Here is a 67,645-nt window from a genome sequence, read left to right on the forward strand (position 1 = left end):
TGCATTAACTAATGTTAACAAGATTTTAATAAAGTATAAGCAATTGTTTAAATTAAAATTAACAAAGGTTAATAAATGCTAAGTGCAGTTCATTTTTAGTTAATGTTAACTAATGTAGCTAACTAATGTTAACTAATGAACCTTATTGTAAAGTGTTACCATATATTTATATCACAAAGTTAGGCTACATATTTTTCAGCATGGCACATTCAAATACACAATGACACTGGACTAAAATTAAATGGGTTTAAATAAAATGTAATGTTGAATAAAATTAGACTAAAACTAAATGAATTCAGATGACAAAAATATGACTAAAACTAAATTAAATTTTAATCAAAAGACTATGACTATGTTTAATCTGTGTTTGTTCTGCCAGGTCAAACTTTTGAGGTGTTTGATTTCTTTTCTATATTAGGAAATAAAACCTCATAAATAAACTTTCTTAGTTTTCACTGACCTACAATGTCTCTTTGTGTTGATGACTAGTGCATCTTTGAGCCAACATTTAGTACGAGTAAAAATACTTGAGTACTTTTAAATTGGGTTACTTTAATACTTTTACTCAAGTCGTATTTAAATTGGTGACTTGTTACTTGTAGTGGAGTAATTTTTACAGTAAGAAATTTGTACTTTTACTCAAGTATGGCTTTCAGCTACTCTTTACACCTCTGCACTTCATCACGTGACATTGGTGTTTCGAATCACATTTCGGAGCAGTGTTTCGAAACATTTACGCTTCGGGATCTCGACACAGTGTCGAAACGTCAGTTTCGCGGGAGCCATCCCTAACTAACACACCCCAAACCATAAACATATCTTAAGGTCATAACAACAGCCTTATAAAAGATGTGGGCCAATGTGTGAATGACAAACTTTACACACATTTTCAGTGTTTGCTATGAACAAAGTAAACCCAAACCAAAGCTAGCTTGACATAAACGCCTCTTAATTTCACCCTACATTGTGAGTGGTTCCAGGTTGTGACGTTAAATCACTACAAAAGGGTATGTGATTGACTAATTATCTTTTCGGTTTAGGTGATGCTGCCACCGGCGATGGTGTAAGTCGGTACTTCAGCTTTGCTGTGCAGACCTTGCAGTCTGAATTTCACATACATTTTGGTATGTCTTAGTTTAGTTTTATGTTTATATCTTTCAACACTAGGAAATTTTCCATGACCTAAACTTGAAAAGACCTGTACTATGCCTTATGTTATTTATTGTTTCATCTTTACTTACAGGCAATGCTGATGTGACTAGGCTGTTTGAGGGACAGAAGAATCACCTCATCCCATGTGTCTCCCAGCCACTAATTGATTACAACCTTTTTCTGATGGCAGGTAGAATGGTGGGACATTCATTTATACATGGTGGCCTGGGATTAGCAGAGATCAGTCCTGTTATAGTCCACGTGCTCTTAGGGGGCCAATTGGAGACAGCAACATTGGTATTGGAGGATTGCCTTGATATCTACCAAAGGAACACAATCCAGTTGGTAGGAAGTGTTTTGTTGTGAAGCTTTTTTGGTGTGTGTGTGTGTGTGTGTGTGTGTGTGTGTGTGTGTGTGTGTGTGTGTGTGTGTGTGTGGTAAAATAAGAGACTAATTTGGGGAACTTATTTCTCTCCCTCAGCTGGATGGCAACAGGGAACTATCTGAGGACCAGAAAGCGGCTGTCAATAGCCTAATCAACATGTGGGAATTGCCACGACTGACTAATCTGAACAGACAATATCTTCATCAGAGGCTGTTGCAGCATTGAAATTAGTTCACATAACCTACTACTTTATATCATCGTACTGAATCTGAAACCATATGCCAGTCTTGCGTATGATACATGACTCAGCTGTTATTCACAAGTCAGTCGTTTTTGTCCACTGGGAAACTATACATACCTATACCTTATATAAAAGGGGTTATGGTTCAGCCTGTTCACCCTGCTGCCTTCTGGGAAGAAAGTTTTAGCTACCACACCACCAGCTTTACCCCCCAAGCTGATTCAGACTTTTAAGTCTCTGGGGTAGACCGCGGTGCAGGCACCGCAAACTCTTTATTTTTCAGTCACTCTGCAAAGAGACTTAGAATACTCTGCTGATTTTGGACATACATTTATGATTTATACATCATTTGAAACGTTAAAGTGTCTAGTTTTTTTCTGTCCACTCCAAATAAAACCAGAATGTTGTGCTTTTTGCAGATTTAAGAAAATAAATATGATGCACGTTCTGTTCTCTCACCCTCAGTGAAGTCCTTTTAGAAACGCGTCAGAAACATGAACTGTAACTTAACAAATACATGTCATACAAACAAGGATAAATGTCTACTTTAAAATAATGTAAGAGAATATTTGTTTTTGATTTCAAATTCGGTGTAAACTGTATGAAAAGGAGGAGAGGTACCGTCTTTCTCCTGTTAGCTCATTATCTGAAATGAGCTGAGATCACGCTCCATTGAAGTGAACAAGCAGAGTCATTAGCATTACTCTCGCCTCCTGCCTCCAGTCAATCCCCAATCCAGTCTCTCCATTCCTTGATGGTAAATGACTGAGTTGTTTCATCCGAGTGCACCAAACATGACATCTAAATCCATATTTACTTGCGTCAAACAGTACACACGACGGGCACACGCAACACATACACAACCACAGGAAATTTTACGCACTGTTTTGGTATTTATATAAAAGACGCAATTGCAAATTAAGAGGGTGGCTCAGTTTCCTTATCTGGAGCAAGCGGAAACTCAAATTTTCGATGCTACAACTCCCAAGTTCTGAAGGTTGGTTGGGCTTGCCAAACATTAGAAAATACCAACTGGCTTTCCAGCTTAGATGCATCGTGGAGTGGTTCACAGAAGACTCTAACTCCACCTGGCTTGACTTAGAGACCCTACATTCGCGATGCCCCTTACAAAATCTGTTGTTTGTTAGGAGTGCTAGGATACTCAGTTAATGAGAATGTGATTGTCTTCAATACATGGAAGGCCTGGTCCAGCATACGCAAGATCGAGGACAGGGCTGAGCTATCCTCCTTTGTGGCTCTACTTATAAGAACCCAGAATTTATGCCCAGCTTTTCCGACTCTGGCTTTAGATAAAAGCGACAGCTGAATGAATTAATAAAGTGGGTTTAAGTAGTGATGGCGAACTGAAACTTTCCTGAAGCAGTGAGCTTTCAACACCATTGTATCGAAAAAGGTTCATTACTTGAAGCTTCAGAGCTCAATGAGGACCTCTGCTGGTGAAAGCGCTGTATCACTGAATGTTCCACCACCAAACAACGTATTTTTTTTTAGAAGCAAGAATTAATTTATTGACAAATTAAGGAAAATTTAAAATAAATCAATCAATATATTAAATACATGGCCAAGGCTTGTATGTTTCTGTGCATTTGCATGGTAACTCCAAACATAAATTTAATAAAGATAACTTTCTGTGTATGGTGAATGTGGATATTTTTAATGTTTTTAGGAAAAAATCAAACTCATGAATGTTGAAGGTACATAAGTGCATTCACCCTTTTACACAATAAATCTGCCTTATGTACTATTCGCACTGGATTAGTATTATCTTGGGACCTAGTGTGATTTAGAAATTACCTACCTAAGTCTGAGTTTCGTGTGGCCGGTTAGGGATAAGCAAAGAGATAAGCAAAGCCTGTGATTTCACTTAAATTTACTGACTTATCTCTCAGATGTAATGTTGAGGCTTTGCATAACACTATCACGCGACACGCTGTAAGAGGTACCTTTACCAAATCATATTTCGTTAAATCATTGAATGTGTGAAAAAAAGTGAAACTGAGATGACAGAATTAAAGTCCTCTGCCTCTAGATGCAGTTTTAAATATTAAATTACTTTAATCTATCTGATCAACACAAATACAAGGCGCAAAAATATAACCGATTGCTTACCAGCATTAAAACCGCTTTTAATAAAAACAAGGTTTTTTCTTTGTGTACGCTCCGTGGATGAGGTAGTTGCAACATGTAACGTCGATGGCTTTAGTAATTAACTGACTGAACACTTGCATATCTAAATGCCCAGGCGAGAGTCAAATTTTCATCAACAATATCTGCGTGAAACATAAACATGATGATCATCTACCGACTTAAATGTTTCAGCACCTCCTCTACAGCGAGTCTTCTTTATTAACTGCTTTCTGTTCGTTCCACGTGAGCTAAATGTTTTTGTTCTGTACTTTTTGTTCTGTGCTCGCGCATATTTCTACATATTTTCGACTAAGGAACACACAGAATATAAGTTATTATGGATAGCAGTTAATCTTGTTCTGAAATGATGAAAAAAGCCAAATGTACGGTAGCCCTGAAGTGCAAACCACAACAACAAATTACTAAACAACAACAACAAATTAAAAAACACCACAACAAATTAAAAAACACTGCAACAAATTAAAAAACAACAACAAATTTAAAAAAACACTACAACAAATAAAAAACAAATACAAAATAAAAAAACACAACAGCAAGTTAAAAAAACACTACAGCAAATTAAAAAACACAACTACAAATTAAAAAAACACTACAAAATATTGAAAACACAACTACAAATAAAAAAACACTACAAAAAATAAAAAACCATAACAGAATAAAAACCCCAACAGCAAGTTGAAAAAAACTACAACAAATTAAAAAACTCTACAACAAAATAAAAAACAACTACAACAAAATAAAAAACAACTACAAAATAAAAAACACTAAAACAACTTAACCTCTTTAACCCTGAGGACCCAGTCCCGGGGACAAAATTTCGTATTTTGACTCAAATAAAATATTCTTTTAATCTTTAATGGTCCATCATGGACCCCAGTAACACATATGAGATACTGTTTGAAAGCTTAGACTCTCTACTTTCTCCAGATATGCATCACTTTGAGAAATCTTTTACTGTAAGAAAGTTATTTACACTTAATTTACACTATCACCCCCCCCCCCCATAATTTTGTATATGATTTAATATTCACATATTTCATATTTTTCAAGTATGACAAACATGGGCAAGTCTTATATCAAATGAAAGCTCTCATTCTCAGGAATAAGGCTACAGCGTTATTTTTGTTCTATTATTAACACATATCCAACAATAGTTGAATGAATAATGATGTAAAAAATCGTCTTTTGTAAACATATGGGAAAACTGAGTGTGGACTGCCTCAGATAGCACAGATAGCCACAAATAATACACCATCTTTTCTCTTAGGTCCTACTGTAAAAAATGAGTCCATTCACAGCATTTTCTTAGGTTGTGTGCATGAATAATCCCTTGCTATTTATTATATGTGCAAAACAAAAAAATAATATTTATATGAAAAATGTATTTTCGGACACTTCAGTAAAATGAAAATAACTTTTGAATGCGACATGCTAAAGAGATCATTCTTTTTTTGGGTGTTTACTGTCTGCTGCTGGTAACAACCAGAACTGTTTGCAGTCTGCTAGAGCACACAGAACCAGAGTTATACACTATCAGAGGCAGTATTTACAACATATAAAAAGAAAATTTGGTGTTTCCTCATATGAAAAACAACATAAATAACACTATTTGTCACAAACAGCAGCTTTTTATGTAACTTCAAAGGGTTTTCTTTAAAATGATATAAAGAAATTGCATTTATTCCACTGTATGTGGTTATGGGAGCACTTCAAATGTTTTTAGGCAGAAATTGTATACAAAAAGGGTATTATTCCTCCCATCAGTTGGAGTAAAATAACTTTTGCATAGATTATGATAGAGAAAAAAATCTTTTTTCCTCTGTGAGCTGGCAATTGCTGGAATCAAACAAAACTATCTGCAGGGAGCTGAGGCACTCAGGGCCAGAGTTATACACTTTTAAATAAAAACTTTAGAAAAAAAAACATCAAAAAGCGCCCATTTATTTTTGTGTTTATTAGAGGACTGACATCACATACAACCATGTTTAGCACGTTCAACAGTGTTTTATGTAACTTCAAAGGGTTTCCTGTAAAATGATACCAAACATTTGTATGTAAACCTCTGCATGTGGGTATGGGAAGCTTTTGAAATTGGGTAGGCCAAATCCAGGCGAAAATCCCCAAAATAGCTTCAGGGTGGAAGAAGTTAAAAAACACAACTACAAATTAAAAAAACACAACAACAAATTAAAAACACAACTACATTGTGTGGGCAACATGAGACATCGCTGATTGGACGACACGGCAGTTTGGCTTTTGAACCGGAAGTAATTCTTCATGTAGCACGTGGTTTGGAGAGGAGGAAGGACAGCAAAATGTTTTGCCCAAACTGCGGAAAAGAACTGGTTGAGCCGTCCCCGGACTTTTGCAGCGGCTGTGGCAAAAGGCTTAAAGAAATATCTACCATCGGAGACACCCAACAACCTTTGAGTAAGTTAATAAGAATAGTGTAATGCTTACGTTGCTTGTGGATGTAACGTTAACTTACTATTGTTAGCGGTTTCCAGACCGTACCCTTAGCCGGCCCAGCAGTCCACTGTTGAAACGATGATAAAGTACTACATTTAGGGTGACCACCAGCTGATAAGCCCAAGGGGGGACAAGGGGTATGTTTCTGAGGGACAATGTGGGACACTCCCTGGCCCGGTGGCGCACCCGACCCACGGAGTGACTTATAGTGGTTAACCCATTTCTAGCACAACCTTACACTGCAAAAAAACGTATTTTCTAGAAAAACATTCTTGTATTTTTGTCTTGTTTTCAGTAAAAATATCTAAAATTCTTAAATGAAGATGCTTTTTCTTGATGAGCAAAACGGCCCAAGAAAATAAGTGTAGTTTATAGACCAAAAATATCAAATTTAAGTTGTGCACAAATCAAAAAAATCTGCCAATGGGGTAAGCAAAAAAATCTTGAAAATTTTTCTAAAACACTAAATTCAAGATTTTTTCCTTGTTTATGGACAAAATCACTTAAATTTGAAATTTTTGGTCTAAAAACTAGACTTATTTTCTTGGGTAGTTTTGCTCCTTAAGAAAAATCATCTTAATTTAAGAATTTTTGGTATTTTTGTTTTGTTTTCAGTAAAAATATCTAAGACATTTTCTTGAAAATCATTTTTTGAATATTAATAATGCCCTATTCCCCTAAACATGTGTAATTGCTGATGTATGTTAATGAATAGGCCAACCAATGTGTATTTTTTTAAAATAAAGATTCATAATATTTTGAACATTCAATGAATTGACAGATGCACTTCCACTTACGATTTACTTTAGCTATTTAATTTATTTTTCATTATAATTTATTCACTTTAAATAAATTATAATATAAAATTATAGAATTAACAGGAATTGAAGTTGCTCAACAGCACAGAAAAAGTTAAAAAAAGTCTTAACTCACAACTCCAGAGGTTCACGGAACGAGACGGGGAGAAAGGATGGTGAACTTGCATGTTAGTAAAGGCAGGCGCAGGAAAAAAAACTGTTCAGTGTTCTGGAGACACCTTTAGGACTTTCAGCCACAAATATTTATTTTCCCAGTCTCTCTTGTACCCACAACTTCTCTTTTTAATTGATGATGGCGGTGCAGAGTCAGAGTCAGTCTCTTTCTCCATTTTTCGAATTGGAAAGCGCGCATCTAAAAGGGATGCACTTGCGTGGCTGCGTGCGGACTGCGCTGTCATGACAACAACGAAAAGTTGACAACAACCTAGTCAGCAGTTCAGCTGAGGGGCAACAGTAGCGAATAGTGCGAGTAGCGAATGGCGAGCGAGCCTAAACTGTCTAGTAATGTTCGTTTGGCTGCCTGGGGCTCAAGGATATAGAGCGACCAACTTTTTTTAAGCAAGCATTGATTATGCGTGACACGGTCTCAATTTGCGGGACGCATGAATTGGGCTTCAAACGCTGTGCGTTCACGTGCTACGCGGGACAGGTGGTCACCCTAAGTACATTTATTACGTTTGGTCAAAATGGCACGCCTCACCTTAGGAAGTGGAGAGTAGTTGCGTCGTCTGTACAGTCCAGCTTCTTTTAAATGTGTCTTCAATGTCCGCATACTCATTGAAACTTCATGATTAGTCCTAAGCATATCCAGTATCACCTCGTATGTATGTCCTGAATCAAAATACTCTTGAATAGCAGCTGCTACGTTTGGGTCATTTGTAACATTCATGTTTGAAAAAATGCGCTACAGGAAGAATAACTTCCGGTTCAAAAACCGAACTGCAGTGTCGTCCAATCAGTCTCATGTTGCCCACTGGTACCTACCTCTTCCGGTAGGTTAATGTAGTTGTGTTTTTTAATTTGTAGTTGTGTTTTTTAATTTGTTGTAGTGTTTTTTATTCTGTAGTTGTTTTTAATTTGTTGTAGTGTTTTTTGTTTTGTTGCAGTGCTTTTTTAACTTGCTGTTGTGTTTTTTATTTTGTTATGGTTTTTTATTTTGTTGTAGTGTTTTTTGTTTTGTGGTTGTGTTTTTGATTTGTTGTAGTGTTTTTTAATTTGTAGTTGTGTTTTTTAATTTGCTGTAGTGTTTTTTAACTTGCTGTAGTGGTTTTTAATTTGCTGTAGTGTTTTTTTATTTGTTGTTGTTTAATTTTATTTAGTGTTTTTTAATTTTCTGTAGTGTTTTTTAATTTGTTGTGGTGTTTTTTAGTTTGTTGTAGTATTTTTTTAATTTGTTGTTGTTTCTTAATTTGTTGTTGTTGTTTAGTAATTTGTTGTTGTGGTTTGCACTTCAGGGCCACCGTACAAATGACTAAAAATGATCTCTCCAACTTAATTTCATAGATACAAATTAAAAATGTCCTATATTAATATGTATTGCCTTCTGTATTGCATTCGTTCTGTACAGGTGCACAAATACTGCATAATTGTAATTTCCTTTAGACACTGATGTGGTCTGTATTGGCAGATTCTTTGTAAATTTACACTTAACAAGCATAAACCACCTCAGTGCATCTCGTTGTTCTGGATTTAAATAATTATTTTATTTTAATAAACAAAGGGTGATGTATACCACGCTATTGAGCCACCCAAAATCACTGCAAATAATTCCTTTACCACGAGAGCCTCACCTAAACTTAGAGATCGCATTAGAAGTTTAAAATCAGAAACATACGCATAAAGGCTCTCCTGATTTTGCCAAGTGGTTGATGTCCTCAGGGCAACATTATGTTGACCCTGGGACAACATTTCAATCAACCAATCAGATTTCAGAAATAAGTTTACAGTTTGTTTTAAGTTTAAGCTTACAACTAGGATTAGCTGTTTCTAGACCATTGTTTTTCACTTATCATGTCCCTCTGATTTTAGGGTTTGGTTATGGTTAGTGTTGGGGTTTGGGGTGGGTTTAGGTTTTATTTAGAAAAATGTTGTCCTTGGATCAACACAATATGTTGCCCTGAGGACATCAACCACTTGGCAAAATCAGTTCGAGCTACTAATAAAGCCCTCAAGTTTCACCATGAAAGCCAAAAAAATCGGAGGGATGTGTCTCTGTACTGTATGTGCGCTTCACAGCTGCAGTGCGAGAGGCACAGAAACTGGGAAAAAAATTGTATAAAAAAGGCGCACTGGTAACAAATGCTGCCCAAATTACAGAGATGCCAATTCGCACAGGACTAATACTATTAGAGGACCTCTGTGTTCGGCGCAATATGGTAGGTTATTTGCAGAGGAATTTCACTTTACAAATTACAGACATGGCCGATTCGCACGGGATTAAGATCACAGAAAACCTCCGCAATTATTACAAATCACATGCGGATAGGGCTTTACAGACTAATGTGCTGTAGGCTATGAGAGTGGTATTGCTTAAAGAACTGGATACATAGTGAAATGGAAATTAATGTTGGTAGAAGCTTGGGGGAATTAATTTTAGTGATTTATGCATAACTTATGTTGATTGATTTTTATTTAGGAACAGAATCTTCTACACAATGCTGGGGCTGAGCCTATTTCTCTTCTTGCTTACCACTTCGCCAGCTTTAGAAAATACCTGTTCACAGGGCACAGAAGAGGCAGGAGAACACAAAAAGTTTAGGGCCAGCATGTATAAATGGGGGTAAATGTGCTTGTGCTGTTGCCAAAACTGAAGTGGATTTTCAGAGCGGGGTATGTTGGGTTCACTCAGGTAGCGCTGAATCTCAATGGTGGCATTGGCAGTTGCACTCTTCACCTTTCTTGTTTCCATTATCCGTAGGTCAAGAATATCCCACAGTCCTGTCCCTAAAAAGTTGAAAAATTCAAAAGATTTTATATGTACAGTAAAATACAATGGAGCCATTATAGACTTCAAGTCCTACCTGAAGTGTCTGCAGCTGCTGTAGAGGTTTCTCCTTACTCTGGTATGGGGTCAGATGCTGTTTCCCTTACCTTTGTTGCACACTCAGCTGTAAGCCTTTTGATGGCATTCTGGGCATTGGATAAATTGCAAAACCCAATGGTTTTAAATCGTGGATCCAAATTGTGGATCCAGGAGAGTGGCAAGGGTCATTTGGCTTGCAGTTTTATAATGACCCAACCTCTCTGTCATAAGTGTGTTGAGGTTGTTGCAGAGCTGTGCTGCCTTCTCATCACGCCTGTTTCACACATACTCCGTATGCAGTGCGTTTGCGGTGCGTAATTTTTTACGTAGCCATGTTAACAGGTTAGAGCTTTCACACAGCATACGTATGCGGTCCGTCCTGTCCGTTGCAGATGCGGTGCGGTGCAGCAGTGCTGCGATCGTTTCGGCAGCGAGTCTATTTTTGCTGTATGGCACGCAAGCTGCACGCGCTGATTTAAAGTGATAGCGCATGAGCGCATGTTTTGTGGTCAAAATGAACACGGATTTACACAAAAATGCAGTAATTTCACTCTAAATGGATGTAAATAAAGTTTTTCAGTAGTTTTTTTCTGTAATCTTATTTGTTTAATCCCAGTATGAAGTAATTAAGGCAAAACACTTACCACGAGTTAAAAAATGATATGTATAACATGTTAAATATTCTACCGTGTTTATATACATTGCATATACATAAAGTATGCTATTAATTTTACCATTGTTTAATTATACTAACATAGTCTTTAAGTTTTTATTTGTAAAACAACAGTAACCAAATTTATATTGTCTTATAACAATATCCATAACCATGGAATTTTTAGTTAAACTAAGGTAATACAAATCATAATCAATCTGACAAAAAACGTTTTGTCAACCGTTAAAATTATGGTTAATTTTTCTAAAGAGAACTATACAAAATGATCTGTTTGATAGACGGGGAAGCGCACCTGTCAATCAGCGCTATTATAACAGAGCGAGGCGAGAGACGAACGTGCTCAGTAATATGGAATAATGTGTGGATCTGGAATGATTGTAAGAATACATTTGCTTTAAATATAATGTTTGTCATACAACGTTTTTGGAGATAATAATGATTTTTTTCAATTGTTATTGAGCTTATTTAGACTTGTTGCAGTTATAACAGCGTGTTTTACCTCAGAGTTTGTTTCAGTAATATTGCTGTTTTTCCGGTAATAATAATACAATTTGCATTAATCTTGCTTCCTTGTCTGTTTATTCATGTCATTATGCTGTTATTTTAATTATTTGAGAATATTTCTTGCCATGAGCTTCATTGCCGTTATATAAATACTCTTGTCTATGCAAATATATAAATAGTATAGGAAATGTAGCATATAATGTAACCATGCATGTCACCTATATTTTCTCTTCAAAAGTTATAATGCTAATTTATATTTATGATATATGTGGAGATAAATAGACCTTTGATCCTTTCATGTGTCCTGACCATTACACTAGAGATTTTAAACATCCTATCAAATAATATCTAAGTATATTGTTTTGTGAAGAAAAAACACAGCAGGCTATTATATAGTTTATTGATGAGGCGCTTTTCAACAGAAAGTGTCAATCACATGATTATTTGATACGCAGAAGCAGCGGTTAGCAACGCACTGCAAACGGATTATGTGTGAAAGCACAACGGATGCTTGACGGATCGCACCGCATACGTACTGCAACACGCACCGCAAACGCACTGCATACGGAGTATGTGTGAAACAGGCGTCAGTCACCACTTGCTGCTTTGTAGCTATTGCATGCCTCAACATGCGAATGAGGGGAATGACCTTTTAAACCAAACAGTTTTTCTGCAGAAAGTTCTGCAGTTGCATCCTTTAGTGGAGACAGTACACCAAGGCACTCCAACATTGTGAGGTACTCTGCGGAGGATAAAGGGGCCAAATCTGTCCTTAGGGACGTGCAGCACCAACTGGTTCATGCTGTTCATAAAGTCTGGAGAGCATGTCAAATGTGCTGTTCCAGCGTGTGTCTACTTCTTGCTGTAATTTATGAGCAGGTTTGCCCATCTGTTGCTGGAAATTGGCAAGTCGCTCCTTCGCAACACTGCTTGATCTAAAATAAGCAACAATCCTAAAATAAGCAACACCCAGCTAGCAAAAAGTCATCTATTCGACGTTGAATAGACGTAAACCTTCAACGTCTAATTTTGGTCCACTGAGGGTTGAAAATGAAAATTGAAAAGACATCAAATTTGTCCATCTTTTCAACGTTGAAAACAGGTCGATCTTCAACGTCTAATTACGGTCCAGTGAAGGTTGAAAATTAAAATTGAAAAGACGTCAAATTTGTCCAACAGGTCCATATAAACATACCAAATAGCATTTTATAAAATGAAACAAAGCTTTAAAGGGTTATAATAACTTTAATAAAACAGCACATTTTAAATAGTGCAAACAGTCAAGTAACCAACAGATTTCACAGTCTGCAATAAACAGGTTGGTCCAGTAACCAACACATAGGACTGAGCTGTGTTTACTGCACTCTGAAATCTGTGTTGGTATATGTTTATTACACTCTGAGCAGTCCAGAGCTTTCTGTAATCGGGCAGTTGGTTGGGCTTCTCTCTGTGAAGATGGGTGGAAGATTCGTACCACATTCACGTGCCTCTTCGCTGCTTCTTCTTTTGGTTTTAGGGCGGTTGGCAACTATCTTTAATGGTCCATTACTGCCACCTGGTGGGGTGGGGTAATTATAGCATGAATCCTCATTGCACCTCAATCGCAGTTTCATATTGTTTATAACTTTGACGGAATATGTAAAACTCTTTACATTTAAGATAATAATAAACATGGTTTGGTAATTTGTTTTCTCCGTTGTTTTAGCATGTATAACACATTATAGCTGTCTTAGATTATGAGTTTAAAACATGGTCAGTTGAAAACACGTAGTCAAACAGTCCAGCCAAAACTACTTAGTTGAAATCACGTCGTCAACCAGTCCAAGGCGGACCGACTTATTTTCAACCATATTTCAACGCTGAAAGACGGTAATTGTTTACTGGGCAATGCCTTGCTCCTGATGTCTTGAAGCCCTGGGAAGTCAAAAGCTTTTTTAATCATAAGGTGTAGAGCATGAGCTACGCAAATGCTATGCCTTAGCTGTAAATTGTTGACACATGCTACCATATTAGCAGCTGCATCAGTGACAAGACATCTAATTTTAGACTGAATCCCCCATTCCTCAATGAGAGATGTCTTCACTGCAGCAATGTCCCCGGAAGGAAGTGCTATACTCTCTAGAAATCTGACCAATAGTCTTCTGATATAGTCTGACTATCCAGGGCCCAGGTCAGGAAACAGACAGATCTGCTTACCCGTCCATCTGTTAGCTGCCTTGACATGTCAAGATTACATATATCCCAGCACATAGAGCCTTTTTTACCAGAGTATCAACACATTTCGACCGTGTTTGTTCCTCGAACAAACAAATACAGAGCTCCATTTACCTCGTTTCGTACAAATCTTATTAACATAACATTAGAAAACAATACATTAACAGATGAAACTCAAATTTTAAAAATCGGCCTTCTTAACATTAGATCGGTTACCAATAAAAAACCTATTATCAATGAAATAATTACAGAACAAAACTTAGATGCACTCTGTTTAACAAAGACCTGGCTTAAAGCAGACGATTACATTAGTTTAAACGAATCCACCCACAAGACTATTATTATAAACACGTACCTCATTTAAAGGGGAGAGGGGGTGGTGTAGCTACAATATACAACAAAATATTTAAAGGCACACCGCGGATATTTTTGGCCACTAGGGGGCGCTAGACATGTATTTTTCACGCCTAGCGCCCCTAGAGGCCACAGGCGCCGCAGCACTGTCGCAAAGGAAAAGAACTGGCCAACCTTAAAACTAAACTAAAAAATAAACCTTTAAAATGCTAAACGATCAACATTTTGAGGCATCAGGGAGAAACGCAGTCATGTTAGAACTTTCTGATGTGGAACTCGTTGCAGAAGCCATTTCTCAATCTGAAAGTTGCAGCCTCCGGAAGCATATTTCTAAGCTGCATACATCATCAAGACTGTCTTATTTCAGAATACTAACAATTATAAAGTTGACTGTTATACTTAGTTAATCATAAATTGTTGCAGTATGCTTATGTTTTGTGAATGTAATGCTCAGTTTACCTTAATAAACCAGGTTTGATGACGCATGCAGCCTGCATATTTGACTTCCGGAGGCTACAGCCTTCCAATTGAGACTGACCAGAAGTATTTCCTTGCCTTTTTCAAAACAAATATTGTTGCATCGTCTCTCTCTCTCCCTCGCCACCAGGATTTTCCGCAATGGCGCTCGTATTTCCTCTCTTTTGTATGACAATTGTCGCTCCAAATCCAAGTAAACCGATGTGTTTAGGTCTGCCGCTTTGTAATACGTCACGTGAGTGACAGCGGAAAGCAGTAATAATTTTTTTGTAACTTGAGGATACATTTTTCAGAAAAAAAGTGCAACAATTTAATTTTGTCAGATATTTTTTATAAACTTAGCAATGTGCATTTATAACCAAACCATCACTCACAGGATAAAAAAATTATTTTGACTTTCACTCACAGCATGGATCAAAAGCTTCTCAAAAAGCCATCTCCTGTTTTTCTCAGTTAGGCAAGGGAGGTCCCAGGCAAGGGCCAAATCCTGGAAACGCTGTTTATCCTTATCTGACAGTATGGATCCCCCTTCAAGCTTCAAGACAGAGGGAAACTGATTAGAAGATAAGATCAGAGAAAAGATGTGTAATGCCAGATACTACAGATGGGGGACAAATTAAAGGTAAAACTGAAATACCCAACCCCTAAAATGAGGGGGAATTCATCCATAGGGGTCAACTGAATGGTTTAATGAAAATATAATTTGAATTATATACTATCGTCTTCACAGTCACCATATATGATGTAACGCGTAGATTAATTGTTCCGTGGTCCAAAACGAAAATATTTAAATGCACTTATCGTATTCTCAAGTCGCGTCCAGCTGTTGCTATGGTGATCCAAGTTACTCTCGGGGTTGGCTCGCCATTACGTTGTCACGGAGGGTTTTTTTGTTGCTCCAAACGACTAAAAGTTAGCGTAGAGTCTGTTTACAGCCACTCACGCAGAGTTCGTCAGCCACAAATCACTTTCACAGTGTTTGTTGTCTCCGTAGCACAGATCTCGTTGGCCAAAGATCACTTTCACTTTTAAACCGATCAAAAAACCTGACCTGTTTTACCAATAAAACAGCATCATGAACATCCATCCATGTAAAACACATTTAAACAACATATTACACTCAAAACTACATTAAAGTTCTTCATGACAATCGTTGCTTTGCAATGAGAGCACACGTGACTTATCATGCCGCTTTCTATAAATCATTACACTTAAATGATCAATTAAACTTCATGTAAACATCACACACACATATAAAAGACAAAATAATGTACATTTTCTTGCGAAAAGAAACCAAAAGGGCATAAACTCACCAAGTCAGATGACTAAACACTTTAGCAGACACCTGTTCATGGTCATCAGATTTCAATATCAGCTTGCATCCACTTCAATATCAACAATAATCACACTATCAATCATTCAATATTAATATTCAAAGACTATGTTACACTTTCAATGCATTTTTGATGGTAAAAAAACAATGAATTTACCATTTTGCACATTTGATGATTCACACTCCTGTTTCTGACTCGAGCATCATCTCTCTCTACATCCGTTGCGTGACTACGTCATACGTATTTTCGTCATATCCGCATACGTAACCATATTATTTCTGCATTTAATTTTTTTTATTTTTTTTCCTTAAGTTATGCTTCCATTTTAAACATACATTTGGACTGTAGTTAATTTTCCAACAAAATTAATTGTTTTATCATTTGTAACTTAAAATATGTAGGGTTCAAGTGGTTAGTTTATTTTAACCTGGGTTACAATGACCTAATTGAACGCCTATGGGACATTTTTGATCAATGTGTTAGACAGCGCTCTCCACCACCATCATCAAAACATAAAATGAGAAAATATCTTTAAGAATGGTGTTCATTCCTCCAGTAGAGTTCAGAGACGTGCAGAATCAATGCCTCTGGCAGCACATGGTGGCCCAACACCTTACTAACACTTTATGTTGTTTTTTCCTTTAATTTGTCCTCTGTATGTGCACTTGCAAAAAGTAATGAATATGACTATTACATAGTGGATCCAAAAAGCGCCTCCCTGTATTTCATTTACAGATTACTGGGATTTTAGCAGCTCTAAAATCAAGATTTTTATATACTACTAATACATTTACAGTATTACAAAACTAAATTTAAAAAATCTGGTTCGCTCCCTCTTGATTTGATGAACTTAAGTTAGCCATATATTAATGTCACTCAATAAAGATAATGGATACACAATTAAAGGGTGCCCCATTGTACATAAAATCTTAGTGTAAGAAAAAACTTTTCTCGAAACAAACATACAAGCTCGATTGTTTCTTTGATGTCCAGTTCTGGACAGTCCTCTATTGTAACAGTTGCAGTTTCAGGACTCCCACCAAGCAAGACATGAATAACTGCAGGGCTGAGTCCCGACAGGCATGGTCCTCCATGTAGAAAGGAGTGGCCTACCATTCTCCCCGCCACCATGAACAGATCACTTTCAACAAGAAAGTGAGAGGCTGAGGGGACTAAATGGCCAGGCTCTCCTTCAAAAAGCTGTGTAATATTTGAGTTTGCTGTTGAAGACATTAATAACACGAAATAAATATTACAATAAAAAGCAATAGGTTTCTGTCCATAGTAAAAAGACTAATATTGCTCCTACAGTCTGTTAGTCATAAACTGGAAACTAGGGCTGTGACGATAACCGCATCACCGCAGTAATGAGATGCCTACCTATAATGGGCAAACATGCCAACTATACTTATGAAGGCTAGCGCGATCGGCTGGAGACCTATATGTCTGACTATCATAGCGAGGAAATGCCACTATCTAAAATCACATCTTGTGATAATTAACTATCATGTGGCGTTTGTCGGACTTGGGAGCACCACACATACCGTTAGGCTACGTTTACACGTGGGCGGCTATTTTCATAATCGGACATTTCAACCTCTCCGGTTTCAAAAATAATATCGTGCACACACGTCAGTTTTCAGAAAAGTGTTCATTTACACGTACCCATGCATATATGCCGTCAAGAGAAGCTCAACCCCACGTAAGCCAATCACCGGCGCCGCTGGTGGTGACGCGGACTGGTTCTTTGTGTTGGAGGGAGGTGTTGTTGCAGTAGGTGTTCGATGACGTCATAGTACCGCGAAAGCGATTCAGATTATACCTCTACATGGAATTTCTCAACTCGCTCTCGCGGTACGTTGACATCATCCATCTGTTGGTTCTTGCAGCGCCGCATGAAGTCGAATACGCGTAAAATTGCTGACCTCCAAGCCCTTGTCTCTGCTCCTCAACATAATGGAGCAGCTGTATTTGGAAATACAAACACACGAAATGAGTTTGCACGAACATAAATGTGATCTTGGAAGCCTTCAGCGTAGCAGTCACATGTAAACATAGGTCGCACTTTTGACGTAGGTGCGAGCTCTGGCACATACTGTGACGTTGGCTACCTAAACATCCATTTGTCTCAGTTTACATGCAAGCGTGCAAACGGAGGTTTTCAAAATATCCACTTTGGCCAGAGTTTTTAGAAAGAATCGGTTTCAGAGGCGAAATCTACGTTTACGTGTATACGAAGGGCGCAAACGAAGGTAAATGTCTCAGTTTTTCAAAATAACCATGTACGTGTAAACAAAGCCTTAGTAAAGCATATAACTTCAGCCCAGCAGCGACAGTTGGGAATCTCCAAGACTTTTGCGAGAGGAGCGAAGTACCAAAGTGACAGCACTCAGACAGGTGAGCGCTTACTGACAGCGTGACTCGCTAATTTCTCCAGCTCGGGATAAAAAAACTCTTATTATCTTCTTGATTATGTAAATGGACAGCAGAAATTGAAAGCATTGATTGGAGTATCCATAAGTTTTGCGCAGTTATGTACGGGATGATGCAATAGGCTATTTCGTCTCGTATCTGCTTTGAAAAATTCTAATTAAACATTAACTATAGCAACATGAAATAGTATTTATTTTCGAAATCTTTTGAGTTTTATATGAATTATGAAACAGTTACTATTGTGCGGTTAACCGCATTTCTCATAATTGACGAATTAATTCTACTAAACAAGTTAACTCGTCAATGGCAGCAAAAGAGTTAAACAGCTTTAAAAAAACATAGCATTTCGAAGGATACCATACAATAACATACCAAAATTGATGCAAAACCCTGACTTCAGTTTTTCCATGCATGTTGAGAAAAAGAGCGAGTAACACCCTGTCCAATAGCAGTATCTCCTGTTACACAATGTAAGGATTGACAGAATAAAGACAAAGGAAATACTTTATTTTTGGAAAACTGTAACTTGAAATTGGAGCTACCTTCAAGTCTGCAATTCATAGGCCGTCCCCATTCCACATTAGTTCGCTTGTAGAAGGAGATTAGGGCCATGTCCTGTTCAGCAGGGCTACTTCGGATGTCCATGCTAAGAAATAAGGGGCTCTCAGTTTTATAAATATGGCGAAAACTGTACGCACACTGAGATATGGCCTGGGTGGGGTCACTGATAGTTAACCAGTCAAAAAAAAAAGAAGTGGTTTCATTATTTATGCTTGACTGCCAAGATAACCAAAAACTTTAACATGCAGATTCAAATCACATAAAAGCCATCAAGCCTTACTCGGGCATAAACAAAGCACCTTAATAATCATTGACACACACCGACACAATGACACACACACACATATACATATATACATATATATATATGTATATGTATATATGTATATGTGTGTGTGTGTGTGTGTGTCGGTGTGTGTTTACATTAAGAATAGGCCATACTTTACAAATGGATACATTTTCCTTCACTATGACTGTTCTTCTTCCTTAAATTTCCTATGCCACTGCTAACATTGAACAGCACCTTTCATCTGTAGCAGTTCCACAAGTTCTGGATGATCCTGGCATTGGTGCTTGCTCCTCCTCAATTAAAGTGCTTTCATGCATCACCTCTTTTCCTTCCCAATGCATCACCCACATACAATTATTTCTGTTTAACTGATATTTTGTGGGAATTGCTGACAAGAAAAAAAAACTTTAACAATAGAAAGTAAATGGATACCTTTCACCACATGAAGAAGCGTGTACCTCAATAAAGTCAGTAGGAAACATTTTTGTGCAGACAGGACATTCCTGCATATCTGCTGTTGAGAAGTTAGCAAGAAAAGTGTTAATTTCAAAAAAGTGTTTCTGTTGTTTAACACTATATAATATTCTCACAAACGCTTAAAATTAAGAAATCTCACATTTTCTGTCTTCAGGCTCACTGCTTTCCTCATTAGCCAGGCTATTGTCACTGTCAAAATACATGACATCACAAGATTTAAGGTGTTCTGTCAGGAGTGGAAGAGGACCTGCAACTTCACATTTCTGACATGTGGCTTTTGGCATGCTACTGAATGCTTCATCACTTAGTGGTAGGGAATTTGTGCAGAGTTCCTCTTGAATTGGGGCTATGAATAGACTTTTACCCCCACGACTTAAAGACTTCAACATCATGCCTGTATAGCCAGTCTCATCAGGAGCCACAAGAGAGAGTTTTCGGCTACCCCATCCACCTGCAAAAAAGAGGAGAGGAAAATTAGGTATTTTAACAGTATATATATATTACATATAGATTATATCTAGAAGTTAAGTCAAAGCAACTAGACTTTTTGTCTGACAACAGACCAGGTTGAAGAAGTCACCCAAAACAAAACAAGTCCAGTTTTTTTACTTAAAAATACAAATATTACAACCAAACAGTTAGTTGCTGATTTGCAGTTATGTATGACCTAATATAGGTTAACAAAATGTCTTAAATTTAACAGGCTCATTAATAAATCTAGAAAGATGTGTTTGAGAGAATCATTCAAAGTTTTATTTAGGTACCATCTGTTCAAATATAAAGTAATAGTTATGTATATTGCATAATGTGAAGTTAGCTGCTGCAAATTTACATTTTTATGACTGAGCAACACTAATACACAAACCTGTGTTGGCCTACCTGCAGATTTGTATAACAGCCACCCACCAGTCACGGCCCCCAATTTTGGAAATAAAACTTTAAGGGCATCACATAACTGTAAGCAAAAACATGGATACAAGTGTAAGCCTCTCATTCAAATCAGAAATATACGATGGCCGACAGGGGCAAACGGCCTGCAACTTAAGAAAACACATGCAAATAGACGAAACACAAGCAAATTAACACTCTTTATTTTTCAATCACTCCACAAAGAGACTTAAATTACTCTGCTGATTTTTGACATACAGATATGATTTATACATAATTTAAAACGTTACAGTGTCTAGTTTTTTTTCTGCCCACTCCCAATAAAAACAGAATGTTGTGCTTTTCGCAAATTACGAAAATAAACATGATGCGCGTTTTGTTCTCTCTCCCTCAGTGGAGTCCTTTCAGAAACGCGTCAGAAAAATAAACTGTAACTTAACGAATACTTGTCGTAGAGACAAAAGATAAATGTCTACATAATGCTTGGAATGTCTCCTTTTAAATGATGTAAGTGAGATTGAAAACAGATATTGTCATTCGGTGTAAACTGTATGAGAAGGTGGAGAAGGACCGTATTTCTCCGGTTACCTCATTATCTGTAATGAGTAGAGATCGCCACACCCCCGCGCCATTGAAGTGAACGAGCAGAAACATCAATATGCATAACTCGTGCCTTCTGCAGTCAATGGATACGCAATCCACAATCCATTCTCTCCATTCCTTGTTGTTTCATCCGATTGCACCAAACATGACATCTAAATCCTTATTTACTTGCGTATGTGTGTCAGTGTCTCCAGACGCGAGTGTTTTCTTTGTCTTCCGTCAAACAGTTGACGCGACGGGAACGCACATACACAAACACGCGAGTAAGGAAACTCGACGCGCTTTTTGGTATTCTTATAAAATACGCGATTACAAACAGTACAATCCTTATTTAGTTGCGTCTTTGCGCATATCTCCGCACAGCATGTTTATTAAACACAGGATCACTCGCGTGTGCACACATTCACTGCATTCATGATCAACACGTGAGGTAATGGCGGCGACTGTAAACAAACATTGATAGGTTTATCACGCGTGTCCCTTGTTGTGTTTCTAATGATTACAAAAACACAAATAAAAGTCCAGACACCGATAGGCAGTTGTTCTTTTGAGCTTTTTACTGCACAAAAGTAAACCTCTCGCTGGCCAACCAAACACTAACCCTGTGTTGAAGTGTGTTCACTTTACGATGGCCAAACAGTACCTTTACCATGATTAGGCTACTATGGTTTTTAAAAGGTTACTTATCCCCACATCCCCACAAGGCTCATGTGGCTCATTATTCAACTCTTTTGTCTCTCAGCTGTCAATCACTGATTATTCAGGAGCTTTCCCGCCTCCACGAATACAGCCTTTCCCAAGCAAAAGTGTCTTAGAAATTGTAAATAAAAATCTTGCTTTATGTGAATGAGTAGGCCATATGATTTTCACATAATTTTGAAGAAAAAACTCTAGACTACTAGATCCTGTTTTGAAAAGTCTTGGGAAAACATGTTTAGAATGAGTTTTGTGGAGTTATATCAGTGACTTAAAAATTTAGCTTTTTCAAAAACCACGCATAAACATTTTTCTCTCAAAAATACAAACATGTACATACATGTTGATCATATAATATTGTAGCCCAGTTTGTACTGAACGCAGTGTTATGAGACTTTTGCCATTAATATGTTTTTAAGCAACTGAAAAAAGCACAAATGTCAGTGCATGTCAAAACTTCCCCAGGGCCCTAAAAACCCCTTAGACCCCAGAGGGTTAATAATAAATCTTCATTAATTTAATTTAAAAGGCACTGCAAATTAAAAAAAGATGCAAAAATAAAGGCACACCAACACCGAAAACAAATGCAAAAAAAAAAAGAGACTGAAGAGAGACGATGTGAAAGTGTGTGCTACTGAGATCATCAACTGTAAATATTAAGTCTGAGGAATGTTTTCTCTTATTTGGTGGGTGTGTCTTGGCTCAGGTCACAGGTTATACTCCACCAGCAGAGATGTGTCTGTAAACATTTAAAACTACATCAGCGTTTAACGTTAACGTTTGTTTAAGCCCTATTACATGAGAGTGTTAAATTTCAAGGTCCGAAAGACGCATCTCTGAAGTGTAGGCCTCCTCAAGTGTAATATTGTGATCATAAGTTATCAATCTGTAGCCTACTCATATTGTGGAGCAAGTCCCTCCATGTTTAGTAAACCAGCCAATTTACTGTGGAGATTATCAAACTGAATAAATCCTGCCCGCACATTTAAAAATTTAACACACACATTTAAACAAAACTGTCATGATTTCGGTTTTACCGGTTTGCTGTGTGCCTGTTTTCCTTTGTTGTCTTGTGTGTTTGTTTCACAGATCCATGTGCGTGTCTCTCACAGGTGTTCTCGTTCTCTGTGATCTTCTCACTACGTCATCATCACCTGAAGCTTTTTTGCTCCCCAATCGGCAGTAGTATAAAGCTCTCCTTTTCCCCTCAGTCTTTGTGAGTCCGTCATTGAATGTACTAGTGGTGCTTCTGATGCGTCTTGTCTTGTCTTGTCTTGTCTTGTCTATTTCCAGTTATAGTTACATACATTAGTCTGTGTTATCTGCTGTCTCGTTTTTACAGACTTCCAGCTGTCCATGCCCATTCAGTCCTCCCAGCTCTACAATCTGCCTGCCCATGATTTAGGAAATCTACATCGGAATATCACAAATCTCAGTCCATCTGCTCTACTGCTGTGACACAGCTGAGTTTGACTTTTGATACATTGGATTACAATCACCGCAGAGAAGGACTTTGTTTTGAAATACGATCACAGCCATATATGACATTGCTGCCTATTACACCCTCACCGCGCTGTCCAGTACAGTGAGCGCTGTCCATCGATTGTCCTGCTGATTCTCTCACTAACTCTGTTTCCTCCCTCTGTTACTGCTCCGGACTGTTTTAAAGCTGTCTAGCGAGTCCCTTTTGGGTTGGTTGCCGTGGTCCAGTTCGCTGGTTAAATCTCCACGACGGTTTAATTGAATAGCAAAGTATGCCTAATAAGTATACAAGACTGAACCACATAGATGTGAAATATAAAGGCTATCATCATCATGATCATTTTGCCAACAATGAACCATGCTTTTATTTAAGTTTATAATACGCCCTCTTCAAAGACCCCACCCATTTTTAAACCTTGAGCTTTCTAAATCCATAATTATTTAATAAGAAACCCATCAGAAATGATTGACACATTATGAGACGGGAGGGAGCAGGACACAGGAACAGAGGAAGATCACTGGAGAGATATATATGTGGATTGTTAAGCGAAACCTGTACTATCTCTTTTAATATCACTTTCTTATCAACTATATTTGAGTTTTAAAAATTCACATAATTTCACACCATATGAGCCTCTGGAGACGACTGACGGACAATGAACCTTGACATTGCTCCATCCTGTGCCCACAGCCTCTCGCTCCTCTTGTGATTTATCTCCTCATGCGTGCTGCTTAATATCACACACTCCGCCGTGACAAACAGAAAATACGCGACGGCATATGGTACAATTGGCCTTGTATTCATTGTCCCTCACGCATTTCAGCCACGGGTAGTCATTTTCCCATTCAATTCTATATTTTTGTTCTTGTTTCTTTTTCGCCAGCTGCTCGGATGCAGTCATTTTTACATTTCCCACTGTTGTCACTTGTCGCCATCATTGCTATGATACGTGACATCACAATGACTGAAACGACCAATAAAAAGGGCATTCCCTGATGGGGCTGCAAGACTACGCTGATCAAAGACAAACAGAGGGAGAAATTACCGCACCGTCAGGGTTTTCTTATACAAATGATGCCGTCTTTGTTCATGGCTGACATATTATAAGCTATGTTTCTGTCATGTATTTGCACTGAATTCATTTTCATAAAATACGAAACAAACTGCGTTCCGTATCAGTTCAATACGGAATAAGAATTTTATGTGTCAAATACGGGACGATTCCAATGTTAACCTATTGACAATACAATGGAATGTATAGGAGTCAAAATGTAGTCAAAAGACTGCTATGGAATGTTCTGATATTTTAAGCTAAAAATGTTACATTATTGATAAATTCAATATTATTGAATTAATTAATTAATTGAAATTAATATCTTCCTGTTAAAATTGTTCAGAGACCATATTATATTTTACTTCATGTTGTTTAAAAATGTTGGATTAATCATTCTATGGGGCGGTTTCCCGGACCAGGATTAGCTTAATCCAGGACTAGGCCTTAGTTTAATTAGGAAATATAACTAGTTTTAACAAACATGCCTTACTAAAAACATTACCTGTGTGCATTTTGAGGTAAAACAAAGGGCACTAATGTATTTTAAGATATGTAAGTGCAAGTTGTTTTCAGTTTGGAGAGATCTTTAAAGTGTTTAAGTCTAGGACTAGTCTAATCCCTGTCCGCGAAACCGCCCCAATATGGTGTATTGTTTCCATGTCCTGGCTTCTGTTTTTCATAAATGAATGAGCCTACCTCAGATGAGTTTGTCAATTGTGTTTGTTTTTTGTAAATTTAAACATTGTGTTACGTGAACAAATACAGTTTTGAAGCAAATTCTAATCATATCTCATTCTTATATGTTGGATATGTTACTTTTTTAAGTTTTAAATGTGTAAATATGTCTAATTGAAGAATTTGTATGAATTCCGACTATGCTGTTTCCCACCGGTCACTATTGTGACCGAGTATAAAACCTAATATTTCACTAACTTAACCAACATAAAATCAAAGAAGGCATAAAGTTTGTGTGTTAGGGAGGTCTAAGGAGTAAATTGCATGTATTCAAATTGCAAGAAAAAATTTGGGATTAAACGAGTTAAAGTGGGACGTTATTGCGAAAAGTGTATTTGAACATCGTCTTACATGAGATAGATAAGAAATCTAATAAGCAATCATTTAGACCTTAAAATTACATTTTGTTTTTTTATTTTCATAAACAAATTAGCTTTAAGTGAAACTTATATGTTTTACTGAATAGTCACAAAACATCAGATGCTTTCTTTTAGAGTTTGCTAACTTAGATTTGAACATCTAAGCAGAATTTTGCCTGTACAAATCAGCAGCATTTCAAAATGTGTATACAAAGGGCTTGCATTTAAAATAGCAAACATCTCCCCTTAAGTCTTACTCTTTACCTGGTCATTTCCACTTGAAGGGATGGTCTCTCCGTATGCCTCTGTTCTCTGCAAGATTGTTTCCAAGAATATGTATTAATCATCAATACATCTGCAACGTATTGGAAAAATAAGCCATATGTACATTAACTAAAGCCCAATACTGCCTCGAAGCTTCGTTGATTTGTTACTCCACCACTGGCTGCGCCCCATTGTCTTTCAGACGAACTGATTAAATTCACTAAATGCCTGGCTGACTGTAAAATTTCATCAGCCTGACTACCCTATCATCACAAATACAGGACAAAAGATATTTTACAAACAAGCAGCACAAAATTATGTTTTAAACAGCTAAATGTTACTAGACTTTAATAAGCATTATAGGAGTTTGGTGACTCTTATATTATCGACCGTCCATTTGTAAGTGAAGCAGCTCGTAACCAGCTCTTATGTAGAGTTACTGTAGTCAGAAATTTTTTGTCAGTCAGATCATACTCACTTCAACAGAACTGTGAGTAACGTTACCAACAGTAAACCATGTTAGCTAATAACTAACGTAACGTTAGATAGCAAAAATATCACATGCGATAGTCATGCGCATCTCGTCACTAAAGCTTGATTAGTAGTAAATCTGCATCACCTGAGCGTATCGCCTGCGATAATGAATGCGATATGGCTCAGCTTGTTATTGAACTACGGCTTGTGTAGTAACAATGGCGCTCCATCTGAAAGCAGCTGATGGCGATTTACTACTAATCAAGAAACCAGCTTTACTGATGAAATGCGCAGTCCTAAACCAACGCCACCTCATTAAAAGTTCCCTGTAGATATTGTTTGACAACTATGTTAATGTGCAACATGTCTGGTAACTATTACTGCCTTTTACACACAAAACGTAAAGAAAAAGAGTAAACTCACCGAAGCGCCATTATTTGTCGTGTTCTGAGCCCCCTGCTGAAAAAAAAACAGCATACCAGCAAGACCAGCATATGTTGTGTTTTGGTGCTGGTTTGCTAGTGAACACCAGCTTAACCAGCATCAAACCAGCACCAGCATTAGCACCAGCTAAACCTGTGATGGTCTTGCCAGACCTTTGGGCTAGATTCAGGTCTGAGTTCATGTGGCAAGACCATGGCAGTACTGTGTTCTGTGTGGGGATACGGGAAGTCATATTATGTGGGCTTCCACGTGTTCCAAGTGTCTTGTCACTGTCATGGTCTTGTCAGACCTCTGTGTTAGATTCAGGTCTGATTTCATAGGGCAAGATCATGGCAGTACTGTGTTTTGTGTGGGGACATGTGGAGTATCATTGTATGCTTTGGCCACATGTTCCCAGTGTCTTGTCACTTTTACCCCACTCCCTTATGTGCTCTCGTCCTGATTATTTAATGATTTGCACCTGTTCCCCATTTAAGTTGTTGTCTTCATAATGCCCTCTCGTTCTCTGTCTTGTGCTCGTTTGTTCGTCTAGAGTCAGTGTATTAGTTCATGTCCTTCATGTTTCCTGAATCTTATCCTCAGAGTCCGTGTTATTTTTGTATTCAGTGTTGTTTCCTGGTTTTGTTATCCACAGTGTTATTTATCACCTGTTTTACCCCCTCGTGGGTTTTTGTGTTTGTGATTTAAATAAACCTTCAGTTTATTTTTACGTTTGTCCGCATTTGGGATCTCTCCGTATTCCTACCGTGACAAAACCAGCACCAAACCAGCATTAGCACCAGCTAAACCAGCATTAGCACCAGCATCCCATGCTGGTCATACCAGCATATGTTGTGTTTTGGTCAACATGATCTCACAAAGTTCCGTGGAATAGTCACGGAATTTTTTGCTCATTTTTCCGTGACATTCTCACGGATCTCCGCATATTTCCGTGGTCCTGCCACGGACTTTCTTTTCCGTGGCATTCTCACGGATTGGTTACTCAACTGCTTTTTCCTATTTTCAAACCATTGTCGACTTCGGTTTAGGGTTAGATTTGGTGTTTGCGTAAGTAGGTCACTTTAATTATTGGTTTATACAATTTTTTCTGATGTATTCTTTTATATTTTCTAAACTTTAATCAATTGTCACCTGGTGTTGGGGTTAGAGTTGGGTTTGGGTTAGGGATGTCATTTTATGTAAATCTAACCCTAAACCGAAGCGACAATGGTAAGAAAATAGGACAAAACAGTTGAGTAACCAATCCGTGAGAATGCCACGGAAAAGAAAGTCCGTGGCAGGACCACGGAAATATGCGGAGCTCCGTGAGAATGCCACGGAAAAATGAGCAAAAAAATTACGTGACTATGCCACGGAAATTCGCGAGATCAGGTTGGTTTTGGTGCTGGTATGCTGTGACCACCAGCTAAACCAGCATAGACAAGCATAATTCCCATGCTGGTTTGATGCTGTTTTTTCTGCAGGGCCATGCTGCTGACCGGAGTTCACCTGTCCTGAACTTCACCGTCTTCCTGTTTCGCCGTCACGTGACCAATGGAGCGTAAATGATTGGCTGGATGTTGAACGATTTGATACAGGGATTGATTGCTTTTCCTTGGTTACTCGGATGTTGACTCACATCATTTTTACACTGAATTTTTGGAGACATTGAATTTTTTTGCACTGAATCTTTTGAGACATTGAATTTTTTACACTGAATCCTTTGAGACGTCAAATTTTTTTACATTGAATCTTTTGAGACATTGCATTTTTTTACACTGAATTTTTTTTAAACATTAATAAAATGTCATGGGCAAAAAAAGTGATAGAAATTTGATGGCTTTTAAAATTCAAAGTCTGATTTTGGTGCAAAATAAAATCCAGTCTTAAAAATTCGATGTAAAAAATTCTGTTATGATCCTGTTCTGTGTTTCCCCTGTGTTGACTGTTATTTTGAAGTCCTGTCCGTGTCTACCATATCTGTAGTCCTTTCGTTCATTGGTCCTTGTGTTGATTGTTTCCCAGGTGTGTCTTGTTACCCATGTGTATATAATCCCAGTGTCTCAGTTGTCTGGTGTTGGTCGTTGAATGTGTAATGCCTTGTTCCTGTCTTTGTTTGCCTGTGCCTGTTTTGATTGTTTTAACTTTAACTTTAACTTAAATAAACTCTGCAATTGGATTCTCAGTCTCTGCCTGCTTGCTTAAGCACCAACATTACAGAACGACCGACCACTATGGATCCAGCAGACATTCTTTTTTGTTTATGCCAGGAGGATTCCCCAGTTGAGGAATATGTGGAAGTGTTTTTGGACCTCGCTAACCAAGTGGATTTCGGAGATAAAGCACTTAAGGACATTTTCCGCCTGGGGCTGGAGGACAATATCAGGTATATAATGCCCTGCCGGCTCCGCCCTGGCTTCCTGCCCTGCCGGCTCCGCCCTGGCTTCCTGCCCTGCCGGCTCCGCCCTGGCTTCCTGCCCTGCCGGCTCCGCCCTGGCTTCCTGCCCTGCCGGCTCCGCCCTGGCTTCCTGCCCTGCCGGCTCCGCCCTGGCTTCCTGCCCTGCCGGCTCCGCCCTGGCTTCCTGCCCTGCCGGCTCCGCCCTGGCTTCCTGCCCTGCCGGCTCCGCCCTGGCTTCCTGCCCTGCCGGCTCCGCCCTGGCTTCCTGCCCTGCCGGCTTCGCCCTGGCTTCCTGCTCTGCCTGCACCGCCCTGGCTTCCTGCTCTGCCTGCACCGCCTTGGCCTCCTGCTCTGCCTGCACCGCCTTGGCCTCCTGCTCTGCCTGCACCGCCTTGGCCTCCTGCTCTGCCTGCACCGCCTTGGCCTCCTGCTCTGCCTGCACCGCCTTGGCCTCCTGCTCTGCCTGCACCGCCTTGGCCTCCTGCTCTGCCTGCACCGCCTTGGCCTCCTGCTCTGCCTGCACCGCCTTGGCCTCCTGCTCTGCCTGCATCGCCTTGGCCTCCTGCTCTGCCTCCACCGCCTTGGCCTCCTGCCCTTTGGTCATTACAAACACCTGGCCCTCCGTCCCTCCCCCGGTTCCACCTCCATTCATCCACCCACCTGGACAATTTTGTTGTTCCCATGGGAGCGTCTGGAAGCCGCTCGTAGGGGGAGGGCTCTGTTATGATCCTGTTCTGTGTTTCCCCTGTGTTGACTCTTATTTTGAAGTCCTGTCCATGTCTACCATATCTGTAGTCCTTTGTAGTTCTTTTGTTCATTGGTCTTTGTGTTGATTGTTTCCCAGGTGTGTCTTGTTATCTTGTTACCCATGTGTTTACATTGTTAACATTAGTTAATGTATTAAATAACATGAGCAGTACATTTGTTACAGTATTTATTAATCTTTGTTAATGTTAGTTAATAGAAATAAAGCTTTTAATTGTTTGTTCATGTTAGTTCATAGTGCATTAACTAATGTTTTAATAAAGTATTAGTAATTGTTGAAATTAACACTAACAAAGATTAATAAATGCTGTATAAGTGCAGTTCATTATTAGTTCATGTTAACTAATGTAGTTGACTAATGTTAACTAATGAACCTTATTGTAAAGTGTTACGGAAAAATCTAGCAGCCTCAGAAACGATACATTAGACTTTAGCACTTCCATTACTTTGAGATAAAACTGTTATATTTAATATAAAAACTGGTATTATATAATTAATATAACTTAATCATAAATAACCAGTGTTTTGAGGACATTTACCTCAGTGGACGTGATGCTCGACGAGGATTTTGTTGCAATTCTCAATCTTGAAGAGAAATACGCAGCAAAGCTCTCCTGCAGAGTGAAGAAGAGGTGGAGCTACAAGGTTTCTCAGACAGTTAAAATGTCCAATGGAATTAAGAGGTTTGCGCTCAAGCTTTTTCAGGACTTTAGATTGGTTAATAAATTGTAAAAGTAACGGACCTACCTAGAGACTGACCAATAGCATCGATTTGTGAAATAAATTGCAGTATATTGCAGTATGCTGGCTGGGGGAAGTTTGACCAGATTACTTCAGAATTAAAAACTGATCAAGAATAATATTGAGATTGCTAATTCACTGTTCATGCAGAGCCTGCTCGTCACTCACTAGTTACAAACGTTGTATCCAAGAACTCTTATTGGAGTAAATGATGTTACATCAGACAAAGTATTAGACATGTAAAATGAGAACTTCCAAGTTTTCCTTTTCTATATCAAGCAGCAAAAAGTTGAGATGATTGAGATCATTTGACTTTGTAATGGCAAAAAACAATGTTTGGGTTTTTCCTGTAACCCCCTGTTTTCTTCCTATTGTTTTTTGAACCACTTGGAGAATGCGGGTACAGGGTCAGACTCACAGCCCGAATCCAAGAAAATCCAAGAGTGTTGTCATTCAATGATTTATCCGTATTTATTGCAAATAAAATAAAATACAAAATATAGATGCAAATTGTTTTAAATGTCCTTAAATATGGTTTTATGGCGCTTGTAGTACAGCTTTTTAATACAGCGCTCCGGTAGCGCAGATCCAGGCCAAGGTCAAAGACTGTATCTGCTGACACGCCTTCTCCTCATTATGCGCTACCCACTCCAACTTATAGGGTAACGCCCTCTCCACCTGTTAAAGGTGCACTTCTCAAATGCAACAAAAAAGACAACTATAAGTAAATTGTAAAACAATAAATAAATTAAACTGTGGCTCCTACACACCGGCCCCTAATTGTTCTCTATAGAATCAATTATTTAAAATAAATACAAAAAAGGAGCCAGTTTTCAATAATCTCTTTTTGCTTTTAGAAAATATATGTATACATTACTTCCCTTATTAGTAATCTTTAGGAGTCACCGGACATTCTTCAGTCTCCAGAATTCGGCATAGCTTGGTAATGGGCCTATCAAGGACTGAAGTCCGTGTCTGGAGCTTTACGGACCGGACCAGCCCCTTTGGATCAGGCTTGGTCTCTAGCACTCTTCCTAATGGCCAGGATCCTCTAGGAGCAGTGGGGTCAACTACCAGGACAAGATCTCCAACATTCAGGTTCTTCTTCACTGCAGTCCATTTTTGCCTTTCTTGGAGCAGAAGAAGGTATTCTTTGGTCCACCTATGCCAGAAGAGATCCGCCATGTACTGGACCTGTTTCCAGCGGCGTCTGGCATAAAGGTCTGATTTCAGGAAGGTTCCAGGAGGCAGAATGGGCTGGGTTTTCAGCAGGAGGATGTGGTTTGGGGTCAGCGGCTCTAGGTCGTATGGGTCTGAAGACACTGTGGAGAGAGGACGGTTGTTTAAGATAGCCTCTACCTCACAGAATAGAGTTTGAAGACCTTCATCATCGATGGTTTGTTGATGGAGTGTGGAGTTCAGCACGTGACGAACAGATCTTATAAGTCTTTCCCAGACTCCACCGTGGTGTGATGCGGTTGGTGGGTTGAAACTCCACTCAATTCCATCAGGAAGCAGGGCATCCTGAATCTTCGTTTCGTTCAGTGTCATCAGAGCCTTCTTGAGCTCCACTTGAGCACCCACCAGGTTCGTTCCATTGTCAGATCTGATGTGCTTAACCTGCCCCCTTCTGCAAACAAATCTTCTTATTGCGTGAATGCATGAGTCAGTGTTTAATGAGAAAGCTACTTCCAAATGAACCGCTCTGCTGGACATACATGTAAACAGAACTCCATACCTCTTGATGGTGCTTCTTCCTCACTTTACTTCAATCGGGCCAAAGTAGTCCAATCCGACATTGGTAAAGGGAGGGAGGTCAGGTAAGATTCTTTCCAGTGGCAAATCAGCCATTTTCTGCTCACCTGCCTTGCCCCTCACACGTCGACAAGTGACACATTTTGAGATCACCCTTCTGGCTAAGGAGTTGGCCTTACTAATCCAATATTTTTTATGGAGCTCTGAGAGCATGTGGTTTCTACCACTGTGACCACAGCATTCATGAATGTGTCTTAAAATAAGAATTGAAATGTGTGATTCCTTGGGCAAGATACAGGGGTGTTTAGTTTCATCAGGCATGGCAGCTTTATGTAGCCGGCCACCTACTCTTAAAATGCCTTCATCTAGCACAGGATCGAGCCTACATATCCTGCTGCTCCTTTTCACTTGAGGTGGGGTCATTTGCAGTGTTGTAATTTCAGCTGCGAAAGCTTGTCTCTGAACATATGAGATAACTGATCTTTCTGCCTGCGAGAGATCCTTCACTGTGAGGAGCTGTCCACCGGATTTGGTGGCTAGTTTTGGGCTCACCTTTAGGCTGTGGGAACGGGTAGTGACTTGATACGAGGGAAAGTTCTTTTGCTTCTTGACTCTCAGCATCAAGGTATTTTTCAGCTTGAGGTACCATGCCACTGCTTTAAGTAGCTTCATCCAATCTGAAAAGTATGAAATAAGCTGGTCTGTGGGCGTTTCAGTGTTCGCCACTGTTGTAAACACAGTAGTGCTTTTCCTAACCTCTGGATCATCCTGTTTCACTGAGCCCAATGCCTCCACCACTGGCCAGCTTTCCTCGGGCGTCCATAGGAACTCTGGGGCATGCATCCACCTCTTCTGTTCCATGAATTTGCCTGCACTCAATCCTCTGGAGGAATCATCAGCTGGATTGTCCTTGCTTCTCACGTATCTCCATTGAGACAGCTCAGAGTTGTCCCGAATCAGCGAGACCCTGTTTGCTACATATGTCTTGAATCTTACAGTGTCACTTCTAATGTACTTAAGTACGGTTTGGCTGTCAGTCCAGAAAACAGAGGGCTTTAAGACTAGATGTAGTTCTCTCCTTAGCATTTTGTCCACCTTTACCAACAATGCTGCAGCAGCCAGCTCCAGCCGAGGTACTGTGATGTTCTTTAAAGGAAGGACTCTGGACTTTCCCAGGAGAAAAGTGACATGTACAATGTCCTGCTCATTAGCTTGTCTTATGTAGCTTACTGAGCCATAGCCACTCTCACTGGCATCAGCAAAGTGGTGTAGTTCTGCACATTTTGTTGTTCCATAGCTCTTTGGTTTCAGACAACGTGCAACACTGAAGCTTTTTATTTTTTCTAAACTGTTTATCCATTCCTTCCACCTGTCTACTATAACTTGGGGCAAAGGTTCATCCCATCCAAAGCCTCTCTGGCAGAGTTCCTGTAACAACTGCTTGGCTGGGAGAATGAGAGGAGCAAGAAAGCCGAGGGGATCAAAAATTGAACTTACAACAGAAAGTATGCCTCTGCGGGTATGTGGCTTTTGGCTTAAATTGATGTTAAACTGGAAATGGTCAGAGTCCACGCACCACTGCAGTCCCAGGGCTCTTTCAATGGGTAGGCTGTCTTTGTCAAGATCCAGTGTTTTGATTTCCTTTGCCCATTTTTCTTTTGGAATGGATGCTAGAACTGCTCGGCTGTTGCTGACCCATTGAGTCAGCTGGAATCCACCTTTGTAGCATAGTGCAGTGAGGTCTTTTACTAGCTGGATGGCATCAGACTCTTTGGCCATGGACTTCACACAATCATCCACATAAAAGTTGTGCCGGATTGTTTCAGCTACATGAGGGGGAAAACAGTTTTCATTGTCATCAGCAGTTTTTCGTAATGCAAAACTTGCACAACTTGGGGAGGACACAGCACCGAATATGTGCACAAGCATACGGTATTCCTTTGGGGTTCGACTGGTGTCAGCTTGTGGCCACCACAGGAAGCGCAAGTAGTCCACACCTGATTTTTCTACTCTAACCTGATGGAACATTGACTTAACGTCAGCCATAATTCCAATGGGTTCTTTGCGGAATCTCCAAATAACTCCGACAAGAGAATTGGTGAGATCAGGACCCTGCAGTAGCTCTGTGTTGAGGGATACACCTTGGTAAGTAGCTGCACAATCAAACACCACTCGAAGTTTCTTCTTTTTGGGGTGGTACACCCCATGGTGTGGTATGTACCATACCTTTCCAGGTGCCTGTGTGAGTTCCTCCTCTGGGACCTCCTCTGCATAATTATTCTCAAAGATGTCATTGATAAATGCAACATATTCCTGCCTGTATTGTTCATCTTTTTTCATTTTCCTTTTCAGAGTTTGAAGACGCTGCTCTGCAACTTGGCGATTGTTAGGCATGCTGATATCAGCCCTCCTAAAGGGCAACTTCAGATGGTAATGTCCATCTTGTAAGACCGCCTCATTGGCTATCTCTAAAAACCTTCTGTCCTCAATTGACATTTCGGTCCTTTCCTCAGATGCTACCTCACTAAAATCCTGGTTATACTGTGATATCAGAAGCTGTTCTAGACCTACAACTGATATCCTGTTCACAGTCACACTCTCTGCACTGCCATCAGCACTTCTCAGAGGTCCATTTACAACCCACCCTAACAAGGTTCTAACTGCATAGGGGCCCCCACCTTGACTATTAATAACCTCCCATGGTTCTATGCATTTTGGAGCATTTGTGCCAATCAATAGCTCCACCTTTGAACTAATGCTGGGAAGTTTGACTCGACTTAGATATTTCCATTGCGTTAAGTCTTTCTGCTTGGGAATGCTGTTTGTGGTAACTGGCATTTCCTTTTGAGTGAAGAGATCAGGAAGAGGTAGGAAATTATTGCTGTCCAGTGCTGACACTTCCATTGTGCGTAGAAGAATGTGTGTTTTTCTACCCTTCAGATTGAGCCGAAACATAAGATCCTCAGAGCAAAAGGTGGCGGAGGATCCAGGGTCCAGGAGGGCGTATACCTGTAGGACTTGGCTGCCCTTTGCTGCCTTGACCTGAACTGGGACAATAGACAGCACACTCTCTTGGTCTCCAGCCCCTATATGACCACATAATTCTGCTGATGTACGACCTATAACATCAGAGGGTACAGTTGCTTTTTTGATGATACCATCTTTGGCCTCAATATGTAGGACACTAGGGTGAGCTTGCTTGCATATTTTACAGCTGAGACGCCTTTTGCAGTCTCTGCTAATGTGGCCTGTGGAGAGACACCCAAAGCATATGCCTTTGGTGTTTAAAAAACTGAGCTTGTCTCTATGCGTTATCTTTAAAAAGTCTTTACACAAATCCAATGTGTGTCTTGAGCTACAGAAGGGGCAAAAAAGATCAAACTTTGTCTCCTTTTGGGCAATAGCTATACTAGTGGCAAAACTACTGCCAGATGACTTTGAGAGCTGTGATTTGACTGGGGATCTAGCATTTCCTCTACTAGCTGACTGATCTTGAAGATTACCAAAGACTGGATCAGCTGCTATGCGGGCTTGGTTTTCAACAAAGCAGACTAAATCTAAAATCCTTACCCTACGACTACGCTGTTCTTGCAGTTCAAAAGCCTTGTTACGCCATCTCTCCCGGAGCTTATATGGTAACTTGAGCACAATGATTCTCATATTGGATATTGTATCCAGCTCCTCCATATATTCCATTTCCTCCATAGCATTGCAGCAGCTCCTAAGAAACATGGCATAATCCTGTAGTGATTTAGAATCCTCAGATTTTATTTGTGTCCAGGATAGGGCCTTTTCCAAGTAAGCACAAGAGATCTTGTATTCATTTCCAAAGTTTTCCTTTAGCAACTTCTTTGCTCTCTGGTAGCCTCTATCTGGTGATAAGTACTCACAGCTCTTGACTAGCCTTTGTGCTGGGCCTTTAGTATATTGAATAAGAAACTGCAATCTATCTTTATTGTTGTCAGTTTTGCTTTCAATCATATTTTCAAAGGAGTTAATGAATGACTTAAACTCAAGAACTTGTCCATCAAAGAATGGAACGGTACCTTGAGGTAGTGTAGACAGGAGTTGCTGTTTCATAAGAATTCTTGTTAATTCACTCTGATTTTCCAGAATTTTGATCATATGGCTTTCCTGTGCTAAACTGGGTGTAGGAATTTGCCATTGAGGTACAGCCAACTGAGTGGCTGGAACTGAACTTACAAGTGACTGGGGAATGACCGGGGGTATACTGTGAGCTGAGGCCTGCTGTAGTTGTGGATGGATATCACTTCTGGCACTTGGCTGGACAACAGGTCTGCTGTGATGTCTGTCTGGGCCTAAATTAGGAAGGGGAAATTGAACCTGAACACCTGACCTGGTCCTAACTACTGGGGAGGTCCTGTCATGAAAATAAAGTGAGCTATCGAGCTTTTCATCTAATGGTACATGTGTAACTGTTGGTATTTCTGTCTCCACTTCATCTGCTTCTGCGCCTAACACAGGCATCTGAACTGTGACATCAGACTGGGATTTATACATTTTTGTTTCAGCTTCTTTCAGATAATTAATTTTTGCAGTAGTGGCTTCAATTTCAGAATGCAACTCCAAAGACTCTCTCTTTCTTCGTAGAATATGCTCTTGTTCCTCAATCGCATGCTTTTCTTGCAGCTTTGCTGCTTTAGCCATTAAAGCTACTCTCTCTGCCTCTGCACTAATGCGCAATGATACAGACGATGTATGTGATCTAAATGATTGCGAATCAGAATCCTGAAGATGTGCATTTGCATTGTCAAGTAACTCGAGAGGAAAAGATTCTTCTACATGGGTGTCAGAAGGAGGGACTTCAGCCATGGCTTGTGAACCTGAATTTTCTATGTCTGAAATCCATTTCTCAACGTTAGCAATAAAAGCCATTATCTGTATACATCTAGGCTGATACCATGTTTCATGATCTTCTTTTTTTGCTTCGTCATCCAACATTTCACTATAGGAGGCATGCACGGCTTTGAACTCTTCAAAAAATTCATTAAACTTAATCATGTTTTGTCCAACTTCATCAATAAATTCTGGACTAGTCATTAAATTATGCACAATGTTCATTCTCCGTGTTACATGTGACATTTTTCCTCCTCTAGATGAGCGCAATTGCGCAATAGTTTCACTCATGTCTTTAAGAGAAGTGGTTTCCTCTTCGCCAGAATCAGCCATTATTTTCAAAAAATAAACTTCCAAAAATCACAAAAAATATTTATCTTGCTTCAATCAATGCAAAAGTTTTCAAAAATGTAGATACAGTTCGTATTCTTTTCAAGGGTGAACGTATCTTTGCGTTTTATTCATTCGAGGCAAGCCGCAATTTCACCGCTGTCAATTGTTTGGCCACGCTTTAATAAACTTCAAAAAATGATCACAGTTCATCAACTCAAAAATCTGCGGTGAAATTAGTTTCTAAATCCTTCAAATAATATTTCCAAACGAATAATTCTTCAAAAATGTTCGCTTTGAAAGCACATACCTCCACCAAAGTGTTTTCTTTGTTTGATCTGCCACGCGTTAAGCCGACGCTTCCTTTGTCTTCAGATCGCGCAGTTCCAACATAAATCCTCCAATACAGATCCAAAAAGGTCCTTTAAGAATTTACAGCAAGTCTTTGACGATTTGTAATGGCAAAAAACAATCTTTGGGTTATTCCTGTAACCCCCTGTTTTCTTCCTATTGTTTTTTGAACCACTTGGAGAATGCGGGTACAGGGTCAGACTCACAGCCCGAATCCAAGAAAATCCAAGAGTGTTGTCATTCAATGATTTATCCGTATTTATTGCAAATAAAATAAAATACAAAACATAGATGCAAATTGTTTTAAATGTCCTTAAATATGGTTTTATGGCGCTTGGAGTTCAGCTTTTTAATACAGCGCTCCGGTAGCGCAGATCCAGGCCAAGGTCAAAGACTGTATCTGCTGACACGCCTTCTCCTCATTATGCGCTACCCACTCCAACTTATAGGGTAACGCCCTCTCCACCTGTTAAAGGTGCACTTCTCAAATGCAACAAAAAAGACAACTATAAGTAAATTGTAAAACAATAAATAAATTAAACTGTGGCTCCTACAGACTTGCTTGGTATTGCAACGTGACTATTGCACAAGAGCACATTGTGATGATGATGCTCCGGCGATATGTTGTGCAGCCCAAGGGCCTTTATAGAAACATTTTGAGGTCTTTTATCTTCCTTATTGAATGTTATAGAATTGCAAAAACTATTTCTTTCATATATTCTACAGTATTTGGGGGGACTGAAAAGATCATATAATTCACCACATTCTCAACCACTAATGAACTGTAGATAGAAATCCAACATTTCTATTGCTTGAATTGAAATTATTTACCTAGCAAAGTGGATATTGTATACATAAGCTGTGCCATTCTGTCCGGATCCAATATTGATGGAGGAGCATTGCTTTTTAATCGCAGTCTCTCTTCAAATCCAGTGTTCTTCTGAACATCCAAACATGTAGCAACTGTTATGATTCCCTCGTTTAATAGGAATGATGTCTCTCGACGAAAAACAATGGCCCGAATACAGTACGGTTGACGTTTAGCCATCCTTGCTGTAACTTGTTATGAAAACTCACTGAACTAGACGTATTATGTGGGCGCGGTCTAGTCGAAGAGCTCATGAATAGTAATGACCTCGATCAGTTCCACGTCACACTGATCAGCTTTTCTAACTGACCTGATTTCTCAGCTTATTTCTTTTCAGTGGCTAGAGCTGACAGAGGAGGTGGAAGTTAATTTTCACATTCACGACACAACACAAACACATATGGACCTAACACATATCTGTTAGGAACCACACAACTCAGGAATCCCAGTGCAGAGGGTTTTAATCAGATATGATGGTTACACTCAATGTAGTCAGTGGGTATGTATACGAGAAAAACACTCAATGTCTTCATGTGAAATATGTATGGCAAAAACACTCAATGTCTTCATGTGAAATATGTATGGCAAAACACTCAAAGTGGGAAACACAGCAGGGCTGTAGGACATCCACTATATCCGTAGACACTCGATGTAATCCTCACAGGGCACAGAGAGAGCTTCCTGGCGGGGCACAGAGAGAGAGAGATGGCTAACGGAGTCTTCAGCTGACTAAGCGCTGGACAGCGCACGCTCCCAGTCAGCACGAGCCGCTGGACAGCGTCCGGAGTATCACTGATGTTGAGAGTGAAACACGACTGTTGCCACACCAGTCGGGAAAACTAGATTGCAGCGAAGATGAGACAACCAGCTGGGATGGAGGGCGATGACAGATAATAATCCACAACAGAGTGGAAATGGAACAAGGATTCTAAGGGGCAAAGGCAGCAGAAAGCACAGATATAAATCAGAAAACTTTCAGAGCTAGACAAGACAAGAACTAGCAACGCTAGCGGGCAGGAACATACAAAGACGAACTTGCAAAGAACAAAGGAAACGAGGGGAATTTAAATCAAACCGGATTGGGCAATAATAAGAATCAGGTGCTGGTGAGAGGAGTCAGAGGTAATGAGATCACCAGGTGGAAGACGCGCACGTGTGGAGCTGTCAAAACAAAAACACAACACATAGTGAAACAAAGACAAAGCAGCCAATAAGACCGAAATCATGACAATATCACAAAATACAAGTAAAAATGTGGAAGGGCCTCTATCACACCGCAAGCGTGAGCAGCACATTAGCGGTGCATGTTTTTTTTTTGCGTCCATGTTAACAAGTTAAAGTATGTACACAACAATTGTGAGCAGCGCGTGCTCGCGTGGCAGGAGCATCACTGAAGCAACAGTGTGCGATCGTTTCGGCGTCAGCTCTATTTTTGCTGCGCTGCTCACGCTCAATTAAAGGGACAGTGCATTGTTTATAGAGATGAGCCGGATACTTGGCTGAAACGAGTATCCGGTACGGATAAAGCACTTCTGCCGAGTACGAGTATTATACGAGTAATATGTGTCAATATCTGTGCTCGAATTAAATGAAAATCATCATTGGGTAGCTGATTGTGTCAGCGTTCTGTGATAGGCTAGTATGGGAGGCCGTTTGAGACGAAACACAGCGAGACGCTCGCGATACACAATGAAACACTCGCTATGCACAGTGAGACGCTCGCTATGCACAGTGAGACGCTCGCTATGCACAGTGAGACGCTCGCTATGCACAGTGAGACGCTCGCGATGCACATTGAGACGCTCGCGATGCACATTGAGACGCTCGCTATGCACAGTGAAACGCTCGCTATGCACAGTGAGACGCTCGCGATGCACAGTGAGACGCTCGCGATGCACAGTGAGACGCTCGCGATGCACAGTGAGACGCTCGCGATGCACAGTGAGACGCTCGCTATGCCCTAGTCAAGATAATTGCGCGTGCACGCTATTCTTGAGCAGCACTAGAGGTTTTAAAACGATCACATTAAAGCTTGAAACAACGTCAGAAATGATAACCTATTCCTGGTGGTAAGTGCTCTCAAGAGCGCATTAAGCGATCCGGGTTCAATCCCCGTCGATACTCATGTGGCTCTATTTTGCTTCTACTTTTCTGTATTCTTTATATACTGTACTATATAAACAACACAGATTTTAACTTTTAAAAGACAATCTGAGGTTATTAGAATGCCAAATTTTAAACCTATACAACCTATAAATAGGTCTACTGTCTTTACTTATTTGTATTATTTGTAATATACTAAGTAACCTATATATTAAATATTTAGCAGATGAATGATTTTAATACATTTAACTTTAAATGTATCTTAAATTAAAAGTTTTTTATTGGGGGGTACATTTCAAAAGCAGCAACTTGAGTGGACAAAAAAGTAATAGGTGAAAATAAAACACAAATATATTGTTCATAATAAGAGTAGTTGATTTAAGCATTTAAGCATAATCGTATGCTATAAGTGTTTTATCTCATGATGTTAGCTGCCAAAGAAGTTGACTGGCAGTGAGGAGAGCACTGGCATCTATCAGCAGCACAGCTTTACTCCTGCAGATCAACTGCTGGCCTAGAAAAAAATCAAGAGGTCACTGAGAGAATGGTGGGTGGACAGCATCTGAATTCACGCCATCTACTGTAGTACAAGGAATGATTGTGTAAAATGATAGATGTTACACATATTCTTGACCAATCATTACATGTTACACAAAACATTTTTGATGGCAAATTATGAGTGCATTATAGAGCCACCAGTCATCATGTTAAACCCTTGGGGGCAGTTTCCTGGACAGGGATTAGACTAGTCCTAGACTAAAATAAATAAGTGCTGTCCAAACTGAAAACAACTTGCACTGACATCTCTTAAAATACCTCTGTGCCCTTTGTTTTGCTTCAAAATGCACAGAAGTGATGTTTTTAGTAAGGCATGTTTGTTAAAACTAGTTATATTTCCTAATTAAACTAAGGTCTAGTCCTGGTTTAAGCTAATCTCTGTCTGGGAAACCACCCCTTGGAGTAAGAGATTTTAAACCATTGGTTTATTCTCACACTGGTAACTTGCTGTAGTTATGCAGCTGTTTGCCAGTAACTTACTGTAGATTTAAATGTATGTTATTTGCTGGCAACAATTTGTTCAAAGTTAAATGAACATTAAACATTAACAAGTCTTTACCTTTACTGAATAAAACTATAAAATAACAGCCTCATGTAAAGCATTCTGGGAAGCAGAAATCCTCATCAACCTTTTTCTGTTGTTTCCTTCAGATTTTGGTTCCCAGAATGCTTTGCATGAGGCTATTATTTTAGTTTTATTCTGTAAAGATAAAGACTTGTTAATGTTTAAAGTTCATTTAACTTTGAACAAACTGTTGCCAGTAAATAACATCAATTTAAATCAATTTAACAGCTGTCAGTAATATTGTAATTTATACAGATTTTTTTAACAGTGTAGTGTTAGGTGTTGATAGATAAACAGAGTTTCATGAATGGTTTCAGGGTGAGGATCAGTTGAAGAGAGGCCTGACATTTTAAGTCTGAAGCCCTACTTGTGTGGTGAACAATTATTGTCTGCAGGACTCTGACAATCTTCTTTGGGACCACAGGCAAAAACATATAACAAAATGCCAAGAGCATACCATCAAATAATTATACTTTAAGTTAGACATGCAGACACCATAAAGACTTTTAAAAATTTAAAGAAAAATTTAACACCAAAGATACAAATACTGTAGATCTTTAATATAATGTGCATTTTTATGCACACCAAGCATAAAAAAACTGACTTGTGTGTGTTGTATATTTAAATTGAATCTCCTTTCTGTATGACAGACAATGTGTTTTTTTGTTAATATAATTGTTCAAATTGTACTGATGTGGCTATTACCCTTATAGACATGTGTTTAATAACTATCAAATGTTAAATATAAATTATCATCTTAAATACCCCAATATATTATATTACTTATTATTGTAACAGAATTTATTAAATTTAGTATATAAGTTGATTTTCTTTAATTGTTTGACTGATAGTGGTTAATAAAGTCAAATAAAATGTCAAAGAGTCAGCTGTAATATCATGACATTCACAGTTTAGTGTTAGTGGAAATTAAGCAACAGCCTGCCCCGGACCAGGCTAGTTTCCAAGCAGAAGTTTCCATAGTAACCGGGGTTGAAGTAGTTTAAGTTTGTTTTATGAAACGAAATCCACTGCAATAAACCAGACTTAACAAAATTAGCCTGGCTTATTTTGTAATCTAGTTTTATGAAACAGCCCTCGGAAGTCGTTTCATTTGTATGCAGTATTGAGATTTATTAAGAATAGTGGGTTAAATAATAGATACGGAAGCCGAGAACGGCCATGGACTTTTATTTTTTATGGATTTTTTTTAAGCACAGTTATCTTGTAATAACGACTTATTAATTCGTTATCTCGATATAACAAAGTTTGTTTTCTCGAGATAACGAAATAATTAATTCGTTATAACGACATAACAAATATTATTTTATCGAGATAATTATTATTATTATTTTTAGATAAATTAATAATTTTGTAACGAGGCACAAGACAGAGGATCCATTTGCAGCTTTTTATTAAACAATAAACAATACAGGGGTCAGGCAGAGACGTAGTCGGGGACAGGCTTTAGTGGAGGCTGGCAGAAGACAAACGTAAACCAAAATCCAGGCAGGGGTCTGAGACAGGCAGATATCAATCGTACAATGCAAAATACAGGCAATAATCCAAGGGCAGGCAGAAGACAATCAATAATCCAATAACAGGCAAGGTCACAACAGAAATCACAATCAGGAATAACAAACACTCAGAATGATCACCAGGGCAAACAAGACTTCGCAAAGTTCAGTGTGTAGCATAGGTTTAAATAGGCAGTTCGTAATGGTGTACAGCTGTATCTTAATCAGTCCCAGGTAAGAGGCATTATGGGAAATGTAGTGAAACAGATAAACAGACTAATACTCAGGAGATGGCGCCCTCTGTCGGCCGAAAGGATGTGAAGAGGCGCCTTCATTCGTAACAAATGTGTTCGTCTTTAATTCAAACTAATGCGCTTGCGCTGCGGTCACATTCAGACTTCTTTTAGGCTGTGAATCTGTTGAGCGCTGCCTTTTGCATGTAAAAAACATCACATTAGGGTATATTCATTCTGATTTGTGAATTCATGTGATGCCGGTCCCAATGCCAAATATTCACGTTTTATTATTATTTATTCCCCTTTAATGTTAAACCGCGTATAACTCCCGAAACTGAACACATACAAAACTGAAACTACCATCATTTTGTCCAGCTTAATTTGTGAATTTTTCACAGTACAGTTTTTCACTGTCAAGTCACGTTAAGCCTACATGTTTTTTTTTTTTTTACAATTAACGCCTATTTTCAAATAACACACAGGCAAAAATCATGTCAATTTACTTGTTTTAGAAAGAGCCTGATTTGTGAAAACCTTCACAAACAAATTTACTCTTAATTGACAATATTTTTCCAACTGAATTATTAGTTTGCTGTATGCGGTATATCACATCAGTAAAATTGGACTTTAAATAGCCTATTATTTCGGATCTGTGAAACATTTCACAGATCAAATACACTTCTGTACTATTTGTGAAAACGTTATAGTGCACACTAATGATATTTGCCTTTAAAAGGCCTGCAATTCATAAAAATGACCTCCCACACCAGTCAAATTGGACTTAAATATTATTTCTGACCTGTGAAACATTTTACAGACCCGAGAAGCCTGCAGATTTTGCGTTAACATTCCTTCAATGCTCAAGTTAACAGGTTGGGTAGACTGGGTACAGTTGAGACACTTTTTGCATTTTAATTTTTCACACAAAAATAGATACTGAAAAGAATTGAATGTCCACATTACATGCCACGTGACATTTTATTAGCTTGTAGACTGAGATATTATCAATCAATTTTACCCATAAGTAGTTTATATTTTCCACAATTAGCTCATAAAAATAAGGTGCTTTTTTTCTCAACGTTGTCTTAACTGTACCTATATGTGGTACAGTTGAGACACCCATTTTTAATGATGTAACCATTCATTGCAAATATAATAAATAAAGACAAATAAAGAAAATAACATTTGGGCAACATGTTTGTTTATTCATTCATTGAAATTCATTAATTTTATTTTATTTAGCACTGGTTAAAATGTATTATTATAAAATGTATATTCCAACATATTCCAATAACAACACGAACAATAACAATGTCAAAATTAACAGTAAACAACCAACAAAGGAAAAACTGTCACTTTCACAATGATTTCATATGGCACGAGTACAGCTGAGACAGTGTGTCTCAACTGTACCCCGCTGACCACCTCGCGCATTTCTGTAGATTTTGCAATCGCATTACACAATACTATGAAATATGCCAGTTTTTAGGGCACAGAATAACGTTTGTGATGATACCAGTTACGTTTAACAGTCACATAAGGATAATAAGCTATTTATCGTGGAGTGTGCATGGCGAAGTGAACTTCTTACCTTAGAAAAAAAACTTTTGCCAATATCTTCGGATCGGAGATGCGTCCATTGTTCAAATTTCTCACGATCAAAGATGACACTAATACGCATGTGCACAGCAAAAATCACTTGTGCTTGCTGTGCACGCAAGTTATTTAAGTCTCAACTGTGCCTATGTCTCAACTGTACCCAGTCTACCCCGCTTTGTAATGACTTGTAAGAGACGGAAGCAAACGCAGGTGAAAAATATAACAATGTTTATTAAATGTAAACAAAGAGAGAGTATTCAATGTCAATGCGGAAGTAATCCAGTCCGGTGTTGTTGAAGGCAATGGTGACGATGACTACGGTGGAAGTTGGTGTTTTGAGTGCGACGTTGGTGGAGTGGTGAGCAGTGGTGAAATCCAAGCTGACACGGAACATCCACACGAAGACGACGACGACAATACACATCCAAACTGAAACACATAATCCAATGTACACGGAACAACCAAGCAACACGGAGACTGAGCAAACAATAGAATCTGGCAGGGAACAGAAAGTCAGGGGCACGTTCAATCTCACAACGGTGCACAACGTTTTGATACGGTTTCCGGGTTGAAAGACATGTTTCCTAAAAACGGTGTGCAACGGAATGCAACAGGTTTTAGAAGCGTTTTCTCTTGTTTGGTGGGTGTGTCGGAGGTGTCGGCCCAGTCGGCGGCAAGATGTGTGGAGCCACGCGGTGGTGGGGAGACAGCTCGCCGGATGCGTTCAGGTTGGAATGTTGTCTTTCATTCTGGACGGCAAGGTCAGTGACTGTAACATTGAGGGTCTTTTACAGTATTAAACACACATTTATAACGATGTTATCAGGCTTCAGAAACATTTAAAAAGAACACAAAGAATGGCATCTCAGCTACTGTAGTTGCAACTCTTACGTCATCACAACAGGGCGTTCAACTCATCACCGTTTCTGTTTAATAAACGTTGTGCAACGTTTTGTCAGGGCTGAAGGCAGCCCAGGTGAGTATATATGGAGATGATGTAATGATGAACAGCTGGAGCGAGACAATCAACACACAGGTGAAAGGGATTGCTCTAATGAGCACATGGCAGGGGTAAGTGAACAACACACACACACAGACATGACACGGAGGAAAACAATGGATTTTCCTACCGTGACAGTACCCCCTCCCCTCGGCGTTCCCAGCCTGCTTTACCTGTTGATTGAATTCATCAATAAGGCGGTGATCCAGTATGTCCCGAGCAGGAACCCACCTTCTCTCCTCCGGACCGTAACCTTCCCAATCCACCAAGTACTGAAATCCGCGTCCCCTCCGTCTGGAGTCCAGAATACGGTTAACCGAATATGTGGTTTCCCCATTAACGATACGAGGCGGAGGGGGAACCGGGGCAGGCGGATTAAGACGGGAAAAAATCACCGGTTTAATTTTGGAAACGTGAAAGACGGGGTGAACCCTCCTGTACGCAGGAGGAAGGCTAAGACGCACTGTTACCGGATTAATGATTTTGGTAACAGAAAATGGGCCAATAAATTTGGGAGCAAGTTTATTCGAGACGGAACGCATCGGAATATTCTGGGTTGAAAGCCACACTCTTTGACCGACGACGTATCGGGGAGGCTTCGACCGGTGGCGATCGGCCTTGGCCTTGGTGCGTGACCTTGCCTGGAGCAGAGCTCTGCGAGCTCTGGTCCAGGTGCGGTGGCACCTCTGGACTAGTGCGTTTGCGGAGGGAACCGACACCTCGGATTCAGTACTGACAAAATTAGGTGGTTGGTACCCTAAACTACACTTAAATGGAGACATGCCCGTAGATGACACCGGCAGAGAATTGTGTGCGTACTCCACAATTGAGAGTTGCTGACACCAGGACGAAGGATTCTTGGAAACCAGACATCGCAACACCCTTTCGACGTCCTGATTGGCTCGCTCGGTTTGACCGTTGCTCTGGGGATGAAACCCGGACGAAAGACTAACAGTCGCCCCTAGCAATTTGCAGAACTCTCGCCAAAATTTGGACACAAACTGGGGACCCCTGTCAGAGACCACGTCTGTCGGGAGGCCATGTATTCGGAAGACGTGGTCAATGACAGCTACCGCTGTTTCCTTGGCTGATGGTAATTTGGGCAAGGGAATGAAATAAGTCGCCTTCGAGAACCGGTCCACTACGGTCAAAATCACCGTATTACCCTTAGAGGGTGGGAGGGCGGTAATAAAATCTAGCGAAATGTGGGACCAGGGTCTCGAAGGGACAGACAGCGATAAAAGTAACCCATCTGGAGGACGATTGGAAGTCTTACCAACGGCACAAACCGAACAAGCCAAGACGAAGTCGTGGACTTCACGAGCCATACCAGGCCACCAAAATCGTTGCTTGACTAGAAACCTAGTTCTACTAACCCCTGGGTGACAAGCAACACTGGAACCATGACCCCACTGGAGAAGCGAGAGCGTAAACGCTACCTTGGTCTCCTCGAGGAAGAATGACCGGGGCTGTTGGGCGAAATGTAAAGAACAATGAGAGAGAAAAGTACGGCAATAGTTGGGCTCACCGGCGTATTTCTCCGGGATAGGAAGTCTCGGTTCCGGGATGAAACTACCCCCTGGAGGTGAAGATGGTGCGGGCGGCATGGGTGGCGCAGTGGGAGGCGTGATGTCCGGAGATCGCTGAGAGAGCTCGGAAACCTTCGCCACCATTACCTGGACGGCCTTCCGCATATCTTCGATGGTCTTATCCTGATGATCCATACGAGCCAGCGATCGCTGGAGAAACTCCTCCAGCGCGGAGATTGGTTGACCACCTGCTGCTTCCATGTTGGCCAGATTCTTCTGTAATGACTTGTAAGAGACGGAAGCAAACGCAGGTGAAAAATATAACAATGTTTATTAAATGTAAACAAAGAGAGAGTATTCAGTGTCAATGCGGAAGTAATCCAGTCCGGTGTTGTTGAAGGCAATGGTGACGATGACTACGGTGGAAGTTGATGTTTTGAGTGCGACGTTGGTGGAGTGGTGAGCAGTGGTGAAATCCAAGCTGACACGGAACATCCACACGAAGACGACGACGACAATACACATCCAAACTGAAACACGTAATCCAATGTACACAAAACAACCAAGCAACACGGAGACTGAGCAAACAATAGAATCTGGCAGGGAACAGAAAGTCAGGTGAGTATATATGGAGATGATGTAATGATGAACAGCTGGAGCGAGACAATCAACACACAGGTGAAAGGGATTGCTCTAATGAGCACATGGCAGGGGTAAGTGAACAACACACACACACACAGTAACACGGTCTCACACCCATGGCGTCAATATTTGACGACACTTGACCATGCGTCAATATGTTGGCGCGGAGGGTGTGCCTTTCGCGTCATTTTTTGACGAACTGGGGACTTCAATACTATTGGGTACGCGAAATTAAACAGTTGTCGCCTGGCATTGGGGTTAGGGAAAGGTTTGGGTAGGGATGTCATTCTGTAATTCTAACCCTAAACCGACGCGAAAATGGTAGAAAATGGTAAGAAAATAGGAAAGAGAATGCAACGGACTTAGTGGTGTTGCAGTCCCCAGTTCGTCAAAAAATGACGCGAAAGGTATACCCTCCGCGTCAACATATTGACGCATGGTCAAGTGTCGTCAAATATTGACGCCATGGGGTGAGACTGGGTTGCACACAGACATGACACGGAGGAAAACAATGGATTTTCCTACCGTGACACGCTTGGGTTTAGGGTTAGATTTTAGATGAGCTTAATAAGGTTATTTAATATACAGGTTTCTCAATGTTTTTGTCCATATTTAAGCCATGGTCGCTTGGAGTTGGGGTTAGAGTTGGGGTTTGGGTTAGGATGTCATTTTTTTTATATAACAAAAAGTTGTTCTAACCCTAAACCCAAGCGAAAATGGTAAAAAATAGCAAAAATAATTGAGAAACCAATAAATAAAACGACAAAAAAGATGCCCCGTTTAAGTGAATGGGAAGGACTTGCGTATCATATGCACGCCAAAGTGGAATTTGGCGTATGTATTGCACGAGTTTTACACATCGTGCTATTTATACGCAACCTCAGGAGACTGTATTGACTCTGGAGGATGTTAAATATAACCAATAAAAATTAGTTATAGTTTACCTAAATATATGAGGTAACTAGTAAAATACAAAATAATGGGTAAATTATTAAATATTATTAGACAAATATAGGATATAATTTACCCAAACAAAGTGAGTGCAAATTGTTACAACAATTTTATTGAGTAAATTCTATAGGTTGTTTTTTACAGTTGACATTCCACACATTGCCTTAAAACCAATTTATTTATCCACACATTGGTTTATTTATTTTGTTTACAGATTTAATTAGGCTGTAGTTTGGTTGTAAAAATATTTTGTTATGGTTCAAAATCTGTTATTTTATCTTTAATTAGAACAAAGAATGGAAAAGGTGTACATTTATGATGTACAAATTACTCATCCACACGCAATGAATAATTTTTGTATTGCAGTATACAGTTTTCACAAATAGTATTGAAGTGTTTTTGATCTGTGAAATAATATTTCAAGTGCAATTTGACTGTTGTGGGAGGTCATTTGTATGAATTGCAGGACTCTTATGTTCATTTAAAGGCAAAGATCATCATTATTGTGCACTATAACGTTTTCACAAATAGTACAGAAGTGTATTTGATCTGTGAAATGTTTCACAGATCCGAAATAATATTTAAAGTCCAATTTGACTGGTGTGATTTAGGCCTACCAGTAATTGTAAAAAAAACGGGTATTTGCCATATTCCACATTAAACGGCTTAACGTGACTTGACAGTGAAAAACTGTACTGTGAAAAAAAATTCACAAATCAAGCTGGACAAAACGATGGTAGTTTCAGTTTTGTAGGTGTTCAGCTTTGGGAGTTATACGCGGTTTAACATTAAAGGGGAATAAATAATAATAAAACGCGAATATTTGGCATTGGGACCGGCATCACATGAATTCACAAATCAGAATGAATAGAATGTGATGTTTTTCACATGCAAAAAGCAGCGCTCCGCAGATTCACAGCCTAAAAGAAGTCTAAATGTGAAACTGGTAAACTTACGGCGGTTCGTGACCGCAGCGCGAGCGCATTAGTTTGAATTAAAGACGACCACATTATTAATTTATCTAAAAAAAAACAAATTATCTCGATAAAACAATATTTGTTATGTCGTTATAACGAATGAATTATTTCGTTCTCTCGAGAAAACAAACTTTGTTATGTCGAGATAACGAAATAATTAATTCGTTATCTCGAGAAAACACACTTTGTTATATCGAGATAACGAATTAATAAGTCGTTATTACAAAATTATTACAAAATTATTATAATTATATATATTTTATTTTTTAATAAAAATAAAGTCCATGGCCGTTCTCGGCTTCGTAAATAGGCCATAGATCATTCTTTTCACACTCCATCACAGTAGGTGGCGGTATGCACCTTCAAAGTTGGTTCGCAACCCGCTATAAAACCAAAAGAAGAAGAAGAAAAAGTTGTTTCATTGCAACCGGAAGTTTGGTTCATTTGGAAACAGAAGCGTGGTTTATTTGAAATAGCGAGCAGCCACGGCAGATCGTGCGCCTGCTGCTGATGCTATAAGTCTGTTGAGAAATCTTTTGTGTTCTCCAGTTTTGATCAACACGATAGCAAATTCTGCAGCATCCAGTTCTCAGATTGATTCAGAAATTGGGGAATTGTTTCGACCCACACAAAACTTAGAAGCTAGGAACACAAACGTCACACAGCACGTAGGCCTAACTGTACCGAGCACACCAGCATCCGAGACACCCCGTTTCATAGCGAGACGGTACAGCAGCTGGAGGCCCAACTCCAAAGGAAAGAGGTAAGTTATGTACTATTTAGGTATGATTTTTATACTGTTTTCGTTGGTAAACTGATGCAACTTGACATATTAATAATGGCTTTATTAGTAACGTAGGTTTATATAAGTGTAGTCACCATTCTTTTTGGCCGATTACTATTTATATTAACACAGTTTTACTACAAATACCTTTGTTAAACTATGATTACTGTAGCAAAGTTATGGTCATGGTTAATTTGTGGTTACCATGATTTAACTATTAACCACGTTTTTATTAAAGTGTTTCCTGTATTGTTGGCATTAGGGATGCACATTCGGCCACCGAAAAGACTTTTATCACCGAAACAATACGGCCGAAATGTTGTGATAACGCAAACAGAAACCGCGACCTGCACGTGCTTGTCTGAAGCAACATGTCTGCGGTGTGGATGTATGCATTGACGTCACTTTTTCACGTGACCACGCAGGAACTCGACTTTTTAGGTGTTTCTCAATGGCTGTTTCTCAATATGCGTTCTTCATCGATCTTGCGTCCTCGTGTTCTCGCTCTACGTCATCATTAACCGTCGAAGTTCAATTCCAATCTCAAGAACGCAAGGACAGAGGACGCATGGAAATACCCGGATGTGTTCTTGATATCAAGGATGCATCGAGTGCAGACTTGCTGAAATCGCTTTGCGCCCCAGAAGTCATTGCGGCAAAACTCCCGAGTTCGTTCTTCCAAGGTCGCCTGGCAAGACCGATCTCCACGAGGACGCAAGTCCGTTCTTTGCGTTCTTGGAATTGAGAAACAGCCATTGTCAAGGATATTTGCTTGGCAGGACTGAGTCCTTACAAGTCACTTCCTTCAGAGGCAAGGCGAGGCTCCTTTAAGCATTCGGAGAACACGTAAATGGAACAGGCTAGCAAGTGTACGTCATTGCGTCAATGAAAGGTGTTCTGCACGCATAGGATTGTGGGTGATTTCAGCGCCCGAAGAGCGCGAAGGATACACATAAGCATCCTTTCCTGTATATGGGATATTTCTCGAACGAAGGACTCAGTCCTTGGCTGAAATTCCGAGGATCCTCGACATTGGAACAGTCCTTCGATGGATGTCGATGACGTAGTATCCTCGAAATTCTGGCTTCCGAGGATCCTTCCTTGACATTGAGAAACGGCTTTTGAGTGGCAAAACATCTTTTGGGCGTCTGCGAAAATGTCAATATAACTAACAGTTATCAGCAAAAATTAGAGGGAATGCACGTGTCGTCACCTCCGGCGGAAGTCACTGCGGTTACCCCAAATTGAGTGGCAAAAGACTAAGTGGCAGAATTTGTGTGAACATGAACAACTGAAATGAACATCCATGTACAACTAAGTCTAATTTTTGCTGATAATTGTTAGTTATGTTGACATTTTCGCAGACGCCCAAAAGATGTTTTGCCACTCAAAAGGTTGAGTTCTGGCGTGGTCAAGTGGCAAAAGTGACGTCAATGCATACCCTCCATTTCAGTGGTTCTCAAACTTTTTCAGCGTGCGGCCCCCCTTGTGTACGGTGCATTACTTCGCGGCCCCCCCAAAGAAAATTTATGACAAACAATTCTAAAATTTAACATTTTAATTGAACAAAACATATTAAATTACACAATGTAGCGCTGTTGGTTAGTAGCCTTATTTTTTTTAGGTTTAATTACACAGAATTCATGATAAATTAATGTATTTTACAAAATGTCATAAAACTGGGGCCCCCCTGGCACCATCCCGTGGCCCCCAGTTTGAGAACCACTGCTCTATTTAACCGCTAATGAGCAGCTTTCTGTACGCACAGAGGCACATGCGGTTGGTTGAATGTTTCCGGTCCAGATGTGATCATCACACTATGCCCTTCAAAGATCAGAACTCTTGATGTGTAAACTTTAGAGAGAGTTGCGCTAATGTGTCCTATACTGTAGTCCATTAACATACATTTGGCGAATAAAGCAATGAAAAACAACGTAACGTTTTTATGTGGAGCGACTGTTTATGCTGCGCTGTTTGGGATTCGGTCTCTGTGTACGCCCGCGTTTAAGGGCACTCAGTAGTGCATACACAGAGAGACGTGTTTCAAAAAGAAGTGAACATAAAATCTATCTGTTCTTGACAGGGCACATACAAACAAAATAATCTCCACAGTATTCTTTTAATAATAAAAACATTTGTTTATGTCTTAAGTGTATGTATAGATTACAGTCAGAATTCAGTCTGTGCTTATTTGGTCTTAAAGAGACTGTAACCTCAATTAACATACTTAAGTCTGTGTCATTAATGTTAATCAAACAACCCAAGACAAAGAGAAAATCACTTCTGTAGCTCTAAAAAGAATAATAATTATATTTAATTTATACAATAAAGACGATTTTTATATTATGGTTTATTAAATTTGATTTCTGTACCTAATGCTAATTTCAGACCTTAGTTAATGTGCAACTTTGTTATTTTTTAATCAATATTTGCAATTTCTTTATTTGTTATTTGATTTTCCCACCCCCTTTTTGCTGATCCGAAAAATAATCAGATCCGTTCCCAAAAAACTGTAATGTGATCTGAATCGTGAGTTTTGTGATCCGTCACACCCCTAGTAAAGTAAGTACAACCACTGATAGCCATAAATGCAATGGTACTAATTATTGTCATAATAATTTCTTTCGGTTTTTGGATTTTCGGCCTTGGTTTCCTCTTTTTCGGTTTCGGCCAAGAATTTTCATTTTGGTGCATCCCTAGTTGGCATGAACTGTAATATAGTGCAACCACAAAACTGTAATTTATCATGTGAAATAATAATAAGAGTAATAATGGACAAGTACAAAAATGTTAACATTTCATTTACACAATGTTGGTAAAAGGTACAATGTGTAGGTTAAAAGTTAAAACGATGCATTTTATTTTCCACATAAAGGGGTATTTGTAACACTTTACAATAAGGTTCATTTATTAAACATTAGTTAATGAGCAATACATTTGTTACATTATTTATTAATCTTTGTTGTTGTTAGTTAATAGAAACAAAATTGTTCATTGTTTATTCATGTTAGTTCACAGTGCATTAACTCATGTTAACAAGATTATAATAAAGTATTAGTAAATGTTGAAATTAACAAAGATGAATGTAGGCTGTATAAGTGCAGTTCATTATAAGTTAATGTAGACTAACGAACCTTATTGTAAAGTGTTATCGGGGTATTAAAATTGATTATTTTCCCTAGCCCTTTCATTGAGCTAGTTATCATTAGTTAAGAGAATAACACGCGTGTGATCATTCACAGTGGCCATCCTCTTCGTTGTGTCTTGACATTTTCTGACAGACAAGAGGAGGGATCACAGTAACTATAGCACTTGTGTGACATAACAATTTATCTCTTTTTTTTTTCTTTTTTTTTAGGGCAAAAGCACCATATCATAGGACTTATAATAAAGATATAATTCTACTGACACATCCCAAAGAAAACAATGTGGTTAAGCAGAGGGTGAAGCAGAAGTTGTATGAAAAGGGCCACATAATAAGTGCTTTTGAGTTTGATAAAACGTGGGACCACAGAACAGTCATGAATAAAATGCACGAGGCATTTAAAGGGAAAATTCCATGTGGTGTGGGGTAAGTTGGTTTGTAATCATGCATATGCAGGCGTGTACAACAATTTAAGGTTTAAGGGATGCACCAATCCGACTGTTTCAGTCCCGATACCGATGCCTGGGCTTTGTATATCTGTCGATACCGATCCGATACCATTGTTGAATTATTAATAAAATTGTTAAATTTGTAGAGTGCTTTATGCTACATCTAGTATAATTTTACATTTAAAAACCAATAATTTCAATGATTTACAAGTTACAAGAACATAGGACTGTGCAAAAAACGCCTGCGATTCTTATGCTCCATATGAAAGCAGCTGACGGTGATTTACTTGTAATCAAGGAACCGGCTTTACTGATGAAACACGCATGAGAATCGTAGGCGGTTTTTGCACAACCCTACAAGAACATTAATTATTAATCATGGCAGTGTTTAGGAGAACATATAATAGGCACGTTTGATCAAATACATATGCTAAATATATTTTCCTTAATTGTGCAAAACTGTCACAGTAAAAAAAGCTTTAGTGTGCAGATGGTTATTTTGGGAATAATGCACTTGACCGGACCTTTTATGCACATCCCGGGCGCTGAATTGATGCGCCTAAACCATCCTGTACGCTACGATATGTGCTTCCTGGGTGCAGAATTGATGCCCTTGAAGCATACTCTCCTGGCAATCCTTGCTCCGCAAAGTTCATAACTATTAAAACACAAAGAGAATAGATGCGTCAGGTGATCAGCATATATAGTGCATAAAAACGTTTATGGTGCTTTTATAATACTTTTTCCTTTTAATCGCTTGTCAGTAACAACCACGGGTAACGTACAGTATCGGAATAGGGCTTGGGCGTCGTGACGTCATTACTTGTTGTGGCGGCCATGTTGGTTGCCAATGCCTCCTTTACTGCTGCGTTCCATGCTGCGCTCTGTTTATAGACATACTTTCTCTCAATTGTGTGTCTTAATTTAATTAATTTGTCGTTATTTTTTCAACCATGGTAAACCGTTGCTGTATTAATAATAAAGTAACACATTAAAAGTAATTTACATTAAAAATGACAGATTACAGAAAACTTCATTATGTTTTATTCAATATCGGAAACCAAACATTAACCTCAACCCCTCAGTAATGTGTATACATGACATATAAATGACATTTATATATACGACAGTGAAGTATAACATCTGAATATTAATTTATATAGCTTAATTCAACATTGAACATAAGGGAACTGTCCCGGTTTACTCGCCCAAAATACGGGAAAATTTCAACATTCATCTTTCTGTTGTTATCCCTCTGCTGACAGCAAAAACTGCTGCATTAACTAAGCTACTTGTGAAGCTAGGTCATACGTGACTTTGCTTACAGATTGGCGTGAAATCGTGCTCTCACAACAACCACGCTGTTATCTTAAAAGGCTCTTTATTGACTCTTTTTTTCATATGGGTCCTAACCGTTAATAGTTCCGATTTTGTCCACATACCGGTCCCTGCTTCCCTGTTTAACGTATCCCAGTAAATTCCACATCCTTTTCCGGATTTTAACATCTTTTTTCTTTCTTTTAATGCTCCCAACTCCGCCGCTTCTCCTCGTTCAACTTGCTGTATGTTTACATTCGCGAGGCCACCAACATGGCCGCGACGTCCCAGAATGCAACGCGGCGCCCAAGCCCTATTGGATCGTTCCTGTTAGTCCGATGTCCGATCCAACAAAAAGGCTCGGATCGGCCCCGATCCAGATATCAGATCGGTGCATCCCTAAAAGTGTTTAATCAAATTTTATATAACACTAACAAAGTTTTTGTGTTATATTTGGCTGTCAGTCTGGAAATACTCTTGCCTTGTGGCAACAAACTTGTTGCTCCTACATTTAATGAAGGCCAGAAGCTTGACGGCAATTTGATTCAGAAGGTTTTCAAACGAGCTTCTCTTTATTTAAGACCATCAGAACCTCTTCAAGTAAGTATAAGCTATTAAACTGGATTAATTTAAATCATGAGTTATTATTTACTTTATAATTAAGTGTTTTTACAGAAAGGTTGATAGTTTTTTTTGTCTTAAATTTTGGCATTAACTTCACACAAATGTAACCATGTAGTACAATAGCTCTGATCAAAAGTTTGACTACTGCAAACTTGTTTTTGTAGTCTGTGTATGAAGAAACCTCAGATTCTGAAGAAAACTGTGTGGAAGAGGAGGTAGATACAGATGGTACAGATGATGAGTGGCCATCACATTCCTCAAAGTCATGCAAAGAACCGACAGGGAATCCCACCTTTGCTACAGCAAGTTCTAAAACCTCAACAGCGGAGCTACCTGCAACAGAGTCCCATGCCATGGCAATATCCATTTCAACACGACAGGTTGAACAACCATCAACACGACAGGTTGAACAACCATCAACACGACAGGTTGAACAACCATCAACACGACAGGTTGAACAACCATCAACAAATGCCCAAGCCTCTTCCAGCAGCCAACAAGAAACATCTCAATCAAATAGCCCCACCTCAAGGCGCTGGCAAAATGATTATGGAACTTATATTAATCTCATAAATGACTCATTAGATGAAGATGAAGACGAAGAACTGTACACAGCTATTGTTGCCAGTATTGAGGATCAGACGTAAGTGCATTATGCTAAATTAAATAAATCATTTTACTGAGCTTTTGATAACATCATCTGGAGGAGTGAGTCTTTTTCAAATCAAAGTCGGTTAGTTAGACTTTTTACTTAAAAAATTTAAGATGGGATTTTGACATAATGTAACCAATGTTAAGAGCCTACAAATGTAGCTTATGTCTTTAGCATATATTAATCATGGTTTAGAAATTTAGAGAGTAGACTAAATGCATGTTGTATGTACTGCAACTATTGCGTTTCATGAACATTTGTTTACAGTATTATTAATAGTTGTCTAATCAGATGAGAGGTTGGATTATTGCTGTCCATGTAATCATGTTATGAAGATTTTCTTTCCTTGTCATTTTAGACGCCCCAAAGAAGATGTCTCCATAACTGACATATTAAATGAACTTGGCGAAAAGATCAAGACCACAGGCATTTGCAAGTTCAATATAAATCGTGCAGCAGTGCTTGATGGAGCTATTCGGGGGTTTCGAAGGATGTCATACAACCCGAACCATAAAATGTGCATTAAGTTCTCTGATGACAAGGGAACAACCGAGGAGGCTGTTGATCTTGGTGGCCCCCGACGAGAATTTCTACGGCTTCTTATGGAAGCACTTTCTCACTCTGAGATGTTTGAGGGACATGAGGGACACTTAAACTTGGCCCTTGATTCAATTGGTATATATATTTGTATTGAGTCAGTTAAAATGATAGTAATAATGAATTTTATTTATTTTGGGCCACGGGATTATAACAAAGTGGTAGTTGCCTGATTGAACTTTTATTCTCCTTATTTTACAGCTGTGCGGGATGACCGATATTTTTTTGCTGGTCAATCTATTGCTGTCAGCCTGGTTCATGGAGGCCCACCACCATGTTTTCTTTCTGAAACTCTGTTCAGCTGCTTAGTAAAAGGACCAGAGATGACCAGGCCAGTCATTGAGGACATTGCAGACAATGAACTATATGAAAAAGTGAAACAGGTTTGTAGGCACTTTTACTTACATTTTTTTTGTAAGCGATGCTATGAATGTTTTTTTTATGTTTAATATATAATTTTATATTTTGTCATTTTTGTTTGTTTTTGGAACCAGATTTCTAAATCCAGAACAGTGGAGGAGCTTCAGACATCTACTGAGCCTTTGACAGATTACTTGTCTCATGCTGGCTGCCTTAGACCTCTTACAAGTTTAATGGACAAGAATCCGTTACTGGAGGATGTTCTGATGTTTCAAGTTGTTCACCGTGTCCGTGGTCCCTTTGAAAGGTACGTCTAGTCTCAGTGAATACTGTGCTCTCTTAGTGTAGTGGACAATTAGGTTTACATGTGTTTTTGCAAGTTTATTATTTTAGCTACTCTTTTAGGTTACCTGTGTAGTAGCGATTGTAATAAGAATCCAATAATTGTTTAAGTGACTGTCATGAGAAGATGAAGACGAGGGTGGACGGGATCCAATACGAAGTGGTTTTAATAACAATAAACACAAGAACAATGTGGGGGTGTAGCATTGCGGTTACTTGTTTAAACAAGGGGTAAACATGCAAACATCAACCGACACTAAAGAATGAAAACAGAGAAACTAAATACACAAACAAAACTAACAAAATGATGAGCATCTGTGGTGGAGGATTAGTGTCCATTGTGACTGATGTGGCGGGACACATGTGACTGACAAGTCATCTTTCTACAACACCGATTGCTTCAAAGCAGCTTAACATTTATGATAGGAAATTAATTTTGCTTTAGAAGCTCAAGTAAGTTTTTGATTGAATAATTTCTGTAAAAACTGATTGGTTATTTAATTTGGCACCACTTAAACAACAACCCCCCGATTTCTCTAGTCTAGATTTAATCCAGTGTTTCCCATACATTGATTTATTTGTGGCGCACCGCCACAGAATCAACACTGGCCGCCACAAATAGATTTTTCATGATAACATTTACATTTTTATTTTACTATTTAAAACCGCTTCATTCACTGTTGCAAGATCTCAGCGGCGCCGCTCGCGCTCTCTCTCTCTCTGCGTGCGGCACCTCTACAGAGCTTCTTTCACATGACACTGAGGGAAAGATTTAAAAGTTGGCGGTGTTTTCCATGTGCGTTCCTCCCTCCGTGTACTTGTCTTTTCACGTAAACGTCAACAGATGTTACTGATAGAGAAGACAGCGGATCGAGTTTATAATCCGAAAGGTTAGTAGTGTTTTCCCACAAACACATCGGGTTTTCTCTCCCTCCATATGATATGGTGCGTTATGCGCTGGCGCGTTCTGTAGTTCTCTCATATTTTTGAATTTGCGCTGAATTGTATGCGCTATACGTGATCTACAATAAAACTTGCATTCAAAATTAAAAGCGCTCATAAACACAACAAGATGAGAGGAGCAACAGGCTCTGCAGTGCATGAGACAAAAAGGTAACTTAATGTAGCCAAAATCACCTCTTATATCAGCTCTTCAATGTAAACGTATGGTGATTTTGTAAGACGATGTCGAATTTATAAATCAGGATTTTAGCAGTAGTTGCTTGGATTAAACACGCGTTATTGGGTCGTGTTTAGTCACTATTTTATACTAATCAGCGCCACAGTATCAAAAAATTCTGTGGGAAACACTGTGATCTGCATAGTGTGCCTGCTTCCTGAACAATGCCAAACTAAAAGTTCATGAAGGTGACACTAACTGAAGATAAACGTGATGGGAACACTGTTTAATAATAGACTGTTGGATTATATTCTCTGTCTCAATTTTGTATATTTAGGTTCAGAGATGGATTGAAAACCCTTGGAGTCCTCCAGAAGATCCAGCAACACCCAGAAGCTTTTCATGCTGCACTCTGCTTCACTCCAAGGAACCTAACAGCAGACAGTATGGATAGGCTGTTTGAAATCAGGTGGTCGGAGACGGGAAGCAATAGGCGAACAAATGAAAACAGAGTGGTCGCCTATTGGAGAGATTACCTTCAGGATGCTGAAGGTAGGCAAATTTAGTGTTAAAAGCTTTAGAATACTGGGTAATACTTAATATAAAGTATACAGCGATATGGTGCTTAATGTACAAATCATTAAACTATTAGTTTATAGTTAATTCAAAGTTAATGTATTGTAGTCTCTACATTGTTAATATATTAGGCTATTTACAAATAGTGAATTATTCATTCATTGTCTCTGTAATTAACACTATTATTATTGGTTAATTAGCTTGTACCGAAGGTTCTGTTAATTGTTTATCAGGAGTAAATAGTCATCATGGAAAATTGATTAATATGCAGAGTTCCTTAAAATATTTAAAAACACATTACACACACACTTAGACTCTCTCACTCACTCACACTAAAGCCTAATTTAGACTTCTGTCGAACTCCCGCCGTAGTTATGTAGTAGGCTGTGTGTAGCTGACATGCACCTCTCCAAAAATGTAACATTGCGTCAATTTTACGTGGGTGCTGTGATTGGTCTGCTTCTCCCTCCGGTTTCACAAGCTCCCTTTGCATGTGTAATTGCGCATCAAAACAGACAACAGCGCAGAAGTATAAATCACTGTCTCACTCATTCTCACACTCTCTCACACAACCAGACTCTCTCACTCACTCACTCTCACTCTTAAGTGCTCGTTATAGTTGTGCGTACGTCCTACGCCGTAGCCGCGACGGCGTCGTCCGCGTTGACGTGCAAACACACATGCAGACCACTGGTAGGCAGTATCCACGCGTGTTACCACAGTAGCAGCGCGACCGTCAGTGAAGAAGCAGCTTGTCAAGTTTAATCCACAAGCGAAGATGAAACAGCAACTTGTTGTGTATGTTTTGAGATGACCAGCAGTGATGAGTAAATAAACAGCGACTAATGTTGCAGTTTGAGTTAAATCGCTCCTCAACTTGGTCCATCTTTGTTCTCACCGTAGCAAACGGAAATACCTATGATGCAGTTTTTTTTACCTGACTGGAGGGGTTCTAGTGGACCAATCACAGCGCTTGCGGTCCGCGTAGAATTGACGCGCAGTTAAAAATTTGGCGGTGCACGTCAGGCTACGCAGAGCTACGGCGTAGCCCTTACGCACGACTATAAATCGGGCTTTACACACTCACTCTCACACGCTCTCTGTCACTCACTCACACAACCAGACTCGCTCTCTGTCACTCACTCACACAACCAGACTCGCTCTCGCTCTCTGTCACTCACTCACACAACCAGCCTCGCTCTCGCTCTCTGTCACTCACTCACACACTCGCTCTCGCTCTCTGTCACTCACTCACACACTCGCTCTCGCTCTCTGTCACTCACTCACACACTCACTCTCGCTCTCTGTCACTCACTCACACAACCAGACTCACTCGCACTCACTCACACAACCAGACTCGCACTCACACACCACACACACCACACACACGGACGGACGGTGAGAGAGAGAGACAGACAGACACAGACAGACAGACAGACAGAGACAGACAGACAGACACACACACACAGACAGACAGACACACACACACAGACACACACACACACAGACACAGACAGACAGACAGACAGACAGAGACACACACACACACACACACACAGACAGACACAGACAGACAGACAGACACAGACAGACAGACACACACACACACACACACACACACACACACACACACACACACACAGACACACAGACAGACACACACACAGACAGACACAGACAGACACAGACAGACAGACAGACACAGACAGACAGACACAGACAGACAGACAGACACAGAGACACAGACAGACACAGAGACAGACAGACAGAGAGAGACAGAGAGACAGACACAGACAGACAGAGAAAGACAGACACAGACAGACAGAGAGAGAGACACACACACACACACACACACAGACAGAGAGAGAGAGATTCCGCATGAGCAGTCACACTTGAGAGGAGCTCCTGATAAATTATGAAAACCGAGAATAATTTATCAACAATTTAACAGAAAAGTAGATGATTCAACACAAAACAACATCTAGACAAAAAGAGACAAAACTTCAGTTGAATTAGGACAGTATTTATTATAATTTTTTTTAACAACACTTTAACACCTGAGTCTGAGGAAGGTTTGTGAGGAGATTCGTGGGAGGATAGACACAAGAAACCCCTCTGCAGAAGAGGATATTTATGTTGAAAAGGATAACAACAAACTACAAAAACAACAACAAGTAAGAAGAAAACTTACAAGAGGAAAGATTGGAGGACATTTTGAAGAGACTCTTATGTTAACTCAGGTCTCTTTTAAGGAGAGCATTTTGGATAGGACTAAAACTTGAGACATTTTTCCTAACCACGACGTCAGTAAAGGCCATAATTTTTACACTTTTTGGCTTATTTTTTCATTTTTCTCTCTTTATATCCTCACTGAGAGAAAATAAACAAAAAACTGTCAGTTAATTCAGTTGATTGTTTACATTCTAAATCAACTATGGCCAGTGCATCATCTTGGCCCCGCCCCTTCATCTACCCTCAGAAGAGTTCTGAACACTCCAGACAGCTGCTCAGACAAAAGCAGATGAAGGAAAAGCCTGAAACACTGTTTGCTGAACAAGACCGCAGTGTCATGAACAACCTGCTCTTCTACACTGAACACAGCTCTCTATGGCACACTGCCTTCTGTCAACATTTCACCTTTAACAAAAAAAGAGGCATCTGTAAAGGCAGACAGATCTTAACATTTGAAGATGCTGAAAAAAATGATGAAACAAGAAATTTAACACTAAACTTGTATCAAAATGGCACTGTCATGGTCCAAGGATCTGAGTCTGCTCTCAAAGTCTTTATTGAGGACTTTGATCATATAAAAACGCTGGCACTGTCTGATGATGATGATGACAACAACAAAGACATAAACACTGATGCGTCCCCAGGTAAATCAGTCCAAACGATGACAGTGACCTCAGCAACTTTGATTCCATCTCCAATGTCAAGAATGAAAGACAAATTTTCACTCCTGGAGGTAGAAGTAGTTGAGCTAAAAGAATTAATACTGTCCCAAATGAAAGACAACAACATAGAACAGCTGACAATCGACATTAAGAATCTGATACATGAAGTTGAATATCTGCAGAGAGACAGAGAAGAAATGACAAAAGAACTTAAACAAACTAAAGATCAGCTGATTGAAGTTAAATCAACTTTAGGAAGACAACTAACAGAAGTTAGAATAGAAATGCAGGAGGAGCTATCGGCCTTGAAGTCAACACTCCGCACCAAAGATGAACTCATCAATGATCTGACAGAAAAACTTAATTCTGTTTCAGCACCTAAAGAGTCTTCTGCTAAACCCCTGATGTATCCAGAGATGCTCACAGAAAATCCCCAACCTGAACAGCATCCTGTGGAGGAAGAGTCTCAGTGCTCAACTGATCCAACATCCCAGATTCACAGCTCCGCTGCAGAGGACCCGAGAGAAACAGAGGCTCTTATCCTGATTGACTCAAATGGAAAATACATCAATGAGAAACTTCTATTCCCAAAAATGAGAGCCAAGAAAATCTGGTGCCCAAACACAAGAAGTGCTTTTCAGATCCTGTCTGATAGAAACCTGAATGAAAATTTTAAACATATCATTATTCACACAGGGACAAATGACTTAAGGGCCATGAAGGGTCATGTGGCTCCTGTGATCAGAGAGGTGGCGATCAGAGCCGTACAACGTTTCCCAGAGGCAAAAATAACTCTGTCTACATTAATACCACGCACAGATGTGCCGTTCCACGTGATCCATGGAAATAATGTGGAGCTTTCCAGAAGTTGTGCACTTATTCCTAATGTTCATCTTATCCATCACAAAGACATACGGCCTCATCATATGTATGACCATGTACATCTCAACAAGCTAGGAGTGAAAGTCTTTGCCAGAGGGCTGAAAAGCACAGCCCTTGGAAACACACTAAGAAACAACCGTAATCCCAACGACAAGAGAAGTCCTCAGTCACCAAGAACCATCCGTCCTCCAACAGAGTCCAGATCGGCCACAGGACCTCCATCACAACACAAGAGCTACGCAGAGGCAGTTCAACAACCACAAAACCCTGCGGCTGCTGAACTCAACCAGATAAGACATCTACTGAACATCATCTGCTCCAAACTGAGGACATAACTTGCATAACTCACACAAACACTTATACATATGTAAATATACACACACACACAACACACTTAAGGAAAATCTATCCATGAAATCGTTTAAAATCAGTTGTTGGAATATACAGGGTCTGCACTCTTCTACTTTTGGTAACAAGACTGCAGACCAAGACTTACTCAGCAGTGTAACAGATATGGACATCTGTATCTTTCATGAGACATGGTGTCGTAGTAAGGAGTCCTTACATTGTCCAATAGGATACAAGGAAATTATTGTTCCTTCATCAAAAAATCTGAAAATAAAATGTGGCCGAGACTCAGGTGGAATACTTATATGGCACAAAGACAATTTGAAACATTTGATTAACATTGTTAAAATCTTCTATCTGGCTTGAAGTGAAATCCGTCATATCACAATCTAATCTGTACCTTTGTGCAGTCTATATTCCACCTCATGACTCTCCCTATTACGATGAGCAAAGCTTTCCAAAACTACAGTCTGACATCTTACACTTTCAGTCCAAAGGGAATATCCTCATATGTGGTGATTTAAATGCCAGAACAGGGAGAGAAATTGATTTTGTAAATATGTTAGATAATGACCATATACTCAACGACACCATGTTTCACTCCTCATCAGGTATCACACCAAGAAACAGCTATGATAGTTTAGTCAACATGAATGGAAAGCTAATGTTAAAGCTCTGTAAAGGTTTAGGGATATACATAATTAATGGCAGAACTAGAGGAGATACATTAGGTAGATTTACTTATTGCTCCAGATTAGGAACCAGTGTGGTTGATTAAAGCAATAAACCCCAAGAAGCAGTGGGTTACCAGTGCATTTTATAACAGCTAAGGGGCGTTGTTAGGCACGACGCGAAGCGGAGTGCCTAAACCCCCTTAGCTGTTATAAAATGCACTGGTAACCCAACGCTTCGAGGGGTTTATTGCGTTTATAAAACGGTTACTTCATATGCATAAAGTTAGCGGGGTTTTATAAAATAAAACACAAATAAGTTGTAATTATATTAGTATAAATATTACTCTTCCGCCAAACAAAGTAGTTCCACAGAATCAAGTGTGACTGAAACAGAGCGCAGTTCCCAACCAACAGAGATGCAGCAAAGACACAATGAAAATATGATTTAAGACTGTGGTGTTTATTTTTATAAATCAAAATTCATCTAATTTATACATTAACATTTATATCGTGCAACTGTTGTGCAAGTGATGATCAAATATGCGTGGAAGCATGTTTAACTCTTTCCTCGTCAGCGTTTTTTTAAGTTGCCACCCAGTTTTAGTTGAATGTCTTACAGAAAAATTATCTTCTTTAAATAAACATAATAAAAATAAAATATCAAATGAAAGAACAGTCCATCCGCTTTCCAACAACATCAAAAAACGTTTCATCCTACCTTCATTTGTTGTCTTATCAGTTATCACCTCTCAAATTTTCAGCTAAATGCGGAGATGATTCCATTTTTATGAAGAACTAAGAGATCAGATTCAGAGCCTGATCAAAACACACGTCACGCTAAATCCACCACAACGCTGTTGTGTCGAGTGAATGCCTCAGTGTTTAAGTTGGATAAGGTTGCCATCTTGTGGATAATAGCGGAAATATCAATAAGACAAAAAAAACTTCAGAGAATGTTTTCTCTTTATTGACGAAATGTTTTATTTATTGACATTTATCTGGATATCGCCATAATTGTGCAAATGTAGAAAAATTAAAAAATGATTAAAGACTGTGGTGTTTATTTTCATAAATCAGTACACAGCAACAGTGGCGCAATGATACTTGTGATCTGTCTGAACCGTGGGTTTACCGGGGTATTTTATCACGGCTTAGAACGCGTTTCAACCAATCAGAATGAAGAACCAGAACGAGCCGTTTTATAATATTCAATAACTGATATTGATCCAAGTGTTATTAATGCCTTCACAGTCAGACCTCAGCTCCCGATCTCTGATCACTGTCAAACAGTGCTCTACTTGAAAGCGCTATGTGAAAGGGCCAACTATTATCCACTAGAAAATAAAAAACTCTTTCCTTTAAAACCTAAACTAAAATGGAACCAATCCAGCTCTGAACAATTCAAAGAAAACATGAACAATCCTACTATATTTAAAATGCTGGATGACTTTATATTAACTAATTTCACCTTAGATGTTAATGGGGTAAATTTAGCAACAAAACAATTAAATTACATATTTAAAACATTGGCAACTTTATCTAACATTAAACGACAACACAAACATAAAACAAATCAACAGAGAATGAGAAAGGATGTTTGGTTTGATGATGAATGTGCAAGTCTCAGAAAAGAACTAAGGGGACTTTCTAACAAAAAGCACAAAGATTTATCCAACCAGACATTACGGCTTGCTTATTCTGATTGTCTGAAAAATTACAAGAAATTATTGTGGAACAAAAAAGAAAATTATTTTAAATCCAAAATTGACAAAATTGATGAAGCAGTAGATCAAAATACTTTCTGGAACCTATATAAAAAACTTGAAAAACCCAAATTAGAAATATCATTACAGAGTGGTACAATTTGGAAATCTTATTTTGAAAATCTTTATCAGAAAATTGAACATGCTGACCTAAACCAGCCTCAGTGTAAAATAAAGAAAACACTGATCGACTTGGAGAAAACTATTAAAAATTACCAAAATCCATTAGATAAATTTATAACAATATCTGAAATAACAGAGCATATTAAAAGTCTTAAATTAAAGAAAGCATGTGGCCAAGATGACATTTGCAATGAAATGCTTAAACTCTGTAATTCCAGCATGAACAAAGCATTGGCCAAATTATTTAATCTGGTTTTATGGTCCGGTAACTTCCCTGAGATCTGGTCTGAGGGACTTATCACTCCCATATTTAAAAAGGGCGATCGATTTGACCCAAATAATTACCGTGGTATATGTGTGGGCAGTGCGTTAGGGAAACTGTTTTGCAGCATCTTAAACAGCCGTATTGTCACACACATCTCCACACACAACATTTTAAATAAAGCACAAATTGGATTTTTACCAAAACAACGCACATCTGACCACATCTATTCTCTTCACACACTAATTAGCAAAAACATCAAAAACAAACAAAGGAAAATATTTGCATGTTTTGTAGATTTTAAAAAAGCTTTCGACTCAATTTGGCATGACGGTTTACTGTACAAACTCTTACAAATTGGCATTGGCGGGAAAACTTTTGATATCATACAATCCTTGTACACCAACAGTAAATGTGCGGTGATAATCAATGACCACCGAACA

At 39.3% G+C, this 67,645-nt stretch overlaps 1 protein-coding gene and 2 long non-coding RNA genes across 3 annotated transcripts; 2 read left to right on the forward strand and 1 right to left on the reverse strand.

Moving 5' to 3' along the window:
* The first annotated feature begins 692 nt into the window (after nt 1-692).
* On the forward strand, nt 693-2,397 carry LOC141369119 (uncharacterized). Its single transcript, XR_012372670.1, has 3 exons — nt 693-1,124; nt 1,244-1,497; nt 1,634-2,397. It is a non-coding gene; the product is annotated as an uncharacterized lncRNA (long non-coding RNA).
* Nucleotides 2,398-15,252: 12,855 nt separating this feature from the next.
* On the reverse strand, nt 15,253-16,361 carry LOC129452688 (uncharacterized). The gene is made up of 2 exons (XR_012372671.1): nt 15,792-16,361; nt 15,253-15,529 (listed from the first exon to the last, which is right to left on the reverse strand). It is a non-coding gene; the product is annotated as an uncharacterized lncRNA (long non-coding RNA).
* A 34,350-nt stretch (nt 16,362-50,711) lies between these two features.
* LOC129446110 (G2/M phase-specific E3 ubiquitin-protein ligase-like) lies at nt 50,712-60,271 on the forward strand. The gene is made up of 8 exons (XM_073873757.1): nt 50,712-51,053; nt 54,433-54,645; nt 56,450-56,585; nt 56,774-57,252; nt 57,620-57,936; nt 58,060-58,241; nt 58,353-58,525; nt 60,018-60,271. The coding sequence occupies exons 2-8, from the start codon at nt 54,596-54,598 to the stop codon at nt 60,244-60,246; spliced, it is 1,566 nt and encodes a 521-aa protein (XP_073729858.1). The 5' UTR covers nt 50,712-51,053; nt 54,433-54,595; the 3' UTR covers nt 60,247-60,271.
* Nucleotides 60,272-67,645: the final 7,374 nt, after the last annotated feature.

The sequence above is a fragment of the Misgurnus anguillicaudatus genome, chromosome 12 (assembly GCF_027580225.2).
Source record: "Misgurnus anguillicaudatus chromosome 12, ASM2758022v2, whole genome shotgun sequence".
In the NCBI taxonomy this organism is placed as follows: Eukaryota; Metazoa; Chordata; class Actinopteri; order Cypriniformes; family Cobitidae; genus Misgurnus; species Misgurnus anguillicaudatus.

Bases quoted from the DNA above. Each gene is read 5' to 3' on its own strand.
- LOC129446110 (XM_073873757.1), top strand. From the start codon at position 54,596: ATGAATAAAATGCACGAGGCATTTAAAGGGAAAATTCCATGTGGTGTG. The intron at 58,242-58,352 runs GTTTGTAGGCAC...TTTTGGAACCAG, and splicing joins TATATGAAAAAGTGAAACAG to ATTTCTAAATCCAGAACAGT. The intron at 58,526-60,017 runs GTACGTCTAGTC...TTGTATATTTAG, and splicing joins GTCCGTGGTCCCTTTGAAAG to GTTCAGAGATGGATTGAAAA.